General features: G+C 29.4%; 1 protein-coding gene across 1 annotated transcript; it reads left to right on the top strand.

Moving 5' to 3' along the window:
* The first annotated feature begins 35310 nt into the window (after window positions 1-35310).
* On the top strand, window positions 35311-70995 carry LOC142231079 (uncharacterized). Its single transcript, XM_075301699.1, has 6 exons — window positions 35311-35344; window positions 40412-41580; window positions 45023-45265; window positions 53701-54538; window positions 66729-67360; window positions 67440-70995. The coding sequence occupies exons 1-6, from the start codon at window positions 35311-35313 to the stop codon at window positions 69708-69710; spliced, it is 5187 nt and encodes a 1728-aa protein (XP_075157814.1). The 3' UTR covers window positions 69711-70995.
* The last annotated feature ends 1094 nt before the right edge of the window (window positions 70996-72089 follow it).

Genomic DNA, 72089 nt, shown 5'->3' with positions numbered 1-72089 from the left:
AATTCAGATGCACCTGCTTTTATTTTGTGGTGCAAAGAAAAAAAATCTATTGCATGACCACACGTGTGAGAAAGTTTTTTTTTTTTTTTTGAAAATAAATTATTTTCGCTGCAACATTTCGTGAACACCCACATATGTCAGAACAAACAAGTATCTTCAGGTCCTCTGGTGGCCTGTGTCCTGCCTATTCGAGCTTCTTCGTTAACACCTTTTATACTCATACGCCAATCAAGGCACCCCCCATACACCCACCAATCATGACCGACAACTAAACATGAAATTGCTACAACCGAATTTGAAAGATGAAAGTTGTGCTTTATGAACCACTTGGTCAGTTGGCACAAAGTCCAATGGACCCACCAACCTCATTTGGGTAGGATGTATTTTTTGTGTTTTTTTTTTAAATGGAACATCAAATATTGAAAACAAATGTGAAAATTGGTTTAACGAAGTGGTGCTACTTACCAGAGCAGCTGAAATAGGAAAGGGACCACATCAAAAAAAAAAAATCGCATAAAGTTAATTAAGTGCAAATAACAGCAACATGTGCGTGAAGTGAAACATATTTTGCCACTTAAAAAAAAAAACTCATAGCTGTCTATAATTGGTGTTAGATGATGCATGCTACATGCACCAATAACACTAAACTACAAAAAAATACAAAATATAAAAAGATAATTAAAAATAACAAGCTGAAATTTTCTATAAGATTTTAATACGAGGAAAAATGTTGAATAAAAATTCTATAGGACATTAAATTACACATAAAACTTTTAAAAATTTTAATAGAAAGAGAAATTTGAATAAAGCTTCTTATTGAAGGAAAATGTAGAAATATATTTTTTTGTAGCAGAAATAAACTGAAGGAGGCAAAAACCACTCCCCTTTTTGGGGGGGGGTTCAATATACAATTTTCAGAATAGTTTCCATAGACAGATAATTTTAATAACAATTTCTATAAACATTTTGGGAAAATTTTCTAAAGATAAGATTTGAGACATTTTTATAGGCAGAAAATTTTTACATTTTCTTTAAGAAGAAATGGTTTCACTGCATTGTGGAACGCCGTTCGGACTCGACTATAAAAAGCAGGTCCCTTGTCATTGATATTAACATGGAATCGGGCAGCACTCATTGATAAGAGAGAAATTCACCAATGTGGTATGATAATGGACTGAATAGTCTAAGTGAGCCTGATACATCGGGCTGTCACCTAACCTAACCTAAGAAGAAGCTTTTGAGACAATTTCCTATAAATAGAAATTAAAAAATTCTATATATAGAAAACTTTCCAAAGAACACAGAGTTCTTACATTTTCCCAAGGCAGAGAATTTTTGCAGAAAAATTTAGACAAACAATTTTATAGACCGAAAATTTAAAATCAGACGGAAAATTCTAATTGTTTAGAGACTAGAAAATTTTTGAAAAAAATACAAAAAATATTCTATAGACGAAACATTTTGGGGAAAATTTAGTAGTGTTTCATTTTTAATTCTTTCCAATATTTCGAACACCATCGTTGTCCGTCCTCAGAGAAATTAATTTTTTAATATTTTTAATAAGACAAATTGACTTGCTTTACAAACTCTACAAATAATTATACTAAAAGGTCAACCATATAACAACTACAAGTAAAAAAATATACATGCAGACATTGTTGTGAAAATTTTCTATAGACAGTTTTCTGAGACAATTTTCTGTGGACAGAAATGTTTTAACATTTTTTGTGAACAGAAATTTCTGAGATTTCATTCTATAGACAGAAAATTAAAAAAAAAATCTAAAGCTTAAGACCTTCGATGTCATAGCTTTATTCTCATTTATGCTTATAATTTACTTATAAGTATAAATATGAAATAAATAAATAAATAATATCTATTTGTAATTGATATTTTTACCCTTCAATTTAATTTCCATGATTTTTATTTCATAGTTTCGGCTATAAATCTATAAATTAAACGTGAAAATTTTGGTTTCCGTTGCTTTTTTTTTTTCAATATTTTGTCAAAACTGTTTTGAAAATTTGAAAAAAAAAAATCTGCAAAAAATTTTAAAAAATAGGCAGAATAGTTTGGGGAAAATTTACTAGAGGAAGAAAATTTTAGAAAATTTTCTTCTGACAAAAAATTGTGCGACAATTAAAAAAAAAAATTGTGCGAAAAATCTGCAAAAAATTGTAAAAAATAGCAGAATAGTTTAGGGAAAATTTACTAGAGAAAGAAAATTTTAGAAAATTTTCTATTGACCAAAAATTGTGTGAAAATTTTTTATAAACAAAAAAATATTAGGAACACTTTCTACAAGAAAAAAAATATACTGACAGACAATTTCGAGAAATTTTTCTGTAGGCAATTTTTGAGAGAAATTTCTATAGAAAAAAATTTTAAATATTTTTGTGGACAGAAATTTATGAGAATACTTTCTATAGACAGAAAATTAAAAAAAATCTATTTTTTTAAATTTATTTTCATGATTTTTATTTCATAATTTCGTCTATAAGTCTATAAATTAAATGCAAAAATGTTGGTTTGCTTTGCTTTTATTTTCCAATATTTATGTTGATGTCGTGAAAACCGTTTTAAGGATTTTCGTTGCTGTCTTGGTGCGTCGGTGCCAGAAGCAAAACGGAAATTATGGAATTAAAATCATAAAATTTTCTATAGAAAAAAATTCGAATATTTTCTAGAGATAAAAATTTTGAAAACATTTTCTATGGACAGAAAATTGCCTAGAGAAAGAGAATTTTGAGATTTTTTTTTACTGACAGATGATTTTTTAGAATATTTTCTATAGCCAGAAAATTTTTTACAAAATTTTATATAACAAACATTTTTGACGATATTTTCTATAAGAAAAAAAAATTTTACCAAATTATTCAGATATATTTGAGAGAATTCTCTATGGGCAGAAGTTTGTGAAATTCTATGAACAGCCTTATTCGTTTTTTTTTTTTTATTTTTTTTATTCGATAAAATAATACTCGATATTTTAGCCAAACTTGACACTTTTGTTATTCTTTTTATACCCTCCACCATAGGATGGGGGTATATTAACTTTGTCATTCCGTTTGTAACACATCGAAATATTGCTCTAAGACCCCATAAAGTATATATATTCTGGGTCGTGGTGAAATTCTGAGTCGATCTGAGCATGTCCGTCCGTCCGTCTGTTGAAATCATTCTAACTTCCGAACGAAACAAGCTATCCACTTGAAACTTGGCACAAGTAGTTGTTATTGATGTAGGTCGGATGGTATTGCAAATGGGCCATATCGGTCCACTTTTACGTATAGCCCCCATATAAATGGACCCCCAAATTTGTCTTGCGATTGCTCTAAGAGAAACAAATTTCATCCGATCCGGCTGAAATTTGGTACTCATTCTAACTTCCGAACGAAACAAGCTATCCACTTGAAACTTGGCACAAGTAGTTGTTATTGATGTAGGTCGGATGGTATTGCAAATGGGCCATATCGGTCCACTTTTACGTATAGCCCCCATATAAATGGACCCCCAAATTTGGCTTTCGATTGCTCTAAGAGAAACAAATTTCATCCGATCCGGCTGAAATTTGGTACATAGTGTTAGTTATGGTCTCTAACAACCATGCAAAAATTGGTCCATATCGGTCCACTTTTACGTATAGCCCCCATATATACGGACCCCCAAATTTGGCTTGCGATTGCTCTAAGAGAAGCAAATTTCATCCGATCCGGCTGAAATTTGGTACATAGTGTTAGTATATAGTCTCTAACAAACATGCAAAAATTGGTCCATATCGGTCCATAATTACATATAGCCCCCATATAAACCGATCGCCCGATTTGGCTTGCGGAGCCTCTAAGAGAACCAAATTTCATCCGATCCGGCTGAAATTTGGTACATGGTGTTGTATAGAAATTTGTGTGTAGATTTTCTATAGAAATATTTTTTAGAAAATTTTCTATATTCAGGAAATTTTTAAAAATTTTAATAAATTTTCAGACAATTTTCTATAGATTTCTTCTGAGGAAGTAAATTTTTATCATTGATTGAATTTTGACAAAAATTTTCTCTACGAAGAATTTTGAAAATTTTTTCGTTAAGAAATACTGCGAAAGCCTAGTGTATTTTTCCACTATCAAGATTTGCTTTTAGCGGGGTATTAGGGAAAAGATTTTTGGCTCAACATTCATATACCTCATCATCAACATCATCATCATCATCGTTGCCAGTGCAGCTCCTACAGAAGCTAGGCTGCTACATAAAACGTTTCAATTTCGTGTAGCATTAGGCCAAAATCTCCATGTTCAATTACTCTCAACAAGTGGCATAGTAAATGTCAGTCCCAGTTGCAATGTAGTGGAGCTGTTAAAAGTGAAATTTTTATTTGGCACTCAGTTCGTCCAACCATCCAACCATCCATCCGATTTTGTAGTATTCGCTAGTATAGCATAGTGTTGCGTACTCTACGTTATCGCTAAAACGTTTAATTTTATTATTGTTTGTTTGCTTGATTGGTTTCGTGGTTGCAGAGTACATACCCCAATGATGTGCTCCGCATTGTATGTTGCAGGTTATTCTTGTAGTGCCAATGAATTGAAGTAAAACCACTTCATTAAAAATGAATTTTTACTAGCCTTGTATTTTGTAGCATTTTAACCCAATTCTTTGGATCATGTCTTTTAAATCTTAGTTGTATGGTTAAAAAATTTGTTATGGCATTTGGCTTACACTACCTAGCAATATGCCATGGTTAACGAGGGAAGGGTTTGACTATGGAAAACCTAAGAAATATACATGGTTTAATAATTTGCTTTGGCTTTAACAATAGACACATCTAAGGTCGCGAATGAATGGATGCAATAACTATTCAATTAAAATATAAATATATAGTAAAAATAAATGACTAAATACAGATATTGTTAATTGAAAAATGATTCTTTAATTGAATTTATTTGTGTGAGAATTGTTAGGTGAATTAATTCGGATATGTATCACTTCTGTTCTTTGCAGTAAGGGCTGACTGATAGTTTTTCTTTGAAAACTTGTTTTCAAATAAAATTTTATATAGCAAAAAATTTTGAGACAATTTCTATAGTCACAAGACTCTTAGAACATTTTGAGAAAATTTTCTATAGGAAATAATTTTTCGTCAATATACAATTTTCAGAATATTTTCCATAGATAGAAAGTTTCAATAACAATTTCTAAAAATGTTTAGGAAAACATAAGATTTGACAATTTTAAAGACATAAAAGTTTTACATTTTCCCTAAAAAGAAATCTTTGAAAAAATTTCCTATAAATAGTTTAATTTCTATTTATAGGAAATTTTTTCAAAAATTTCTTTTTAGGGAAAATGTAAAAAAATGCTATAGATAGAAAACTTTCTAAAGGAAACAGAGAACTTTCATTTTTCATAGGCGGAAAAATTTTGAAAAAAAAATGATAAACCTAATATTAAAAAACAGACAGAAAATTTTAATTAAAAACAAGTACAAATTTGAAAAAAAAAAATTTAGAAAAAAATTCTATAGACAGAACATTTTGGGAGAATTTTACTAGAGAAAGGAAATTTTGAAAATGTAAGTAAACACATATTAAGAACATTTTCTATAAGCAAAAAAAATATACAGACAATTTCGAGAAAATGTTATACATATAATATTAAAAAACAGACAGAAAATTTTAATTAAAAGCAAGTACAAATTTGAAAAAAAAAATTTTAATATTTTTTTGGGAGAATTTTACTGGAGAAAGGAAATTTTGAAAATGTAAGTAAACACATACTAAGAAGATTTCTATAACTATAACAAATATACAGGCAGACAATTTCGAGGAAATTTTCTATAGGCATGTTTTTGAGGGAAATTTCTATGAGCAGCAATTTTTGAAATTTTTTTGTGGACAGAAAAGAAAACTGTTCTTCAAAACAAAAAATTCTAAACAGGATCAATGTTCTACACATAGAACAATAATTCGTTGCTCAATAACTGAGTTAAATGTTTTTTTTTTTTCAAAAATCTGGGCCTTTCCAAAATCCTAGTTTCCCTCATTTTCAATACCAACCCTTTGGATAAACCAGACAAATTTGAAATGCATAAAATTTTGTGGCTTTTCCTTTGGTACATCGTCATCGGCAACATCATCAGCTCAACTGTGGTAACTGGTTAGCTAAAAGCTAAAGCATTTAGCTTCCGTTGAGGACTCTGATGGTATTTCGGCTGCTGCTCTGATCTGACGGCAAGAGCTTCATTGATTTTCCGTGTTTATTAGACATGTGGCGCGTTAAAATGTACACTTTTGTAGTTAGTACTTTTTGCGAGACTCGTTCTTCTTAATTAAGTTGTTCGAATAGCAATTTTTGTTTGATTTTCACGTTTTGCTTTGCAGCAATATTTCCACCATCAAATGCCACTTCACATTAAACACGTACCATATTTAGAAATAACAAGCTATCCTGAAGTAAAACTTCAAGCACTTACTTCAATTCGTCTGTCCTGTCATTCACCATAAGCTATGTGATATACTAGAGATCTGTAAATGCCTTAAAATATTTTCGATTTTAATATAAGCATGCTATATGGCATGGTTGTCTCGTCTCTTTAAGGCATATTTAGTGCTATTTTGAGTTGTCTCCATTATTGCTTATTTAGATTTTGTTTTTTCTTTTTGTGATGCTCTAATCCATGTCTACGTTTTGTCGAAAGTTTAATTGCCATTTAGCCATTAAAAGCTTAGAAAGTTCTGAAAGATCAAACGTCACTTTTTATTTAATATGCATTACAAATTGTGGACATCAATTTTTGATTTTTACTTTTAGTTTTTCTTTGACTAATTTCCATTCTATGAAATATGTTATGTGAAACTAATCTGTGAATAATTTTCTCTTTTTTTATTTGCAGGTATGTTTGTGAATTTAAGGTTTGTCATTATCATATTATTATCATAAGTATTAAGGAAATGATTGTAAGTTATTTATATAAATATTAAGAGAGTGAATCCACAAAAACTGCTTATATTACATTAAACTAAACTAATATTACATTAAATATTTCTTAATGTAGTTATGTCAATTAAATTTAAGTAATTCTATTGAATTAATATAAATTTGTATATATAAACTTAAATAAAATGACATTATTACATTATATTACAAGGGAAGATGAGCTACGTAAATAAAGCCGTGTTTGTTATACACACACAACTGGGTTTTTTATTTCCTTTACAACCTATTTTTCCCGCAAATTAAACCATTTAAATATAATTCAAAATAATGTGAATTATGATGATTTAAATTTATTTAAGCAGTATTAAATTAAATCAATCAAAAATGGGAACTAAACTAAGTAAAGTTTTTATTTGTGACATCCTACTTAACATAGCAAAATCGAATGGTAATTATTTTACCCAGTCTTATTCTCTCTCTCTCTCCATCTCTTTCAATATCTCAAAGGGAAGATGAGCTATGTAGAAAAAAGCCATGTCTGTTATACACACACAACTGAGATTTTGTTTCCTTTACAATACTGAGAACCTATTTTTCCAGGAAATTAAACCAATTAAATATAATTAAAAATAATGTGAATTATCATGATTTCAATTTATTTAAGCAATATTAAATTAAATCAATCAAAAATGGGAACCAAAGTAAGAACATTTTTTATTTGTGACATCCTACTTAACATAGCAAAATCGAATGATAAGTATTTTTCCCCAGACTTATTCTCTCTCTCTCTCTCTCTCTCTCTCTCTTTCAATATCTCAAAGGGAAGATGAGCTATGCAGAAAAAAAGCATGCATGTCTGTTATACACACACAACAGAGTTTTTGTTTCCTTTACAATACTGAGAACCTATTTTCTGCGACTTTGCAAAACGAAATTATGCTAATTAAGTGAAACAAAATTGAATTAAATGCAATAAAATTATATTTAATTTAAATTATATTTTTTGCATGAACTCAGCAAAAAAAAGCGTCGTAAAAATGTTCTTTTTGAATCCGGAAGTGGTGGAAAATTGTCGCAGAAGCGATGAATTTAACATGGGCTTGTCATAGGACGGATGTCCACCATTTCAACAGCCATTTCACTGAATTTGCATCACTTCTTAAGGTGTGATGCGAATTCAGTGCATTGGATTTGAATTAAAAAATTATTTGATATTTTGACAAACAAATAAATTTAAAATTTTTTTTTTTATGATTTTTAATTGCACTTAACGCTTGTCTGGAACGTTTGACATCAAATATTTTCAAAAACTCACAAATTTTCTTGAGTGGATTTAGCTTTTTTTTCGTCAAAATTTGAATAATTTGTATCATTTTATTAATTTTTAGGGCCATTTTCATGTAGCTCCGTTAGGCTTTAACTGCCAGTTAACAGAAAGTAAATTGAAAATATCTTCTCTCCGGTTAACTTTAACAGAAAAATTTTTGTCAGTTAAGTTCCTAACTGGCCTATGGAATATAAAGGCAAGATGACAGCTTCGTCCATAATACTGTTTAAAAGTTGGTTAGTTAATGGAACACTAACGGAGCTTTATAAAAATGGAGATTAATCTGTTTTTAACCTATTTGAAACAAAAAAAATTAAATTTCCCATTTAAAATATGAAAAAAGCGAGTTATAAAAAATTTATTCAAATGAACTTCCAGTGCAGTTAAAATAAAGAACATCTTTGGGAGAACATTTTTGGAAATGCTTTTAAAGTTGTACCTTTAGAAGAGCTTCCAAATTGTTTTGCTGGGAAATCATGTAAATTTAGATTATTAAGAATTATGATGATTTAAATTTGTTTAAGCAATATTTAATAAAGTCAATTAAAAAGGAATTTTCCTTCTGTATATTAGCAAATTTCTTGGAAATTTATTATTTGAGACATCTAATAATTACCATCTTGATATTGACATTCTTATATCACTAAGTATCAAAAACTACCATATTTTTCAATTTATTCTCTTTAAAATTCTGCTTTTTTTTTTAAATTCCAATTAATTGCTCGCGTTACTCGCGTATACCATAAGGATTCAAGGTTAGTAGGAAATTGCTACATTTTACTTAATTTATATTATGATGTGAGCTTATAACACTTGCTGCAGTATGGAATGTATGGAAACCCATGTACCACAAAGCCAACTAACTAAAATAGCTTCAAAAATGTTACACAGAAATCTAATTATGTAGCAGTTACCTGGAAGAGCTTTGTGTCAGCTATAACTATGTGACAACAAAGTTATAGTAGTAATGTATGGAAACTGATGGATGTAAGGGCTAAAAATGTGGTGAAATTACCATAACATGAGGTTGTTACGCATTTATTAGAATCCATCGTAAAGAGGATATGTGACGATATAGCTATTTAATGAATATCAAGTGAACTGATGAATTTGTATTTATGGAAAATGAGAAAATTAAAGATTCTCAGAAAATTGTATTGTATATTGGCATATGTGGAATTTTATTAAATTTAACATATTGATGGAAAACAGTTTTGCTCTTAATTATGGATTTTTTTCATAATTATTGAGAAAAGATAATTTTAATTAAAAATGGAGAAATCCGGTATGCTTGAATTCTAAGAAAAACCAGGTTGTAGGACTGGCATTAGAGTTCTTCTGATGAACTGCCGTTTTTTTTTTTTTTTTTTTGTAGGCCATCTCTAGAATGTTGTGTGTGGGAAGCATTCCCCAGTATTTGGGGGTGAATCATAAAAGCACAAAATAAATTTAAAGATCATCATATGAAGCTATTTAAGACTCTGTTGGATACCCAAAATTTTTATTTCATTCTTTAATGCCGCATCATGGTCTTTTTGTCTTTTACAGACAAATCCGTAAGTTTATGTGGCGCCACAGTTACCAATAAATGTTCATCCCGAGAAAAAAAGTAATGAATGAATCTTGTGGCAAGCTCCATAAATTCTGGATAACTTTGCCATGTTGTATCATCCCTAGGTTAATTTTTTTTTTTTTTTGCAAAAATTAACTGATAAACTTTATTGGTGTTTGTTCCTTTGGTGGCGTTTCTTAATTTGTTTTTAATGTCACTATTTCACATATGCTGTCATTGTAGTTCTCAGAATTCTCTTGGGATAACTTTAACGCATTTATCCATTTGATGGGAGAATACATTAATGACGGGTTAGTTCAAAAGAAATTCTGTTTTGTGTTTGTTTGTCTTTGTAGCAGCATAAATGACAAATTTGAAATTGATAGGGACAAAGTAAGGAAGGAATGAATATTTAATGAAACTAGCTATGGAGTTGAGAAAACAGGAAATGAATTGATACGTTCTTAGAATAAAGAATTTATAGTTATAAATGACAAATTGTCAACGGTTTAGAAATATATATAGAAATATTTTTTCTTTTAAGACCGGAACAAAAACGGCTCTGGATTCTATTTGTTCTCTATTATTTTTAGTATATATAAACTTGGCATAAAGGCAAGCCATTCGCCTTAGAATGAGAGATGCTAATGCTAACAAATGTAGAATCATCTCTTGATATCCCTCTGCTATTGATAGGTTTAATGACTCTGCCGTCGCTTAAAACGCAGCAAAAAGTTACACGATGAAAATGGTGAGGCTTTCAGAATCTTCAAGAATAATGTAAAGCATTTACCTTTTATATTATTTTGTTCTCCTTAAACATTTATTGATTTAAAATAAACTTTACAACATTTTGTATTTAATTCCTATTTTTGCACACATGAATTGCAAAGAATTATTTCAACAGAAAACTATAGCGTAAATATCACAGTTGTTACATTATCTCAATGACAATTATAATTTTCATAGAAATTGCAAATTGTTGAACAAAACATTCACATAAATCAATTCCGAACACAAATTCCCCATAAATTTAATTTTTGCAACATTTCAATTTGTTTTCGTTAGATATTCTAAACTACTTCTGCACATTTTAATGTTCATGTAGGATTTAAAGTTATTTCTATGTAGCATTACATTTTATTTTATTGTTTTTTTTAATAAAAAAAACTTCAATTTACAACCATTCACTTTTGATTCCAATTTTTTGCACACATGAGTCGCAAAGAATTTTTCCAACTAAAAACAATAGCCTTAACACTATGTTTGTTGCTGCATCTTAATATCAATTATATTTTTCATAGAAGTTGCAATTTTTTTAGAAAACCTCCACATATAATGCAGACGATGTTCAAACACGTAAATTTCCCATAAATTTAATTTTCATAATATTTTGTTTTTGTTCATATGTTTATTCTAAACTACTTCTGTTCATTATAATGTGTTCTCGTATGACTTGGAAGTTCTTTGTATGTAAAAATTACAAATTTATTTATGTTTTTTGTTCGCTTTATACATTTGTTGATTTTTCCCATAAATCCCTTTCTTGTGCAAAATCTAAGAGTCCATCTACACGTGTGGCTCTCGAGTGTCTATTTGCCTAGGTAGATTGCTATGCAAAATGTGCATTGCCTTTAGTCATTGCTTTCAGCAGTAAACATTTGCATAATTAAATTGCAACGCCAACACTTCAATCAATCAAGCGCAACGACAATTTTAACAAAACAAAAAAAAAACAAACGAACAACAATATTGTAGTAACAGCAGCAAACATTATCTCTCATGGTAGTGAGAAGTTACAGCCACTCTGTACGGTGGTTACTGCCATCATTAGCTAAATGAGTCTGATGACAACGACAAACAGCAGAAAAGAAAGACAAACAAATTGACACCTTTTTGCCTGGATGAAGCGAACTGTGGCAAACAATAGAAGGTACAAAATTAACATTAGATCAACACCAACTGTCAATGCAACAGCAAAAATTAACATCTAGCCAATAGTCGTAGTATCAAATCACCCATTCACATACTCACACACACACTATAAATATTCAACCATACAACAGTCAAACCGGCACCAAACGCCAACAACAAAATAAGAAATAAATGTATGGAATTGACAACAATTTCAACTCCTTCTCCTTAACAGAGATCCATGTAAGTAGTGTAACTCTGCCATCAAACATCCCCCTCTCCCCAAGAGAGGAATTGGACCCCCTTATATTTCATCAGCTTACATAGCTGCTGCTGCTATTGTTGGGTGTTAGGTGTTAACCTACCTACCAGAAAAAAACACTACTGCACATGACACTGGGATTCAATAAAAACCAAAGACCAAACAATACCACAAAGAAAATTTGTTGTTTGTCTATTGCAAAAGTGCTAAAGCCAGGCATTAGGTACTTGGTTTTCCAAAATTCCATTGAAATTTTGAAAATTTGCTTACCATTGCAACACTGACACTTCTATAGAATTTTTCTTGTTTTCGCTTTCATCATTGCTTTTGTTTTTTGTCGTATGAGAAATTAATTTTTTGTGTCAAACAAATTGTTGTGTATGTTACCATAAAAATTTATAAGCTAAGGTCGTAGTCAACAGGATTTCATTACATCAGAAGTCAGTTATACTCATTGTTCATGGGTTTTGATAATTGTTAGAATTTTAAATTAAATTTTAAATAAATGAGATCCAATGATATCGGATCCAATTCATAGGGTAAATTAAAACCAGATTTATGTCAAAATAAAAATAAAATAAAATTATGAAAAAATTTTCCATAGAAATAAAATTTTGACAACATTTTCTATAGAAATAAAATTATGACAAAATTTTCTATAGAAATAAAATTTTGACAACATTTTCTATAGCACTAAAACTTTGACAAAATTTTCTCTAGAAATAAAATTTTGACAATATTTTCTCTTGAAATAAAATTTTGGCAAAATTTTCTATAGAAATAAAATTTTGAGAAAATTTTCTGTAGAAATAAAATTATGACAAAATTTTCTGTAGAAATAAAATTATGACAAAATTTTCTATAGAACTAAAATTTTGACAAAATTTTCTCTAGAAATAAAATTTTGACAATATTTTCTCTTGAAATAAAATTTTGGCAAAATTTTCTATAGAAATAAAATTTTCTGTAGAAATAAAATTATGAGAAAATTTTCTGTAGAAATAAAATTATGACAAAATTTTCTGTAGAAATAAAATTTTGACAACATTTTCTATAGAACTAACATTTTGACAAGATTTTCTCTAGAAATAAAATTTTGACAATATTTTCTCTTGAAATAAAATTTTGACAAAATTTTCTATAGAAATAAAATTTTGACAAAATTTTCTCTAGAAATAAAATTTTGACAAAATTTTCTATTGAATTCAAATCTTGACAAAATTTTCTATAGAAATCAAATTTTGACAAAACTTTTTTATAGAAAAAAATTTTTGACAAAAATGTTTATAGAAATAACATTTTGACAAAATATTCTATAAAAATAAGATTTTGACAAAATTTTCTATACAAATAAAAATTTTCCATAGAAATAAAATTTTGAGAAAATTTTCTATAGAAATAAAATTTTTTATAGAAATAAAATTTTGACAAAATTTTCTATGGAAATACAATTTTGACAAAATTATCTATAGAATATAAATTTTGACAAATTTTTCTTTAGAAATAAAATTTTGACAAAATTTTCTATACAAATAAAAATTTTCCATAGAAATAAAATTTTGAGAAAATTTTCTATAGAAATAAAATTTTTTATAGAAATAAAATTTTGACAAAATTTTCTATGGAAATACAATTTTGACAAAATTATCTATAGAATATAAATTTTGACAAATTTTTCTTTAGAAATAAAATTTTGACAAAATTTTCTATAAAAATAAAATTTTGACAAACTTTCTATAGAAATAAAATTTTGACAAAATTTTCTATAGAAATAAAAATTTTCCATAGAAATAAAATTTTGATAAAATTTTCTATAGAAAGAAAAATGTTGATAAAATTTTCTATTGAAATAAAATTTTGACAATATTTTCTCTTATTTATTTATTTATTTATTGAAATAAATAAATAAATAAATAAATAAATAAATAAATAAATAAATAAAATAAAATAAATAAATAAAATAAAATTTTGGCAAAATTTTCTATAGAAATAAAACTTTGTACAAATAAAATGTTGACAACATTTTTTATGGATTTAAAATTTGGACAAAATTTTCTATTGAAATAAAATTTTGACAAAATTTTCTATTGAAATAAAAACTTGACAAAATTTTCTATAGAAATGTTGGCAAAATTTTCTATGGAAATAAAATTTTGATAAAATTTTCTATAAAATAAAACTTTGACAAAATTTTCTATAGAAATCAAATTTTGACAAAACTTTATATAGAAATAAAATTTTGACAAAAATTTTTATAGAAATAAAATTTTGACAAAATTTTCTATTAAAATAAAATTTTGACAAATTTTCTATTGAATAAAATTTTGACACAACTTTTTTATAGAAAAAAAAAAATTTGTCAAAAATGTTTATAGAAATAACATTTTGACAAAATATTCTATATAAATAAGATTTTGACAAAATTTTCTATAGAAATAAAAATTTTCTATAGAAATAAAATTTTGACAAAATTTTCTATAGAAATAAAATTTTGACAAAATGTTCTATAGAAATAAAATTTTGATAAAATTTTCTATAGAAATAAAATTAATTTTTTTTATCAATTTTAACCATGTAATAGCCGCATATTCAGTCTTTAACTGAGATCTAAAGGGTGATTCTTTTGAGGTTAGGATTTTCATGCATTAGTATTTGACAGATCACGTGGGATTTCAGACATGGTGTCAAAGAGAAAGATGCTCAGTATGCTTTGACATTTCATCATGAATAGACTTACTAACGAGCAACGCTTGCAAATCATTGAATTTTATTACCAAAATCAGTGGCAGAAAATCCGCTTTTTTATCGACAAATTTTGTTCAGCGATGAGGCTCATTTCTGGTTGAATGGCTACGTAAATAAGCAAAATTGCCGCATTTGGAGTGAAGAGCAACCAGAAGCCGTTCAAGAACTGCCCATGCATCCCGAAAAATGCACTGTTTGGTGTGGTTTGTACGCTGGTGGAATCATTGGACCGTATTTTTTCAAAGATGCTGTTGGACGCAACGTTACGGTGAATGGCGATCGCTATCGTTCGATGCTAACAAACTTTTTGTTGCCAAAAATGGAAGAACTGAACTTGGTTGACATGTGGTTTCAACAAGATGGCGCTACATGCCACACAGCTCGCGATTCTATGGCCATTTTGAGGGAAAACTTCGGAGAACAATTCATCTCAAGAAATGGACCGGTAAGTTGGCCACCAAGATCATGCGATTTGACGCCTTTAGACTATTTTTTGTGGGGCTACGTCAAGTCTAAAGTCTACAGAAATAAGCCAGCAACTATTCCAGCTTTGGAAGACAACATTTCCGAAGAAATTCGGGCTATTCCGGCCGAAATGCTCGAAAAAGTTGCCCAAAATTGGACTTTCCGAATGGACCACCTAAGACGCAGCCGCGGTCAACATTTAAATGAAATTATCTTCAAAAAGTAAATGTCATGGACCAATCTAACGTTTCAAATAAAGAACCGATGAGATTTTGCAAATTTTATGCGTTTTTTTTTTTTTAAAAAGTTATCAAGCTCTTAACAAATCACCCTTTATATCAACTTATTTAATTTTTTATCAGTTTGTATAAATTCATTTGTATTATTATTTTATTTTATTTTTTTTTTGTTAAATATCTAATAAATAAATAATACACACTCTCAATAAAAAAATTCAAATTTAAAAGCAAAACTACCATATACACGTTTAATTTTTAGGTGGAGCCATTGATAATTGGTTTTTTATAATATTGCTTTTGTTTTTTTTTCTATTATTAAGAGCTTTTCAATATTTTGCGCCAACATGTTAGCCTTGTTAGCAATAAACAATATTAAAGGTAAACTCTTAACATTTTTGTTTCGTATGGTCGACAATGTAACTAATCATGCAATTTTGTATGGAGGAGGTTTATATTGAGTTATTAGATCATAGATGGTGTGAAGTCACCCAAAAACTATTAATATACACTGAACGAAAATTTGGAGTAATTTTTCGGTGGAACAATATTATATACAGACGTAGTTTTCTTTTCTTTAGAAGATAAATAATAAAAAATAAGGAAAATCGTTGCTAGCATATTGGAACAAACGACAATCATTTCTGAAGAAAAATAGTCCTTTTTTTATACTAACAAAATATTGGATTCACAATAAAAATGAAAACTAAAACTAACTTTTACGAAAAAATATTAAGGACAAATGTCATTGATATAAAAATATTAAAATATAGATCCCCCCAGCCGCATCTATACTAAAGGCTGTGGAAATTCGAATTATACAGCGATGAAACAAGTGTATAGTCAGGCTTGTGTAGATTGGTATTTTGTATTTTCTTTTCAATAGCTTAATAATAAAAATTCCTTAAAATTCATTACCAATAAGCTCGTACGAAACTTCAAATAATATATATAATTGCATTTTTTGTTTATAAAAATAAAAATTGTAAATCATATATATATAATTAATATTTTCGTTAAAAGCGTTAACGTCTTCAATTAGTTTTAAACTGGCTTTTTTTCTCACATCGATTAATAAGGTAATCGTACCAATAATTTTTTAATTGACTTCTTTAATTAAATAATTTTGGTGAATTTTTTATGTATTTTTAATTGAATATTTTGGGAAATTCAATTAAAATTTTAATAAAAAAATTGATATTTTTGATTTTACGCATTTGAAATAGAGGTTTGATTATATGGTATTCAAAAGTTTTCATTCATTTAGATAATTTAATATTCGATCTTCTTTCTTTTAAATGTCATATAATGTTTCGTCGTAATTAAAAAATAATTTAATTAAAAAACTAAAATAAAAAGAAAGTGCTTTAAAAATATTTTTTTTATATAAACCCTCAATAAATATCCATATAACTCAATATTATCACTCAGTCAATTAAAAAGACGTTCAAAAACCCCCTGAAACCCTTTTCAATTTATTTCATGCTCCCGTTTATTCCAATCAAATTCAAATATATCTTGTTTTTTCTTTCTCTATTCATTCTAGTATATTAGAATTCTCACATAATTTACAATTCAAATTCCCCAAATTCACAGTAAATGACATGAAAATTGCATAAATAATCCTGGACACTATCTTGTCTTCATTGCTGTACGAAAATTTGTAGTAAACTTGCAAAATCCTTTTTCTTGTTCCCCCTTCATCTGTCTTGTTTCCAAGAGGTTACATGAAATGGTGATGGCAAACAAATTACACGGCAACTTTCAATGGCTGCTTTGGATCTAAAAATAAAACCTAAATTTATGAGAAGAGGTGGTGATATAGACATATAGGGTGGTATTCCCAACTTATGACATACAAAAATGTAAATCTTCTTAGGAGAACATTTAACTTTGTTATGCAAATTTTATTTTTTTTTTCTTTCTCTCTCAACATTTTGCTAAAGAATATAAGCTTGAAAACTGTGTATAATAGAGTATTACAACAAATAAATAATTTTAACAATTATAGCATATATAAGTGGAAAATATAAGACCAGCGTACCCAGTAAGACCACCGTGCTAGTGGCGCTATTTCTTAGTCAAAATAGGGACTTTTCAATTGAAATTCTACATACAGCCACGGTTGCCACCCGTGCCAAAAATAATCTACATAAAATTTGAAGAAAATTTTACTAAAAATCTACCAAATTTAAAAAAAAAAATTATTTTTAAGTTTTTACAACATTTTATTTATCTAGAAAATTTTGTCAAAATTTTATTTCTCTAGAAAATGTTGATAAAATTTTATTTCTATAGAAAATTTTGATAAAATTTTTGAAACTATTTTCTATAGAAAAAATTGTTGACAAAATTTTCGATAGAAATAAAATGTTATCAAAATTTTCTATAGTAGTAAATTTTGACAAAATGTTCTATAGAAATAAAATTTTATTAAAGTTTTCTATAGAGGTAAATGTTGACACAATTTTCTATAGAAATAAAAATTTGACAAAATTTTCTACAGAAGTAATTTTCTATAGAAAGTTGTTTCCATATATATAAATTTTGACAAAATTTTCTATAGAAATAAAAGTTTGACAAAATTTTCTACAGAAATAATTTTCTATAGAAAGTTGTTTCCATATATATTCATAAAATGTTATTTCTATAGAAAATATTGTTAAAATTTACTTCTATAGAAATTTTTGTGAAAATTTTATTTAAAAAAAAATACCAAAATCTACTTCTATAGAAAATTGTGGTAAAATTTACCTCTATAGAAAATGTTGATAAAATTTTATTTTGACAAAATGTTCTATAGAAATAAAATTTTATTAAAGTTTTCTATAGAGGTAAATGTTGACACAATTTTCTATAGAAATAAAAATTTGACAAAATTTTCTACAGAAGTAATTTTCTATAGAAAGTTGTTTCCATATATATAAATTTTGACAAAATTTTCTATAGAAATAAAAGTTTGACAAAATTTTCTACAGAAATAATTTTCTATAGAAAGTTGTTTCCATATATATTCATAAAATGTTATTTCTATAGAAAATATTGTTAAAATTTACTTCTATAGAAATTTTTGTGAAAATTTTATTTAAAAAAAAAAATACCAAAATCTACTTCTATAGAAAATTGTGGTAAAATTTACCTCTATAGAAAATGTTGATAAAATTTTATTTCTATAGAAAATTTTGTCAAAATTTTATTTCTATAAATTTTTTTTTTTTCAAAATTTACTTCTATGGAAAATTTACCTCTATAGAAAATGTTGATAAATTTTATTTCTATAGAAAAAATTTTCAAAATTTTATTTCCGTAGAAAATTCAGTCAAAATTTTATTTCTATAGAAAAATTTTTCAAAATTTTATTTCCGTAGAAAATTCAGTCAAAATTTTATTTCTATAGACATTTTTTCAAAATTTTGCTCTATAGAAGATTGTGTCAAAATTTACCACTATAGAAAACATTTATAAAATTTTATTTCTATAGAAATTTTTTCAAAATTTACTTTTATAGAAAATTTTGATAAAAATTGTATTTCTATCGAAAATTTTGTCAAAAATTGTTCAATGGTTCTATTGATCAAATTCCTTGATCTACTTTGTTCATAAAGCTCGAAAAATAATTAATTGTAAAATAATATCATGCATTTGAACGTTAATCGCCTGTTTCAGTATCAGGCTAACATGAAACAATTTTTCTATAGAACATTGTTTCAAAATTTTTTTTCTATAGAAAATTGTTTCAAATTTTTTTTATAGAAAATTTTGTCAAATTTTTTTTTCTATTGTTTTTTTTTCTGCATATCTTATCACATTTTTTGTAGAAAATTGTATTTCTATAAAAATTGAAGTACATATTAGTTGGAGAGTAATATTTTGCAAAATCTATCGAAATCTCAAAATTCTACCAATCTATCAAACAGTACAAAATCTACCATTTTCTAACAGCTGTGGCAACCGTGCTTACAGCCCTCTATTGCCCTCTATTTCGTTATACCCTAATGTCCTTCAAAGAAAAAATATTTCAGCTTTACCGGCAACCTTTGAGGACAGCCAACAGTGTGTAGAGCTCAATCTGAGGCAATATGCTTCAAATATGAAAACATATGACAGCAGCAGATCTACGCCCAAACATTTGCTGACAGCAACAAACATGACATAGACATACCAGCCAGTTCAACTAACCAAAAGCCAAAAGCAAAGCAAGGACTGTTGTTGCATATTCCATTTGCTTTGAAACATACGACATAAGAAAATTCAACACAACACAGGATTAAATGGTTTGAGTTTGAAATATGCCAAATACTCTAACCAGCTATATGGACGTCACATACGAACATCAAACTCCACCTCTATGGCGAATCGAAAACTCACAGTCACAGACATCTTTGCGAACAATTTTTTTATATGTTTATACTTTATTATGCAAAATGATATTAAATAAAAAATTGTACTGAATTTGTAACTGAAATTCAAAAGAGCGACATATGCGTGTGTGTGTGTGTGCGATGGCTGGGTGTTTTTTTTTTTTCATTAAAAAATAAATTTATCACATTTGTGTACTTAGAGGTATATGTTAATTTTCTAATGGGATGAAATCTATTTAGTACCTGTGAATGTTGTAAAGTCATTAAGTCTTGGTTTATGTTGGTTTTTTGTTTTTGACAGGGCTTGTCAACAAAGCCAAACGAATATATTACAATATTATATAAATTATGATTATTATTGTTGTACATTTTAAATATACGCAATTTGCAAATTTTTATTATGAAAATGAGGTAATATATATCAAATACTGGATAATCAACATTGGGATTTTGGGAGGATCAGTAACCATACTATTATCCTTGCATCCCAGGATGCAAACATAAAAAATTAAGTTTTTTAACACAAAAGAAAAATTAGCAAATGGCAACGGCAGTGAGGTCTTAACGCCAACAGAAATAAATATAACCAAAAAATATTTCCGATTAAAAAGTTGATTGAAACTGAAAACTTTTTTCAATTAAAAGTTTATTGATACAATCAACTTTTCAATCAAGCTAGAAACATTAAGTCAATGATTGAAAATTTTTTAATTTTTTTATTAGAAAATTAATTGATACAGTTAATTTTTTAATCACTAAATCAGTTAATAAAGCGATTGAAAATAATTATGTTTTTAATTAAATTAATTAAAATTAAAAACATAACTAAGTTTTGCAATCAATTTTGATTCAATTTTGAATTGAATCAATTTAAAAAAATTATTGAAATTTACTAACCCTCTTATGCCCAATCCCGCCTTTAGGCGGGCTTCATTAAATAAGGAAGCTTTTAGTAAAACACACCTTAAGACAACAAAAATGAATAAAATAAAAAGAAAACTTAATTGAACCTGTTCAAGAGCCTTTGCAGCATATACTGAATTTTACCGTATACATTTTTCTTGATTAGTTTTCTTGCTTTTGTGTCGTTAACATTGAATATTTAATCAGCATACAAAAAAAAATGGGGCATTAGAGGGTTAAGTATATTTTTATGCCCAATTAAAATTGTGTTACTTGATAACATACTATAATTCTCGAGCTTGAAGACATTTCAAATAAAAAATTAATTAAAATCAATTAATTTCGTGATTGAATCAAAAAAAAAAATCAGTACCGTTGTTATAGCTATGGCTTTAGTTTGAGTGGCTATTGTTTAGGTGCTTGTGTATTATATTTTTGTGTTTGTCTTCTGTTATGCTGAAATAAGCCCAACAGTTTGAAAATCACTGGAACAGCTTTAATATTAAGAGAGCGTCAATAATTAGATTGTCTCTTGTGTAACTCAGTGAAGTGAAATGAGAGATGCCGTTTTAGGTGTATACATGATCATATAATCGACATTTTTTTTTAACCACCAAAAATTTGGAAAAGTAAAATTTACTTCTTTAAAAAAAATGTGAGAATTAACGAAATCTGTATAAATTTATATATGTTGATTTTTCATTCATTTTAAAATATGACAATGCTAAAGCAGTATTGTATTATGGCTAACAGAGAAACCATTTCATTCCTATCTACGGATGATTATAATCACGTCGAATCGGTGTTTTCTCTTATTTCGTAGGCTTTTGTTTTCTATAAACTGGAACATGAGTAGGAATAATTGAGTTAAACGAAATACTTTCATAGTTTTTTTTTTTTTTTTTTTTTTTGTAAACCATCAATTTCAAAAAAATAAGTTGATATTCTGAGTTCTGATCTCATATGCGATAATAAAGTTAATCATATAAAATCCTATTTTTCAACTTTACCAAACATTTTATAAATTGAATTCTAATTTGATCAAAGTTGAAAAAATCTTTAAGGACACAATATTAACTAAATTAATGAAAATCGGTTCTATATCTAAATTGGAACTTACAGGCGATAGATAAAATCTTCGAATGTACCATTGCATTCTGATACCCGTGTATAAAATCGTTATACTAGATAGCACATATAAACTCCCCTTGCATATGATACATTATTCTTAGTATCAAAGGACTATGTTGATTTATATAAAAAAAAATATTTTTGTAATTTCTCCTTTCAATTAAAAACTAAATTTAGTTTTAAAATTTTTATAAGCATATATTTCACTATTTATAAATGTATACGTCTTGAAACTGAATGGAGTAGCCTTAAATTTTATTTTTCAGCGGAGGTTATCATCCAATAAAAGCGTTTAATCTGAAAATCCTTTTCGTTATTCCTACTGATGAAGTCTTCAGTTAAATACCCATAAAATTATTTCATATTATGGTTTGACTGGATGCGTATTTTTTTTTTTTTTTTTTGTTTCATGCACATTCCAAAGTTTAACAATCGGTGGTTTCATTTTATCGACACACACGCAAGTCCTCCATTTTCTTCTGAGCTCTTTGATAATGATAGCAGTTTGATACTCTATTACCCAACCCAACTAATAAATGTGGGATTGTTTATTTATAGGTATTTTTGTGCAATTAAAATAAAATACAAAACCCTTTATTTCTATATTTACCATCTCAAATTGTTGCATATTTTACCCTGTTTGCATTCTATGAATAATTTCGCAATATGACATTCATTCTATTTTCCTAAGTATGTCCTTTATACCATTGAGTACATGTGGTTTCATTTTTCTGTGTGCATAATTTTCCATTTTAATTTATGTAACATACAATTTAAAAGGCATAACTTTTGTGGTATACATACACACATACACACGTACAAGGGTAAGGTTTCTATAGCTTTCACGGCCCTTCTATAACAATTATAATGTCGTTGGATGGTTGTAATTTGGTGTTGTGACAACGCCCTTAAAAATATACTTCTCTACTCAATCTCCCTCCCTCTCTCTCTCACTTTTCTCTTGTAGTCAGTCAAATAGAAGATTCAAAGCTTCTATTACTGTAGCATGTAATTATGTTCTCTTGTGTGCTCCTTAATTGCCGCAAAGTAATTAAAGTCGCTTATAACCTTGAGAGTGAAGTAAAAAAAAAACGCCTGAATATAAACACACAAAAATACCTAAGTGGGTGTGAAACTCAATGGACCTTGGGTGAGGCGTAAATGTAACTAACTTCAGAGTGAAAGACCTAAGCCGTGAATGTTAACTGAAGAAATCTGCAATATAACAAGTCAATTTATATTTAGTGGAATCTATTCAAATTAAAATGTATGTATGTACACACCTTGTTGGTGGCAAATACACGTGCATAGCGGTCACACCTGTCTGTTATGTCTATTTCAGACATATGACAATCCCTAAAATAAAGGGGTTAAAATGAGGATAGAGACAAATATTAAAATAGATGTCATCTATCATGGTAAATTCAATGTGTAGATTTTAGTTTTGTTTTGTGAGGTACACAAAAAAAATTAAACGTTTTTAATTTTTTTTATATATAATTAACTTTTTTTCTGGTAACAGAAAATTTCGTATTTTTAAGGAAAATTTGGACTTGGAATTTGTAAAATTGTCCTTATGTCTAATAAATCTCTAATTATGTTGAAATTGGTGACATTTTTGGAACATTTACCCCCATTTTCATGAAGCTCCGTTAGTGTTCCGTTAACTAACCAACTTTTAAACCGTATTATGGACGAAGTTGTCATCTTGCCTTCATATTCCATAGGCCAGTTAGGAACTTAACTGACGAAAATTTTTCAGTTAAAGTTAACCGGAGAGAAGATATTTGCAATTTACTTTCTGTTAACTGGCAGTTAAAGCCTAACGGAGCTACATGAAAATGGCCGTTAAACATTTTAGGAAATTCTATTTTGTGTGAAATTGGGGGAATTTTAACTAAATCATAATAATTTAACTAATATAGAGTTAAATTGGTTTTAGTATTTTGAATATTTGGGGAAATGTTTTTCGATGAAATTTTTAATAGAAAATTAAATTTTTAACAGAAAATAAATAAATAAATATATTACTTCAGCTACTGCACTTCATTTAAGTTCACATCCTTCAGCCACGGTAATTCCTTAAAGTTCACATCCAAATACCCCTTAAATTTTCTGCTTTTCATTTAAGTTCATGTCCATTTTGCATCTTGTCTACTACAGCTCGTTTCGAACAATAAGGCTTTTAGTTTGATTCCAAACTCTTATCCTCTGTCCACGAGTACTGCAAATGACATTCAATTGTCCACATTTATTTTTTCCACAAGGAAGCTTATGTAGAAAACAACTTTATAGAATATACTGAAATGGAAATCTTCAACACAATGGAATTACAAATTAGCTATCCACTTGTTAATAGTACCATTCACATTTTTGCATTATAATAATTTTTTAGAAGTAATAGAACAATTTGTTTGTATATAATGCAATCTTATGGAAAATCTAGCTCAAAACAATAGGACAAATAAAATAATAAATATTATTTCTACTCTTCAAACTCTATTAAAATATTCTTCGAATTTTTACAATATGTATATGTATACATACATAACAACCGAACAAATAAGAAGAAAAAAAATTATTTACATATTTGTCAATAAAATGTGGCTTCTTCAATATTCCCAAGAAACACGACTGGCTTTTGTGTTTATTATACCTCCGCAAAAAGCAAATTCTAAGAGCATTTATTTCAAAAATGAGCAATGAATATGAAAAATAAAGGTATATGCTTCGAAGAAATTTTCCCATTAAAAATAATCATAATAATATTTAATGATGAAACATTTCATAATGCTTTCAACAATATTTGTTAACAAGACAAAACAACAGGTTTAATAATATTGAGAGAAGGACAGGGGACTTTGTGCAGTATTTGCTTCGTGTTTTTTTTTATTTATTACACAATTCCGTATCAAAATACGTATTTTTTCATATTAATTTTTCCACAATTCTTTTATAGAAAAGTTAACAATTATTTTATCGAAAATTTCCCTGAAATCTATTAAAAACTTGAAAAATACATTATGCCCATGGTAGCGTATAACTAATAATAACTAATTAATACAACTCATACGCCTAGATGGATGTTATATTGAACTACGAAAAAAGATTATTATACGATACTGGTCCTTTTCGGCATTTACCATTTTCGTTCAAGGACAATTTACAAATTATGAGCGGCTCTATAAAAACTTAATATTAAATTTTATATTGATCGGTGTGATCGATATTTTGAAAAGAACACAATTTTAATACGATTTGTCCAAACCATGAAAATAGAAATTACTCTTCAGATATAATTGATGTCCATCATTTTGTTTTCATAGAATACATAAATGATACATTATGCCCTGGTAGCGTATAATTGTTATTAATTGATTAATGGTAATTATACGTAATGTTGTCCTTTGAAAATTTAACACACCCCTAGAGCATTTGGTTTATTAACTGAAATATTGGAACTTATCTTTTGTACTTCTAAACGTAAACATTTAAACTTTCGTTGTCCTATCATCATTAAATAGGTTTTGTAATATGTCGTCGTTACCATAGATTCGGACTATTACACCAATTAGCTAACATATAATTGTTATCACTTGACTAACAGTACTTATACGCAATGTTGCCCTTTGGAAATTTAATACACCATACGAGAGAGAGAGAGAGCATATGATTTAATGGTTTACTGATATTATATCTAATCCCTATGACTAATTTCGAAGAGCGAGTCTCAATAAGAGATAAGATTAAGGAAAAAGTTTCACAAGCATTATTGAGAGAAATAAATATCTTTGCTTTTTGTATTTATTCTAAAATACAATAGAGAGCAAGAGAAAAACAGTTATCATTAGTATCATAAACAAATCAAATACAATTGAGATTTTGAGTGATTACCATAAGCGATATAACATAACTAATGGGAGCAAGAGAGTTAAAGATTCTGTTAGTGTAATTGATCACATGCATAGCAATGACTACTTAACACTGCAATGAGTATTTAACATAAATGATCTCTTTTAATGCAATTTAACATTAGAAACAAGTTAACATAAATTGGTAAAAGAAACCTAAATATGAATGAATGATGAAGTGAATTTTTGCCTGTTACATTTTCTCTTTAAAGAATTTAAAAGAATTTAAGAATATTTTTAAATTTACAAATAATCAATAATCGATTGTATATGACATCAATTATTGCACCTACAATATTTTTTATTCTATTAACCCTTATAAAATTGCCCTGATTTCAATCTCATAGCAATCTCATTTAAACTGACTATCTGGTCCCCTTATTGTGGCGAAAGTAATGTAAAGAACATTTCTGTTAGCCACTAAGTGAATACACCCAAGGACGTGTGCCATTCATTTGCCCATTCATGAAACTTACACCATTGTCCCAAATATGTCGCCATCATCGTTGTCGTCATTGTCTAAATGTCACTTGACATCCTATGAATGCGGACGAGAAGAACACTATCAAATGAGAATATTTTCTAGTCTACCAAATTGCTTGATTTGTTATTATTGGTAGTGTTGTAGCTTGTCCAAGTTAAGTGTCTTTCTTTCATGGCTTCTACATTTTTGTTTTTACGCACCCAAATTGACAAATGACATATCTTCGCCACTCATTGACCAAAAACCATAAAAGCCTCCAAAATGTGTGTAAAACTTGTTCGCTTTTTTATGATTACGTTGTTCCATGACTAGCAATAGTGTCCTCACGATATTCACAATGATGATAAATGCCTCTAGCAAAGAATAGGAAAAAAGGAAGAGTTACCATAGAAATATCCTCTATGTGATGCTGAAAACTGCAGATCACTACTGTATGTCCCATAAGCTTCACTTTTTGTTTTTGGCAACTTCTCGTTTATTCCTTACCTACACGTTTCACGATTAAACGAATGTGGCCGCAGCACAAATTTGAGATACTTGTTGTTTACCAGCCTGGCCAATTGATAGATGTTGGCCATTACCGTGACAGTTGGTTAGTTGGTTTGTCGTTCGATTGACTAGGGGCTTTATGCATTTGCCTATATCACCACTTGCCACCACCAAAAATTTCTATGGAGGTTGGGATCTATGCTTATTTGGTTATTGAATGCCTTCACACGGTTAGTCGTCGTAGCCATGGCCATAAAGATAACTCGAAAAGGAGATAACAATAAATGCAGCTCATGATATTAGGGCGAGGTGGAAAAATTTCAATTGAGTTTTCATTTATTTTATTAGTGCAGATTGAAATCCGGTTTAATATTTCTCTTTAGGTTCACCATATATTTCATAGATACTTATAGATTCTGTACATATCGATCCATGGCTTTATATATTTTCGGTGCCACATAACATATTTGTATAAGTATTCTTGTGATGTTCCTTCCTAATGTATATGTGTTTGCTTAGCGACATGATATTGAAAATTTGTTCACTCTTCATCATGATCATCAATATTGCTAATATTCCTGCAGTTCTATACAATGTGTTCTCCATATGCTATACTTGGTGAAAATTCGCTTTTCTTTCCATACCATGTTAGTGTTTCAATTATAAAGCCTTTTACGATTGTGAACATTTATGCTTCCAAATAATTGAAATGAAATCAAATGTTGGCTATATATTTTGGCAACATTTTTAACAATTCCCCATTGTCTTTTGGAAGTGGATAATACTTATTCGTAATCCTTATGCGAATATTGATTTCTTTTTTGTATTTTCCTCCAGTTTTATCAATTAAAATATTTTTGGAAAAATGTAATACTCTGACTTTGTTCCTTATAAATGACAAGTTGGGGAAAATTTAGATACACAGAAAAAAATTCCATAGTTAAACTAATGCTAAATTTAACTTATTTTTGTTACAAAAAAAAATTATTTGTTTGTAGCTAAATTTTATTATTTTGTCAAAATTTTATTTCTATAGAAAGTTTTTATCAAAATTTTATTTCTACAGAAAATTTTATCAAAATTTTATTTCGATAGAAAATATTGTAAAATTTATATTTCTATAGGAAATTTTTGTAAAAATTTTATTCCTATAGAAAATTTTTGTCAAAATTTTATTTCTATAGAAAATTTTGTCAAAATTTTATATCTATAGAAAATTTTGTCAAAATTTTATTTCTATAGGAAATTTTGTCAAAATTTTATTTCTATAGGAAATTTTGTGAAAATTTTATTTCTATAGGAAATTTTGTCAAAATTTTATTTCTATAGAAAATTTTGTCAACATTTTATTTCTATAGGAAATTTTGTCAAAATTTTATTTCTATAAGAAATTTTGTCAAAATTTTATTTCTATAGGAAATTTTGTCAAAATTTTATTTCTATAGAAAATTTTTGTCAAAATTTTATTTCTATAGAAAATTTTGTAAAAATTTTATTTCTATAGAAAATTTTGTCAAAATTTTATTTCTATAGAAAATTTTGTCAAAATTTTATTTCTATAGAAAATTTTGTCAAAATTTTATTTCTATAGGAAATTTTGTCAACATTTTATTTCTATAGGAAATTTTGTCAACATTTTATTTCTATAGAAAATTTTGTCAAAATTTTATTTCTATAGAAAATTTTGTCAAAATTTTATTTCTATAAAAATTTTTGTTAAAATTTTATTTTTAAGAAAATTTCGTAAAAATTTTATTTCTATTGAGAATTTTTGCAAAATTTTAATTATATAGAAATTTATTGTCAAAATTTTATTTCTATAGAAAATTTTGTCAAAATTTTATTTCTATAAAAATTTTGTTAAAATTTTATTTTTTTAGAAAATTTCGTCAAAATTTTATTTTTATGGAGAATTTTTGCAAAATTTTAATTCTATAGAAAATTTTTGTCAAAATTTTATTTCTATAGAAAATTTCGTCAAATTTTTATTTCTGTAGAAAGTTTTTGTCAAAATTTTTTTTCTATAGGAAATTTTTTTTCTATAGGAAATTTTTTTTCTATAGGAAATTTTATCAAAATTTTATTTCCGTAGGAAATTTTGTCAAAATTTTATTTCTATAGAAAAGTTTGTAAAATTGTAATTTCCATAGAAAATTTTTGTCAACATTTTATTTCTGTAGAAAATTTTCTCAAAATTTTATTTCTATAGAAGATTTTGTCAAAATTTTATTTCTATAGAAAATTTTATCAAAATTTTATTTCTATAGAAAATTGTAAAATTTATTTTTATTTTTATTTGGGGAAAATTTAGATATGCCGAAAAAAATTCCGTAGTTAAATTAACGCTAAATTTAACTTATTTTTGTTACAAAAAAATTATTTGTTTGTAGCTACACTTTATTATTTTTTTTGTTTTCGAAATTTTCTACAGCCCAATTTTCTTGTTTTAAGAATGTCTCAAATATTTTATGAACTAAACGTGGCTATAAAGTTTACGGTGACACAAGTTCACGGTCATATAAATAGTAGGTTAGGTTAGGTTATGTGGCAGCCGGATGTATCAGGCTCACTTAGACTATGCAGTCCATTGTGATACCACAGTGGTGAACTTCTCTCTTATCACTGAGTGCTGTCCAATTCCATGTTAAACTCAATGACAAGGGACCTCCTTTTTATAGCCGAGTCCGAACGACGTTCCACATTCCAGTGAAACCACTTAGAGAAGCTTTGAAACCCTCAGAAATGTCACCAGCATTACTGAGATGGGATAATCCACCGCTGAAAAACTTTTTGGTGTTCGGTCGTAGCAGGAATCGAACCCACGACTCTGTGTATAACTCTTATATATACATTTTCTAACTCAACTGTTGTTCTCGTTTGATAATCGACCATTATTTAAATTTGTTTTTTTTTTTTTTGTAATTAAACGCATGGTCTATTAGTATTTTTCATATTAATTTTATTTAATTCTATCCTAATTTTTCCAGATGATGACCACCTATCATCTGCAAAATTAAAGGAAACAAAAATATTACGCTAAGTTGACAACACTGTCTGTGATGTTTCATTGTTGTCAGGTACATTAGCAAATACAAAATTAAACGAACTTCAATTTTCTTATGATTTCTTTCGCGCGATGACTATGAAAATTTGGAAAATATGGCTATGATCACAAACAAAAATTTGTATCTTTAACAACAAATCTTTAAATTGGAACATGGTATTTTTTTCTAGAAAACCACCCAAATGTCTCTAATACCATTTACGTAGTATTGGTATAGGGTAACATATAGCTAGACTTGACTTTAGCTCTCTCTCTCCCTGTCTGTTACTTATTAACATCTATCGACTTCTACTTTATTTAACCTAACATTCGAATTTACAGAAACATAGACTCAATAGAAGTAGAAACTTAACAGATGCATTGACTAAATATAAGCATAGACTTAACAGAATTGTAGACTTAACAGAATTGAATCTATTGTCCAAGGCCGTATTCAGGGGGGGGGGGGGGATGAGGGGGATCAAACCCCCCCCCCCCGAAATGAATGAATATTTTTATATAAATAAATATATATTTTTAGCTGCATAGAAAAATCTTACCGAAGATGTTGAAGAAAAGCTGGAGGTTTTATTTTGAAAAACGCTTACCTATAAAACTTGGCCATAGCAACAACAACGAAACAGCCAAACACACAAGTGTAAATGAAATGGCGCAAAACCTGCGAAAAAACCTGCCTAATTCAGCGATGGAAGCAATAAAGAGATATTTCCAAACGTGCATATTCTTTTAAAAATTTTGGTCACTTTGCCAGTTACTCAGGGATGGAAAATACAATTTTTAAGAAAGTACAAAAAAGGAATTTTTTGAGCGGAAAGATTATTGTCGAGAGACTGAATTTTAAAGAAAATAAAATTTTGACAAAATTTTCTATAGAAATAAAATTTTGCAAAAATTTCCTATAGAAATAACATTTTTACAAAATTTTCAATTGAAATAAAATTTTGACAAGATTTTCAATTGAAATAAAATTTTGACAACATTTTCTATAAAAATAAACTTTTGCAAAAATTCTATATAGAAATAAAATTTTGACAACATTTTCTACCGAAATAAAAAATCGATAATATAGAATCGCATTCTTTTTTCGACTAATGGACTGAATAGTCTAAGTCTAATGGACTGAATAGTCTCACAATGGACTGAATAGTCTAAGTGAGCCTGAATCTTAATCGGGCTGCCACTTTAACCTTAACCTTCGACTAAAACTTTCTGGAAGTTCAATAAAATCCTGTTTTGACTATGTCTTACAAAATCGAGATTTTCTTCCCACATGAACATGTCTGTTTTGCCATATTTGTAAAAGACTATTAGCAAATAAGGTTGATAAAGACTTTCTCAAAATATTAAAATATTTTGTCAAAGCTATCGTACCATAAATCTGATATCGATTCAAAAATGTCTACACAAAAGGTACTAAATCATTCACGGGGGTACTACGGTACTGACCGGGGTGAAAAAGGTTTGAAAAAAGTACTATAGTACTGCATTTTCCATCCCTGCAGTTACTACGTGCTCATCCGAACGTTCATTTTCAACAATGAAGAGATTAAAGACGTATCTAAGAAATTCGAGTAGCGAAGGATTGGCATTAATGTCGGTTCATCGCCGAATAAATGTGCCGACTGAAGAAGTCATTGATTTATTTGCTGCCCAAAAAGCCCGTCGGCTCAATTTAATATTATAACCAGTGAGTAAAGTAGAAAGTCGGACGGGGCCGACTATATCATACCCTAAACCACCCCTACTGAATTAGTAAACATAAGCATTTGTGGGGTATCATTGGTATAGGTTTTGGAGAACATAAAGGGGGGTATATGTTTATGTGTGTCGTGTCACAATCTGAGCAGAAATGTCTAATATTAGGAGCTATAGTTTATTTTGCACCAAAAGAGTTAGTATGCCACTAATATTGAGCCCATTATTAAAAAAGAGAAAATTGTTCAATTAGTGTGGGTAATAACTCCAAATTTGTAAAAATCGAGCAATATTCTTATGTAAGAGCTACAAGTACGTATAAATACGATCGGGTAGTACATCAAAATTTAAAATTTGAGTAACATTGGTTAATAAATAAGAGTACTATGGCCAAATTAGGGAAAATAGAGCGATGTATATATATGGAAGCTATATTTAAATCTGAACCAATTTGAATAATATTTTGCGGGTTTGATTAATATCACAAAAGGTTACCTTGTGCAAAATTTGAGAAAGATCAGTTAAGAAATGAGGGCTCTACGGTCAAAAATAAGGTTATTAGGGGCGAATTTTTCAAAATCGGGCTATACATATATGGGAGCTATATCTACATCTGAACCGATTTTGATGAAATTTTGCACATACCGTTAGTACTATAGTGGACTGGATCTAGCCAACTTTGAGTAAGATCGGTTAGTAAATAAGGGTTCTATGGCCAAATTTGGGAAAATCGGGCTATACATATATATGCGAGCTATATCTAAATCTGAACCGATTTCGATGATATTTCGCACATATAGTTAGTGCTATAGAAGATTACATTTAGCCAACTTTGAGTAAGATCGGTTGATAAATAAGGGTTTTATGGCCGAATTTAGAAAAATCGGGCGGTACATATATATGGGAGCTATAGCTAAATCTGAACCGATTTCGATGATTTTTTACACATACAGTTAATGCTATGGAAGATTACATTTAGCTAACTTTGAGTAAGATCGGTCGATAAATTAGGGTTTTGTGGCCAAATTTGGAAAAATCGGGCGATACATATATATGAGAGCTATATCTAAATCTGAACCGATTTGGATGAAATTTTGAAGACTTGAAGGGCGGTAAAAAAGATTACCTTTTGCCAAATTTGGTGACGATCCGTTTGAAAAAAGCACAACGTGACCCCATTTGTCGGGCGATACATATATGGGAGCTATATCTAAATTTGATCCGATTTCTTCCAAATTCAATAGCGTTCGTCCTTGTGCCAAAAAACTCCCTGTACCAAATTTCATCAAAATCGGTTAATAATTGCGACCGGAATCCTGTGAACAACAAATACATGGACAGACGGACGGACACCAAGCGCTAGATCGACTCAGGAGGTGATTCTGACCCCATATAGACCCCATTTTTTATGGGGTCTAAAATCAATATTTCTGGTAGGCACATTTTTTGGCAGATCAAACTTATTATACCCTAACCACTATGTGGTTTAGGGTATAATAACCCCTATGTAGTTTAGGGTATAAAAATATTGTATACATACCTATGCATAAATAAAATTTTCTACACATGAGATTATATGAATATTTTTTTTTAAGTTGAACACCCAAAGTTATCAACCAAAGTCTAGTTCAATTATCTGTAGGCGTTGCATTTTCATCTTTTGCTTCTCTCGTTCGTTTCCTCAGTTTTCCATTGTCTAAGATTTAAGATAAGTCAAAAGGGCCCGTTTGCAAAATAAATACATGACCAGACGATGCGACAGGGAGTTTATGCTTGAAATCCTTAGACAGTATTTTTTTCCAACCACGTCTAAAAAATGCCATGTTGAATAGCATCGTCTACGGCGGCCCTTGCAAATATCCATATTTTCATCGCATTGAATGAACAAAAAACTATGATGCTTGCAACATTTTGTGGCAGACAGGCATACATACATGTATTTTCTGGTAATTTATGGATTTTCTTTTCGATTTCGATTCTTGGAAGAAATTAGATCACTATGTTTGTGTTACTTGGTTGGGATATTGGTCGTTTTTGTTTGAACGCCCATATAACTTATGGCTCTTCCGAACAGAGCTATTGAATTTGTGTTGGTGTTTAGCGCTGGCGCTGATATGGCTGGTCTTAGTGACATACTAACAACGTGGCAACGATGTTGATAATCTTGCCGGCACAGTTGGCAGTTGATTTATAAAGACATTTATTTAAGTTAAATCGGAAATGCGATACATAACAACATGTTTGCGGTTTTCGCATGACATTGCAATGGTATGAGAAATGAATGTGAAAATTTGGGAAAGCCTTTTATTTTTGAATTGGCAAAATTGAGATGATTTTTCGTGAGTTCAATAGTTTTCAAAGATAATGTGGGATGTGATCAAAATAATTATGAAAAGGAATTTACATTTTTTAAAGTATGGTTAAATTTTAATTTAGTTTAAATTAGTTTATTAGTTTTTAATAATTTCTAAATGCAAGCAGAAAACAAAGACCGTTTGTTAAACTAATGCTGAAATTATCTTACGTTTTAGTTCATTTTAATGTAATTTTCCTTACATGAAGTATGTCTCAAAAAGTTTATGAACTAAAGGTGAGATATAAATTTCAACGACCGTAAAAGTCAATGCTAAGTAAAGCAGAAGAAATCTTTCCGAAATTTCTCAAAAATAATAAGAATGAACTAAGGCGTGATTAATATGGTACTGATTTGGTACCATTAGATCTAGTTGTACACTAAACCACACAGTGTTCAGGGTATAATAACTTTGATCTGCCAAAAAAATGTGCCTACCAGAAATATTGATTTTAGACCCCATAAAATATATACCGATCGACTCCGAATCATCTCCTGAGTCGACTCAGCGCTTGGTATCCGTCCGTCCGTCTGTCCATGTATTTGTTGTTCACAGGATTCCGCTTGCAATTATTAACCGATTTTGAAATTTGGTACAGGGTGTTTTTTTGGCCCAAGGACGAATGCTATTGGATTAGGAAGAAGTCGGATCAAATTTAGATATAGCTGTGTGTATGTGTACAATTTCAAAGAAATCGGTTCAGATTTAAATATACCTCCCATATATATGTATCGCCCTATTTTGCCAAATTTAGCCATAAAACCCTTATTTATTAACCGATCTTACTCAAAGTTGGCTAGATCCAGTACCCTCTAGCAGTAACAGAATGTGCAAAATATCATCCAAATCTGTTCAGATTTAGATATAGCTCCCATATATAGTAGCACCCGATTTTCAAAAATGTGTCCCTAATAACCTTATTTTTGACCATAGTGGCCTCATTTATTAACCGATCTTACTAAAATTTAGCACAAAGTAATGTTCTATAATATCAACCCAACCTGCAAAATATAATCTTAATCGGTTCAGATTTATATATAGCTCCCATATATAGCAGCGCCCGATTTTCAAAAATTTGTCCCTAATAACTTTTTTTTGACCATAGTGGCCGTATTTATTAACCGATCTTACTCAATTTTAGCACAAGGTCACTTTCTGTGGTTTCAACCCCGCCCGACTTTCTACATTATTTGTTTATTTAAAGTAAAAAAGAACTAATCTTTTTTACTTTTATAAGAAGGAAGAGATTCGTAAATGAATAACATCTAAATAACAAAGGAAATTTATAAATAAAAATTTTGTATTCTTTATGAACGAACGTAATTTCTCTTTCAATAAAATTTCTCCATTTGGTCTTCTATCCTTTTTAGTCTTCAACAATCGATTTTTTGGATTTATTGGCTATTAATTTAAGTTAGATTGATAGCGCCATCATAATTTACATTGGTTTAGAGTACATCTCTATGTAGGCATATACCATATAACATATGAGCGAACGTTGGTATTTGAAAAGCAAAAAAGGTAAAGTAAAAAGCAAAAACATATTTCCAATTGCAAATGTTATTGCAAACTTATTTTGTTCTGCTTTGGCGGGCTCATCTGCCGCTATGTTTCCTATCATAATATCAGTAAATCATAACGCCTTAAAGTTAAGCAGACCATTTTTTGTTTGTTCATATTAAACTTGTAACGTATGTTTGTATGTGTTATTACTGCCTGAATGTTTGCATATGAGTGGGCATAGTTATACTATTTTTTTTTTTTTTGTCTATTGCTTTCGAACTGTTGAAATGATTAATCGATTTGTTCCTGTGTATTCACAATTTTCATTTGATATCATCTATTTTATTGATGATGTGTTAGTTTTCCCTATACACTATCTCTCTCTCTCTCGGGAGAGATCTCCCTCTCTACCTATCTCTGCAAATATGCATTAGTTTTGGCGTTGGTTTTATTTTCTTGTTTTTGTTGTAGTTCTTCCTTTCACAGACAACAGATGACATATATAAGAGCGTTATAATGTCAACAAAAGTAAAAATATAGTTTAGTAGTTAGACAGACAATATACATACAATACACTTATGAGAGGTGGGACGGATATACATACATACCTATATCGAGTTTTATTTGCATTGCCTAGCTTTGTTTGATTTTGACTTTTTTGTTTTTATACTAAGATCGACGATAACAATTGATTTCACATTTAGTTGATATTGACTTTATGGTAATGATGACGACTATGAAGGACTTGATGGATTGTTTGTAAATATATGTAAGTGTGTATATTTTGCTTTTATTATCCATGTTATCAAAATATTGATGACATGATATCTTCATGCATAATCTAGAGAATGGGAGTGGCAATTATCTCCATTAGAAAATGAGTATAGTTCTATTTCCAAAATAGCTGTAAGATTTTTTTTTTAATAAACAATTTTGTCATATAATATGGAAAATACCAATAATGATAAACGATTTTTAATATGAAAATTATTTTTATCATTAAATTATGTACAAAAATGTATAAATGACATGCAATGACGATTAATATACAGTGAAACCTTTGAAAGGTGGACACCCACGGTCGCCCAAATTTTGTCCACTTTTGAGTAGTTCTAGGTATAAGAGGTTAATTTTAATGTATTAATGTAGCAAACGTCCCCAGACAACTGTTCATGTTTGGGAGGTGTCCAGTTTTCAGAGTGTCCATGTTTGAGAGCTTTCACTGTATATGTATGTCGAATTCGTTTATAACGATTTCCAAGGAATTGGTAAATTTTGAAATTTACCAATTGGAACGTTGCAGTAAACAGCAGAGATGGTCTGTATCAAACTTTTTTAGGTTTGCGACTGTCGCAAAATTGTAAACGTAGAAAAAGTAGCAAACGTCGCAAACTCAAATTACTTCAGCCCTTTAGCTAGGCAGCGAATGGCACCGGACCAATAACAAAAGAAAATGCAATGACAAAACTAATTCATAGTTTCTATAGTAATAAAACTAAAATATAACTATGGAAAAATAGTATTTAGCGATATATTTAAAAATGTTTTAAATTGAAAATAAATGACAACTATGGATAATTGTTATACAACCAATCAACACTGAGCCCTTCTTAAAAAATATTTTTTTTAATCCATAGGATAATTGAATTCAATTTTTTTTTTCGAAAAATTATTTCCCATTGGATTTTAGGATTTTTGTTTTTTTATCTTTAATATTGGAAAATAAATCGTAAACATGCAATAGCACTTGAATAATTCCTAGAAATGTTATACTTCCTAAGTACGATTGTGTCACAAAACAAAGAAACCAAGAATCCAATTATTAATTCCAAAGAGAATTACTGCTTTGTTTTCACTCTGTTCATTTGAAATATTCCCAGCGCCAAGCAAAGTTTTAAATGGATACTAATGGCTCTGTGGCAGAAATTGTAAACAGTAAAGTCTACAAAATAAATTAAAGGCATCTGTTTTCATTGATGGTTTTTAATCTGAGTTCTCGATATATTGGATGTGTTCCCAAACAAAATTCTTTGCTGTGAAATGAAAATTTGAAAATACGATATTCGCCTTTGTTATAAAGAAATTTCTTTAAGAATACATACAATCGATGCAACGTTAGTCTCTAATCTTTTTTATACGCTTTGTAAAAATTTTTTTTATTCAAAAGAAATCTTCATTTATGAAAATTATTGTAATATCCTAAGGTTAATATAATTACACAACACAACACAAAAATTCCAAACAAAAAATTACTTATCCCAGCCGAAAGTACTCGATGAGAGGAGAAAAGTAATTTCTGGACTTTGCTAGATTTGTTGCCGTTCGTTTTTTATGAGCCTCTATAGTCTCTTCGGCAAATTCGATGTTGAGCAATTTATTGCAATTTTCTTCTATTTTTCGCTTGACCATAGCTCGAAAACTTCATGAGGAGAAAATTAATTTCTGGATTGGTTGTCGTTCGTTTTTTATGAGCCTCTATAGTTTTTTCGTCAAATTCAATTTTGAGCAATTTTCTTTTATATTTCGCATGACCATAGCTCGAAAAATATTGTGAGTTTATTCCAGTCTTCAGCACTTTTTGACGCGGCCACGTTTTTCATCGATTTTTTTCCGTTTTTCGACTACAGCTATAGAGGCTCATAAAACACAAATCTAGCAAAATCCAGAAACTACTTTTCTCCTCTCATAGAGAACTTTCGGCTGGGTTAAGTGATTTTTTTGTTTGGAGTCAAAAAGATGAATATCGTGTCACTGTATTATTTTCAGAGACCCTAAAAGTATGCTACAGTTTCTGAAGAAACTACAGCATTACTTACCAAGGTGGATGCGCATTTCTTTCTCTTACATCCTATTGTAGTTGGAAGATACTGTTTAATTAAAATAGACGATAAATTTCAAAACACTCTCCTTCATCAAAATTTGTAAAAATAAATTTTATACTCACAAAAAATTAATACACCCACTAAAATAGTAGCTGCAGAAACTAAAGCTCTGGAGGTGACGAAGCGAATATTTTAAATTTCAAAACACTCTCCTTCATCAAAATTTGTAAAAATAAATTTTATACTCACAAAAAATTAACACACCCACTAAAATAGTAGCTGCAGAAACTAAAGCTCTGGAGGTGACAAAGCGAATATTTTATTGCATTTCAGTTTATTTATGAATATATTTTATTAACTGCAAAATGATGCAATAAATAAATTAATACATTTTGTCAAATTGAATAGAATTTATTACTATTCATTTATACTATTTATTTTTATCTCTTGCTTAAGAAAAAAATATCATATTTTTTTCATGCCATTAAAGTGAGAAAAAATAATTAGAATTTTAAATTTTAAAAAGTTTTTTTTTACAATTACCCAAATTTAACTGAAATCAACTAATTCATTCATAACCTAAAATAAATTTAAATTGGCTGTATAATTTTGTTTCTTACAATTTGTCTTCAGACAACTATAACCATATTAATAGTTTGTATTTATTTTTTTTTTTTTTAATAAATTTTTCTTTAATAAAATTTTAAGAACCTACCTATTATTTTCGCAAAGCTACATTTTACTTTGTGCTGATATCGTTATGGACGATTAATGTTTTGCAAACAGAAAAGTAATGATAGCTCTTTTTTTTCTTTTGTTAAACCCATAAAGAAGGGTCAGTGTTGATGAACTGCTATGAAGAGAATAAGAAATAAAGTTTGGTGTCTGTGACCGGTATTTTGTAGTAAATTGCAAAATTTCACACAAGTATTCTGTAGAAGTATATCAAAGAAAGAGGAAGTACTATCTATCATCCCGCCACTAGACTTAAGATATTTAGAATTGAATGGAAATCTGTGAGAGATGCCAAGTTACTGGTACTATAAAAATAAAAAGCATTATGCAAAGGAATTTGAAAATAAGAAGAAATTTTAATACATTTACAGTAAAAATATGTATAAACTAAATTAAAATAAATTAAACTATATATACAAAATTAAAATAAATATTTTCAACTTATATGAAATAATTTAATTGATTTAAATTAAAACAAAAATACATTGTCTGAAATTAAATTAAATTAAGCTATGGTGAATAAAATTAAATAACTACAGATATAGATATATTTTCACATTATATTGAAAGTAATTAAAATAAATTAAATTATTTATCTATAAAGAGCATGTGCTGAAAACTATTTTTGTAAATCAATTTTTGTAATTTAAATTATTTAAAATTAAATTAAATTTATTAAAAAAAACTATACAAAATTAAACACATTTTTTAATTGACCAATATAAATTAAATGTAAATATATTCTTTACATTATTTATTTACTTTGATAACTTACTTATGCAAAACAAATTCTTCCATAGCAAACAAATGAATAAATTTTAATTAATTGTTTTAAAGTAAACTAAATAAAAATAAATTAATACAATTATAAAAAACAAATAAAAATAATTATAAAAATCAATTTATATTAATTGATTTCAAATAAATATTACATTGTCTTAAATTAATTTAACTTCAGATATGGTAAATGAAATTCAATAACTACAGATATAGGTAAATGATCAAATTGTACCAAAGTAATCAAAAAACATTAATCCAAATTATGCTACTATATATAGCATGAGCAGGAAACTAAATAAATTTTATTTAAAAAAATAAATAAATAAAATACAAAATTAAATTAATTTTTTAATTGATAAAATACTAATATATCCTCTGATAACTTAATGTATGCAAAACATTAAATTATTTTCATCGTATGGCATTATTAAATATAATTTATAATTAATTTTAAATTTCGCATAAATCCTAATTCAAATTAAAAAATAAAAATATAAACTAAATCAAAAGTTTATCTTAACAAAATTATAAATAAATTAAAAACTATATTAAATTAAACTACATTATGGGAAATTTAAATGTAGTGAGATTAAATATAATTATTTTCATTTTAGTTTCAATTAATTCAAATTGATAAATCTTTTAATTTAAAAAAATCTACTTTGATTACTTTTAAAATTTTTTTAAAATTATTTAATTACTAAATAAATTTTTTAATTCAAATATCATTCTTTTTATTTAATTGCAGATGAATCAAAATTAAATTCTGGTTCTTGGGAGGATCAACTGCCCTCATCTCACAATACCAATCAAAATCTCTTGCTAAATGCCAACAGTGCACAAATTACAAATAACAGTAACTCAGCAACAACAACCACAGCACAATTACATAATATCACAAATCCAAAACGTCCTGATACGTTGCAAACAGGACGTAACGCTTTACAGCCATTATTAATACAGCCTCCACCGGCAGCAGGATATCAACAAAATCAACAGCAACAACAACACCAAAATCATCATCACCACCACCATCATAATCATCATAGCAGTCAACATTCAATACAAAGTGCAAGTGCCATAAGTGGCCGCTGTGGAGAAGCGGCGGCTAATCCACAACAACAACAACATATACAAAGTCAAAAACAATCGTTGCAGTCGCCACAAGCGCCGCAACAGCAACAACAACAACAGCTTGCTCTTCAGGGAGCAGCTGTTACCGGCAACACAATAGCTGGCGGTAGTTTTAACTCCAACGGCGGATCTACTGCCGTTGGTGTTGGCAACGTCGGCAACAGTGGTAGCACATCACCGAATAGTGCCGATCATCACGGTGATAGTGTCCATCATAACGATTTCAATACCATCTCACCCATACCACCACCACTTAACAGCTCTTCGGAAGACGAAGAGTTGACTCACGCGGAAGATATAAACGGCAGCGTGACGTCCTCATTAAGTGCCACAAATCAACGCAATTCTCAATTGCGTTCGACCTTTAATCGGGCCAAACAACATCTGTCCTTTGACAAATGGCGTTCAACACATTCACAAAATTCACCGGCCGAAAGCAGTAGTAATTCAAGTACGGGAAGTAATAGCATTGGAGGAGGAGGAACATTAACCCGTCGTGCCAGTACAACTTGTGCCACCATGCCGACAGCACATCAGCCCCCACGGGAGGATATAACGACACCCGGTGAATCTCCAGGTGGTAGACTCTCAAGATGGTTCTCCATACGACGTGGCTCTTCACATCAATACGATGTGGGCGGTCGCGATGGTAGGCACTCGAATAATTCGAGCATCGATATGCCAGATTCCACATGTGATTCAACGCTTGGATCGCCACAAAAAATTAACTCAAATTCTGCGAATACATCAAAATCTGCGTGTAAAATGCCTGGAGTACCAGAGGTAAGTTAGATAATGATTTGATTTTAATGTGGAAACTGAAAGGAAAGCATGATCAAATTTTTAAAAATTGCTTATTTTAATGTATTACACCTTAAGACATTCTTAATGCTATAATAGACTTATACATATATGCTGAGCAATCTAATATTACAATGTGAATGAGATGATTCAATATTATCAAAGTCACCACTGTGGTAGCACAATCAACGGAACAGTCTAAGTTAGCCTGATTGAGTGCTAAGTGAGTGCAATATTGCATTTAGAGATTTTATCAGAATATAATGTATAATGACACCTTTTAACGAAATCGAAAAAACTCGTTCACAGTCAAAAGTTTTTAAAAAGTTGAAAAATTGAAATAAATTCGATTAATCGACCTTTGGTACCGTTCCAAATTTTAAAAAAAGTCAAAAATTGGAGAAGTCCACTTTCACCAAATCCTGTCAAAATGTCAAAATGCTGACAATTTAAATCTGATTACAATCCCTAACCGTTCGAAATCAATAACTTCTATTATCGAAACATGTACAGTCTAGGCGTGTATAGATTTGTATCTGGCGTTTTCTTTTCAATGGCTCTATTAACCATGTTCCTTAATCTATATCTGTCCATAAAGCTCGAAAAATAATTGTATAATTAGATGAAATAAACTTTTGACAAAATTTTCTATAGAAATAAAATTGTTTCTCTAGAAATAAAATGTTGGCAAAATTTTCTATAGAAATAAAATATTGACAAAATTTTCTTTAGAAATAAAATTTTGACAAAATTTTCTATAGAAATAAAATTTTGACAAAATTTCCTATAGAAATAAAATTTTGACAAAATTTTCTATAAAATAAAATTTTGACAAAATTTTCTATAAAATAAAATTTTGACAAAATTTTCTATAGAAATAAAATTTTGACAAAATTTTCAATAGAAATAAAATTTTTCACAAAATTTTCAATAGAAATAAAATGTTGACAAAATTTTCTATAAAATAAAATTTTGACAAGATTTTCTATAGAAATAAAATTTTGACTAAGTTTTCTATAGAAATCAAATTTTGACATAATTTTCTATAGTAATAAAATTTTGACATAATTTTCTATAGTAATAAAATTTTGGCAAAATTTTCTATAGAAGTAAAATTTTGAATTTTTTATGATTGTTAGATTTTTGGAATATATAAAAAAATTAGAAATTCTCAGTTGTAACGCTGCAAATGAATACTTGTACAGCCTTAAAATATGAAAATATCCTACCGGAAATATTGTGAAGCAGAGTTTCTTCTTCAACTGTCACTTCCAACAATTCATTGTGGATTAAATGGAAATTGTTGGGATTATTATAGATATCATTAAAAAATAATTGTACAATTCTGATAAACCTGATATAAAAATATTTAAATCGCTTTTTTGCGAAATTAGACTTTTTGGGACACATTTTGGAAATTCGCAATGGGCGTATTTAATTTAATAAATCTTTTTTATGAAAAATCGGAGTTTTGTTATATTTTTTAAATAAATGTGCCACTTTCTAAATTCCTTTTTATTTGATACTGTTTTCGACCTTCTAGGCAGTAACACTGCTTGCATCATGTTAAATATTTTGGGTTAACAATTTATCTACCAGAACTGTTAATCTTAGATCCCGTTTGATAAATGCTGATCGAATGAGAATTACCTAATAGGTTCATCTGCCTCAAGTGTCCGTTTGTTTCTCCATATATTTGATGTTTGGAATTTTTTCTCCCATATGCAATTTTGGTATAGCGCTCAGAATCGTGGTATTTATCCAAATTATCGGTTCAAATTGAGATACAGATATCGCCCGATATTTACGGATAATATTTATGGATAATATTTTGTATAGTACAAAAGAGAAAGCTCAAATAATTTTAATAATTTTGTAATTGAATTTTGTTGATATGAAATATTACAGGTATATGTCCAAAGTCCCTCATCTAGACAGCTCCTAATTCAGTTGCTTATGCTAAGTCCTTATATGTTAATTTAAACAAGTATATACGGCCGTAAGTTCGGCCAGGCCGAAGCTTATGTACCCTCCATCATGGATTGCGTTGAAACTTCTTCTAAACACTGCCATCCACTATCGAATTACTTAAGTTGCGGTAACGCTTGCCGATGGCAAGGTATCTTAAAACCTCCTAACACCATCTTCTAAATTGTATGTAAGTCCATACGTGGTATATATTAAATCAAAAAAGATCGATCCAATACGTATATAATTTTTTTTGACAAAGTATACATAAAATTTAGACAAAATTTTCTACAGAAATAAAATTTTAACAAAATTTTCTATAGAAATAAAATTTTCTATAGAAATAAACTTTTGACAAAATTTTCTATAGAAATAAAATTTTGGTAGAATATTTTTGGCTCTAGTGGCAACCATGATTATGAACCGATATGGACCAATTTTTGTGTGATTGGACCAATTTTGGTATGGTTGTTAGCGACCATATACTAACACCACGTTCCTAATTTGAACCGGATCGGATGAATTTTGCTCCTCCAAGAGGCTCCGGAGGTCAAATCTGGAGAACGTTTTATATGGGGGCTATATATAATTATGGACCGATATGGACCAATTCTGGCACACTTGTTAAAGATCATATACTAACACCATGTTCCAAATTACAACCGGATTGGATGAAATTTGCTTCTCTTGGAGACTTCGTAAGCCAAATCTGGGGATCGGTTTATATGGGGGCTATATATAATTATGAACCGATGTGGACCAATTTTTGCATGGTTGTTAGAGACCATATACCAATATCATGTACCAAATTTCAGCCGGATCGGATGAAATGTGCTTCTGTTAGAGGCTCCACAAGCCAAATCTGAGGGTCCCTTTATATGGGGGCTATACGTAAAAGTGGACCGATATGGCCCATTTTCAATACCATCCGACCTACATCGATAACAACAACTTGTGCTAAGTTTCAAGACGATAGCCTGTTTCGTTCGGAAGTTAGCGTGATTTCAACAGACGGACGGACGGACATGTTTAGATCGACTCAGAATTTCACCACGACCCAGAATATGTATACTTTATGGGGTCTTAGAGCAATATTTCGATGTGTTACAAACGGAATGACAAAGTTAATATACCCCCATCCTATGATGGAGGGTATAAAAATATATATTTTTATATAATGGTGGGATATGGCTTGTTCTCACAGCTGTTGATTCATTTTATTTCCTTTGCCTCTTTACTGTTCATGTTCTCAAGAAAGAAGAGGAACATTTAGAGCATGTCGAAAAATATTTGAAGTATAGAAAAACTTGCATTTTTGTGTGTGTGAAACAAAACTAAACATTAACCACAGGATATTTACTCATATCCTGTCCGGTGCTTAATCTATTCATCATATCACTCCATACTACTTCCTTTTTAATAATTGCGTTTCTTTAAATTCTCTTTCTTTTTCCAGAACGATGATGACGATTTGGCTTCATTAACCGCATCGACTTCAAGATTCGATTTGGATTTTATGATACCACCTGGTAGTCGTGCAAATGGTACTGCCCGCACTGCTCACAATCGTCTCGTACAGCCCATGTTACCACCAGCGCCACCTGGTCTCTCACAGCAGCAATTAAAACGCCGACACATTGTATCGGCTATTGTGCACAGTGAAAATTCATATGTGGCAACACTGCAACGTCTAGTCAATGTAAGTTTATTCTTAGTGCCAAATATTAAAAGCAAATTATATGAAAATAAAGAAAACTTTATTCTAATTACTATATACAGTTGTATTTTGCTTAAATTCCATTCATCTCCTATTTTTTTTACTAACATCTCTTTTAATTAAGAAACTATTAATATTTTATGCAAAAGCTAGTTATATTTTTTAATTTAAAATCATAGTTTGCGTATCACATGGGTTTGCATGTTCAAGTTCCATAGTTTTTTTGCAAATAATTTCATGACTAACTTGTTTTTCAGTAGCACATGCAGCATTTGCCATAGCTTCTCTATTTTATTTTTAATAGATATTTTTTTTATTATTTTACAAACAATGAATTGTTACCAGCTATTCTTCTATTTGATTAATGGGAATTGAATTCATGTTGGAAGCATATTTGTTGGATTTTCTTGCTACTACTTACTTTGCTTTCTCTGAAATGATCTATCAATTTTAGTTTTATGCTCTCTATACGTTCATATAAAATTTCACACATCATAAAAATTGCATTATTTACATTTATCAAAAGATTTCCCAAAGTCATTGCTTTTGTTATATGCAAAACGGATGCTCTTCAAAATGTCTTTTGTTCAGTAATTCCATTTCTTTGCCATGGAGATGAAGTCATTAAAAGTGACAGTCACAAAAAAACTCACATATTTTAAATTTGAGCTAAATTTTTTTGAAATAATAGATGTGTTTTTGTTACTCTCAAATTTAAAAAACTGCCATAAATAGAATCTTAAAAATTTGTATACGGGGCCAAAAATTCGACTGAACGGAATTTTAAGTACCCAAGTAATTCGCTTTGTTTGTTATTGTTGGTTTATTCTTCAATCATTATTGTTGTTTTTGATTTCTGCTTAAAACCATGCATTGACTAAACTACAAGTGTAGTTTAACCAACAGAGGAAAAGTATGTTTGTCAAATTTATTTGGGCAAAGCCCTATAGACTGCAAGATGGTTGGATGTACAGCTGTTTCGGAATTACCACATTCCTCATCAGCATCCTCTACTTGCAGCAAAACTATCAACCAATTATCAGAATAAATTCGGGTAATTCACTCAACCCAAAGTGAACTACACTTTGACGGAAGTCAAATAAATTTGACAGCATACTTTTCCTCTTTTGGTTAAGCTACTTGTAGTTTAGTCAATGCATGGCTTTAAGCTCACGCAAAAAAATAATTCTTTCCTCCCAAACGAAATTTTAGACAAACAAAGTTCGTTTCTCATTTGCTTTTCGCTGTAAGGAAGTGTATTTGGAAGAAAAGTATATACTTTTTGTGATAAACGTTTATTATTTTCCAGGATGTAAAAACAATTTCATAAAGACAAACTCAAAAAAAAAAACATTGTTTTCTTGCTAATTGCATTTTCCCTCAAATCTTTCTCACATCCACGAGGTTTTTTAGTTCTTAACACCTTTTCCTGTAATACCAACAATGTAGAAGAAATTATACGATTTTATAAATTTTGAAAATTTGTTTACCTTTCGCCTGGACGGAGAATCGAACCGCGGACCATTTACTTTGTAAGCCAACACACTAAGCACTGAGCTATGTACCTGTTATGGTCATCAATAGATAAATATCCATATAAGTTATATTTATATAGCATAGCTTGCGGTGCCCACGAACCGAATAAACAAAGTTTATTTAACAGAAACAAACATTTAGTTTGGCACCGTGGCGCATTGGTTGCTACGTCCGACTTGCATGCCAAGGGTCGTGGGTTCGATCCCTGCTTCGACCAAAGTTTTTTTTATATTCCAGATGTGTTCGGAAGATTCCGAAAAAATGTTCAACATTACATTGTAGTATATTAAATTTTGAACTGTAAAATATGTCTTATAAAAGGCATAAAGTCAGAAAAGAACAGTGTTTGATATAAACGAAATGTACTGTGTTGTTGTTTCAAAAATAACTTTTTTATTGAAAAAATAAAAATTTTGTAACAAACGATTTTTTTTTTTGGTGATAAAAGTTTAAAATTTTCGAAGCAATTCAAAAAACTCTTAACAAAAGAAAAACGTTTTCGGTACACGTTTTCCAAACGTTTTTTTTTCTTTGCGTGCTGAAATCAAAAACAACAATAGGGCTGTTTTCTTTTTGCACTGGATACAACATTTGTATGGGCTATCCAGAACATCTCACCAGTGCAAGTCGCGCCGATCTTGCCAGATTGTGTTTTGATAAAGTGACGCTTCATCGATTCACAATAGCACTTTATTGTGACTAATTTATCGAAAAACATGTAATTCAACGTGGTATAGTGTCATAAATAATCGCAGCAGTAAATATTTATTACTAATTGGAGCATTTCATACATTAAAAATGCAAGATTTCACTTCTTTTCTGTGATTGTTTTTAAACAGCTGATGACAGTGTTGCATATTTTTGTAGATGTCCTGGATAAACGAGTTCTCTGTTTTCTTTTAGTCCTTCACGGCTTAGGGTATCCAGTGCTAAAAGAAAACAGCGCTAATAATGATTGAAGAATAAACCAACAATAACAAACAAAACGAATGAAGATAGAAGAAGCACGCTCAAAAACAATCCCAACCAACTACATTCAAATCGATGATTTGAGTTTGGCAAAGGAAAAGGGATATGCTTTCAAATTTGTTTAGGCAGTAGCCGACTATCAAACCATTTTCGGAAGGTTCAAGTGTAGATCACATTGGGTTGAGTGAATTACCCGAATTTATTCTGATAATTGAGAGTTTTGCTGCAAGTAGAGGATGCTGATGAGGAATGTGGTAATTCCGAAACAGCTGTACATCCAACCATCTTGCAGTCTATAGGGCTTTGCCCAAATAAATTTGACAAGCATACTTTTCTCTGTTGGTTAAGCTGAAATCAATAACAACAAGTTGAGATTATAAAAAGAGGCTATATGTACGATACAAGATCACTGAAATGATTTTTTAACAATAGAAAAGCATTTTATAACCAAAGACAAAAATCATACATATGTAGAATAATAATCAAGGATAAGTTTTTATATATAAAATGCTCCCTCAATTACATACACAAAACAAAAATGATTTTTAAAACATTAGCAAATTGATATTAACAACCTAAAGTACTCTTAAATTGTGTCGATATTTTTTTCCTTAGAAATCTATTAAATATAGATTTCTTTATATTAAGGGCCAAATCATTTTTCTAAAAATTTATATTCATATCCCAAATTATATGCTTCCCCACATATATATATATTGAATTTTTATAACATAGCAACGAATTTATATGGAAAAAATGGAATTTACATAATTTACCTTTATAATCCATTTTGGGCTTCATATTAAACCTCTTCAAGTGTGTGTATAACTTGTTTCATCAAATAAAGCTAATAAATCCTTGGAAGCACGTATTGAAAACCATAAACATGAAAACAATTACCTTATATAACAAAGTTTTACCAAAACAAATATCCATCCATGGCTATATTTTCATATTATTTCTGCCTCGTGGGGTTTAGCAGAGATGAGAGTGCTAGTAAAGCATTTCATTGTAAGCAATGTCCTGACGGTTAGTTACCTCATACCATACAATTATCTTGATTGGTAGTATTCTCAAGTGTAGTGTCAATATAAAATCATATCTTGTGCTGGTCTAAATTCAATTAGTGATCATTTTGCTTTGCCTCTCACCAACAGCAAATCTCTAAAGTTAAATCTCACAAATGACCACTAAAAGCACTCACCTTTTATTAGATACGTGTGTGTGTGTGTGGGGACAAAAAGGGCAAGCAATAAAATAATTGCCTTTAGTACTATATAGGAGAGTGAAACATCAAATTCTATTCCCTCAACAATAGCTCTCATCATCATCATCATCACCACCATCATTATTATCATCGTCATCTCCTAAGGCACCATCAATTCAATTTGTTATTTTGAACTGGAAAAAAGGCAATGGTTTTTAGGATGATTTGCAAATGTAATTGGGTAAAGTAAAGGGATTTAATGTACTCACCTATACACACCCAAGGGAAACAACACAATATGGCCTTGAAAAATATTAATGCTTTATTTCATCTTCCATTTGCATGAATTTCATTGTAAATTACATTCAATTTCATTTACGGATTTATTTTAATACCTATTGCTCTAATTTTCTGCAATTTGAATGTTCATGCTGCTTCATTATTATCTTCCCAATTAAATTTTCTGTTACTCATAATATCATATATTTGTATTAATACATAAACTTTTTTGTAATTTATTTCTTTACATGCCATCCATAATAACAAAAAAAAAATAATACAACCAATAATAACTTCTCCCCCCTTCTATACTACTACGTCACGCTAAAATCGAAATGATCCAAAATATTAAAAAAAAAATTATATGTATATCGAAAATTTCTTTTTTGTATATTTTTTTCTCTCATCATTTACTAACCAACCAACCATTCATTCATCATCCTCAATAGTTGCAAAATTAAAGTAAATAATATGTACAGTATTTATTTATTTATATATAAATTAAAAGCACTAACAAAGTATACGACCAACACATCTATGGGAAAAGAAAAAACAACAAAAAAACTTAAAATACAGAAAAAAATCCATCATTGTAATCATGCCAAAAAATTTAATTTTATTAAAAAAAATGTTTTAAATTTAAGTTTAGTTATATTAAACAATTTTCCCGCAAACCAAATTTAAAACCATGTAGAAATATAAGGTTTGACATCGTAATTTCTTGTATGAACTTTAGTATCCGTTTTTGAAATTATAGGATACTTCAAGTTCCTTTCATTGTTTTTAGTTCAGTTTTCTCTCAAGACATAAAACAGATTGCAGAACTCAATAAAAAATTAATTGCAATAAACACAAATTAATAGCTTCACTTTTTCATTTTGAGAAAATTTTCTATAGAAAAAAAAATTTTAGAAAATTTTCTGTAGAAAAAGATTTGAGAAAATGTTCTATAGAAAAAAATTTTGCGAAAGTTTCTATAGAATAAAAATTTTGACCAACCTTACTATAGCAAAAAACGAGAAAATTTTCTATAGAAAATAAATTTTGAGAAAATTTTCTATAGAAATAAAATTACGACAAAATTTTCTACAGAATTAAAATATTGACAAAATTATCTATAAAATTAAAATTTTTCAACATTTGCTATAGAGTTAAAATTTTGACAAAAACTTCTATAGAAATAAAATTAGGACAAAAACTTCTATAGAAATAAAATTACGACAAAATTTTCTACAGAATTAAAATGTTGACAAAATTATCTATAAAATTAAAATTTTTCAACATTTTCTATAGAGTTAAAATTTTGACAAAAACTTCTATAGAAATAAAATTAGGACAAAAACTTCTATAAAAAAAAATTACGACAAAATTTTCTATAGAAATAAAATTACGACAAAATTTTCTATAGAAATAAAATTACGACAAAATATTCTATAGAAATAAAATTTTGACAAAATTTTCTATAGAAATAAACTTTTGATAGAATTTTATATAGAAATAAAAATTTGACAACATTTTTTATAGAATTAAAATTTTGACAAAATTTTCTATAGTAATAACATTTTCACAACATTTTCCATAAAAATAAAATATTTACAAAATTTTTCATAGAAATAAAATTTTGGCAAAATCTTCTATAGAAATAAAATTTTGACAAAATTTTCTATAGAAATAAAATTTTGACAAAATTTTTTATAGAAATAAAATTTTGACAAAATTTTCTATAGAAATAAAATTTTGACAAAATTTTGTATAGAACTAAAATTTTTCATAGAAATACAATTTTGACAAAATTTTCTATAGAAATAAAATTTTGACAAAATTTTCTATAGAAATAAAATTTTGACAAATTTTTTTATAGAATTAAATTTTTTACAAAATTTTTCATAGAAATAAAATTTTGATAAAATTTTCCATAGAAATACAATTTTAACAAAATTTTCTATAGAAATAAAATTTTGACAATTTAATTTTAGAAATAAAATTTTGACGACATTTTCAATAGAAATAAAATTTTTACAAAATTTTTCATAGAAATAAAATTTTGGCAAAATTTTCATGGAAATACAATTTTGACAAAATTTTCTATAGAAATACAATTTTGAAAAAATTTTCTATAGAAATAAAATTTTGATAGAATTTTATATAGAAATAAAAATTTGACAACATTTTTTATAGAATTAAAATTTTGACAAAATTTTCTATAGTAATAACATTTTCACAACATTTTCCATAAAAATAAAATATTTACAAAATTTTTCATAGAAATAAAATTTTGGCAAAATCTTCTATAGAAATAAAATTTTGACAAAATTTTCTATAGAAATAAAATTTTGACAAAATTTTTTATAGAAATAAAATTTTGACAAAATTTTCTATAGAAATAAAATTTTGACAAAATTTTGTATAGAACTAAAATTTTTCATAGAAATACAATTTTGACAAAATTTTCTATAGAAATAAAATTTTGACAAAATTTTCTATAGAAATAAAATTTTGACAAATTTTTTTATAGAATTAAATTTTTTACAAAATTTTTCATAGAAATAAAATTTTGATAAAATTTTCCATAGAAATACAATTTTAACAAAATTTTCTATAGAAATAAAATTTTGACAATTTAATTTTAGAAATAAAATTTTGACGACATTTTCAATAGAAATAAAATTTTTACAAAATTTTTCATAGAAATAAAATTTTGGCAAAATTTTCATGGAAATACAATTTTGACAAAATTTTCTATAGAAATACAATTTTGAAAAAATTTTCTATAGAAATAAAATTTTGAAAAAATTTTCTATAGAAATAAAATTTTGACAAATTTTCTATAGAAAGAAAATTTTGACAAAATTTTCTATAGAAATAAAATTTTGACAAAGTTTTCTATAGAAATAAAATTTTGACAAAATTTTCTATAGAAATAAAATGTTAACAAAATTTTCTATAGAAATAAAATTTTGACAAAATTTTCCATAGAAATAAAATTTTGACAAAATTTTCTATAGAAATAAATTGTTGACAAAATTTTCCATAGAAATAAAATTTAGACAAAATTTTTTATAGAATTAAAATTTTGACAAAATTTCCTATATAAATAACATTTTGACAACATTTTCCATAAAAATAAAATATTACAAAATTTTTCATAGAAATAAAATTTTGGCAAAATTTTCCATAGAAATAAAATTTTGACAAAATTTTCTATAGAAATAAAATTTTGACAAAATTTTCTATAGAAATAAAATTTTGACGAAATTTTCTATAGAAATAAAATTTTGACAAAATTTTCTATAGAAATAAAATTTTGATAAAATTTTCCATAGAAATAAAATTTTGACAAAATTTTCTATAGAAATAAAATGTTGACAAAATTTTCTATAGAAATAAAATTTCGGCAAAATTTTCTATAGAAATACAATTTTGACAATTTAATTTTAGAAATAAAATTTTGACGAAATTTTCAATAGAAATAAAATTTTGATAAAATTTTCCATAGAAATACAATTTTGACAAAATTTTTTATAGAATTAAAATTTTTACAAAATTTTTAATAGAAATAAAATTTTGATAAAATTTTCCATAGAAATAAAATATTGACAAAATTTTCTATAGAAATAAAATTTTGACATAATTTTCTACAGAAATAAAATTTTGACGACATTTTCAATAGAAATAAAATTTTAGCCAAATTTTCCATAGAAATAAAATTTTGACAAAATTTTCTATAGAAATAAAATTTTGACAAAATTTTCTATAGAAATAAAATTGTGACAAAATTTTCTAAAGAAATAAAATTTTGACAAAATGTTGTATACATATAAAATTTTGACAAAATTTTCTATAGAATTAAAATGTTGACAAAATTTTCTATAAAATAAAATATATAATTTATATGGAAAAAAATATTGATGATACTTCTTTTGTGTATCTCATTTGTCCGAAGATATATTTATTTAATTATTCCTATGAATTGGATAGAGCAATACTTCAATAGAATTATTTTAAGGTAACCTATAATACTATGGCGTAGTCAACAGTTGATTTTACCCGAGACGAGGTGTTTATATGTTCTTAGTAACAATATCCGTTTCACAAACTATCATAACTGAATTTGCCGCAGTTTATTCAAGTATTTTATCAAGGTTTCCTACAACTTTATATCAAATTTGGGACATTTCCCATTTATATATAAATAAAAATGCATTTGCTTATTGGTTATCTATCTGACAGAAATATTGTCATTTTTTAAATATTTTATTATTATAGTTGATACGATGGTTGGTTCTTCTTTTCCTTGAATAAATAATCACACAAGCATTACACAAAAATAAAAGCAAAAAAATTTCGATAAACTCTATTAATTTGTATTTTTTTTTTGCAATTTTTCTTTTTTGTTTTCTTCTCTATAAAATCACATCACATTTAGGATTACAAAAAACCTCTGGAAGATAGTAGTCCACCCGTTTTGAGTGCTACCAAAATCAATACACTCTTCCATCGCCTGCCTGACATACTGCAATCGCATCAACTCTTTCGCATTGCCCTGGCCGAATGTGTACGCAATTGGGATCGTGATGAGAAATTGGGTGATTGCTTTGTTAGCGCCTTCAGTAAGCCACGTATCTTGGAAATCTATTCGGGTTTCATTAATAATTTCTCAGCTGCCATGGAATTAGCCAAAATGGAAGAGAAACGTAAATCGGCCCTGGCGGATTTCTTCAAAGTTAAACAAATTAGTGCTCACGATCGTTTAAGTTTCTTCGGTTTGATGGTTAAGCCGGTGCAACGTTTCCCCCAATTCATACTCTTCTTGCAGGATCTACTCAAATATACACCCCAGGGTCATCATGATCGTATGTCGCTACAATTGGCCTTAACCCAGCTGGAGCTATTGGCCGAAATGTTGAATGAGCGTAAACGTGAGGCCGAACAGTATCAGGGTTTCAAAGAGATGTTGGGCCACATAAGTGGCACATTCAATACACGTTCTCTAACCACCACCGAAGGCAATCGGCCACGTTATTTACTTAGAGAGGATAATGTAACACATATGGAATTTAATCAGGCCGGTTTCATAGTCAAATCGAAGCAACGACGTCTCTTGTTGCTCAACGATAAAGTGATTTGTGTTTCGGTGGCACCGAAACAATCACATGATTTTGGTGCTACAGAAAAATTGACATTCAAATGGATGTATCCCGTACAGGATGTGGAAATAGTCGACAATAGTACTTCTGCTACACTATCGAGAATATTAACTGCAGGTGAGTATTTTAAAATTATTATGTCTAATTTATATGAGGAGAGAAATTCAAAAAATTCAGCTAAAAAATAAAAAGGTGAAATTCGTTACTCTCTGGTTTTCTATAGAAAGAAGTGTGAGTTCAAGGGTTACTACTAAAGATAATCAAAAAATTATCCGCAGTATCTACTTCTGGTAGTATTTCACAAAATTTCTTAAAGGTATCTTAATATTCGGCTAAAAAAGATCAAACATTTTTTTTATTTTTATTTTTTTTTTTTGCTTTTCATCACCAAAATCAATGGAATAAAATTAAAAAAAAATCTTAATTCTAGGATGCCTTTTCCACCAGTTTACGGAATCTTTTCTTACGAAATTATTTTCTTTGCTTTAAAGCAAATAATTTTCCCAGATTTTGCAAAATAAAAGTGAAATAATATAGACGAGAATTTCACTTTCATTTATTAGTTAATCTTCTAATTATAAGAAACGTATTAATTTTTTCTAATAAAATTTATCTTAATCATCGATCAGAATCTTGGCATATATAAACTTCTTGCAAAATAAAAACCTAAAAATTTCACTTTTTTAAATTGGCTTAAATTAAATTTGGCATTCTTTCAGTATAAAAATAAAATAACAAAAAAATTAAATCAATTTCTAACAAATTAATAAGAATTATCTATAATTGCACCTCAACCAGCAATCAACATCAGTTCGCATGTTGTTTGTATTTCCAACATGTCAATGACTTGATCTTCAAATGAGAGTGAAATTTTCAAATATGTGGCAGAAAAACAGCTACACAAAATTATTTTTAATATCTCAAGCATTTTTTTCCACCTCGTTTGACTTTCTTTCTAATGAATTGCGTGATGCTAAATACCCTCCATATTCATGGCACAAAGCTTCACAAAAACACACTGAAACTCACAATTTCAATAGAAAATAATCCTCCATAATGTTGGGAATATAAAAGAAAAATTGCAAGCTCTTTTCTTTTTAAGTCTCTGAAAGATGAGGACTAAGACATCAATATATGGTGCAGAAAGTCATGGTTAAAACAAAGAAGAAGAAAAAAAAAACAACAGCATAAACGTAATGTTAACAATTTGAAAATTTTTTTCTTCGATACTTTACTCCTACAGTCTTTTGGGGGAAAGACAGACATTTAAACAGTCATATCTTATTTTCATATTGACTATATTGTTGCGTATTGTTACGATCGATCTATGTGGTCGATCAATGTAAAGCAAGCGCATGCGCATTGCGGTCTGTGAGGGACGAATGCCATATGGATGGTTTAACTTTTTTCTTTCCATGGTCAGTACTTACTTACCAAATAGCTTGTTATTAATGGTGGGAGCTTTTCATTATTTTCATTTTTTCATAGGACCAAAGTTGAAATACATTCACTACGATCACCATGAAATCCTCTGTTATTGTTATCACAATGGTGAGGTCAGTATAATTTGCCTTCATTGGTTAAATTTATAGGAGGAACTTCTTAGAAGCTGAAATTGCTAATATGAACTTTAAACTTTTTAATACAATTGAATAAATAAATGTAGCAAAATTAAAGTTTAATTTTTGCTATTATCTTTAATATTTTCTAATTTCCATGCTCAATCAATCAAGTTGAATTAACAAAATTTTTATTAAATTAAATATTTCAATGTTATTATCAAATAAAATCGTATTTAATTTAAAATAAAAATAAATTTAAATATTTGTGGAATTTTAAATTTAATTCAAACTGTTATGATGGATGTCTAGATTTTTATACCCTCCACCATAGGATGGGGGTATATTAACTTTGTCATTCCGTTTGTAACACAACGAAATATTGCTCTAAGACCCCATAAAGTATATATATTCTGGGTCGCGATGAAATTCTGAGTCGATCTGAGCATGTCCGTCCGTCCGTCCGTCCGTCCGTCTTTCTGTTGAAATCGCTAACTTCCGAACGAAACAAGCTATCGACTTGAAACTTGCCACAAGTAGTTGTTATTGATGTAGGTCGGATGGTATTGCAAATGGGCCATATCTGTCCACTTTTACGTATATCGCCCATATAAACGGACCCCTAAATTTGGCTTGCCGATCCTCTAAGAGAAGCAAACTTCATCCGATCCGGCTGAAATTTGTACGTGGTGTTAGTTTATGGTCCCTAACAACCATGCAAAAATCGGTCCACATCGGTCCATAATTATATATAGCCCCCATATAAACCGATCCCCCGATTTGACTTGCCGAGCCTCTAAGAGAAGCAAATTTCATCCCATCCGCCTGAAATTTGGTACATGGAGTTGATATATGGTCTCTAACAACCATGCAAAAATTGGTCCACATCGGCCAATAATTATATATAGCCCCCATATAAACCGATCCTCAGATTTGGCTTGCGGAGCCTCTAAGAGAAGCAAATTTCATCCGATCCGGTTGAAATTAGGTACATGGTGTCAGCATATGATCTCTAACAACCATGCAAAAATTGGTCCAAATCGGTCCATAATTATATATAGCCCCCATATAAACCGATCCCCAGATTTAATCTCCGGAGCCCCTTGGAAGAGCAAAATTCATCCGATTCGGTTGAAATTTGATATTAGTATATGATATTTAACAACCATGCCAAATGTGGTCCATATCAGTCCATAATCATATATAGCCCCCATATAAAACGATCCCGAGATTTGGCTTTGGAGCCACTTGGAGGAGCAAATTTCATCCGAGTCAGTTGAAATTTGGCACGTTGTGCTAGTATATGACCATTAACAACCATGCCTAACTAGGTCCATATCAGTCTATAGTTATATATAGCCCTCAGATAAATCGATCCCCAATCACACAAAATTGGTCCATATCAAGTTCATAATTGTATATAGCCCACATATAAGCGACCCCTATATTCCAATTCTGGCTCTCTACGTACCGTGCAAAACTCCATATCGATTCGTAATTATTTGTAGACTTACCTATACATACCTTACCTATACATATATACCACCAATGGACTAACTCACAATTTAAAAGACGATGTTAAGAAGTTTTAAGATAACACAACCCAATTAAATAATTCGATTGTGGATGACAGTCTTTCGTAGACGTTTCTACGCAATCCATGGCGGATGGTACATAAGATTCCGAACTTACGGCCGTATACACTTGTTTATTTTATTTAGGTTTAATGGAATTTACTTAGACATTTTTTTTATTCAATCACAAAATTAATTGATCAAATTAATGTTTGAATTGAAATGTCTTCAAACAACTAGTGTCAACAATGGAGATAAAATAATTCTTTGGTTTATTTTGATCTAATTTGAACAAAGTCAACATCATAGTTCCATAAAAAGCATATAAAATTCATTTAATACAATTTTTTCCGTTATAAAAAAATTCCACTTTTTCTAAAAGTGATGAACCACCCTTGTATTGCAAGTGACATTTTTGTGTCATTTTTTTAGAAATTCGCAACAATAACGTTGTGTCAGTTTTTTTTTTCAAGCGGTAATACTTTTGTTCCATTAAATGATATACTTTTTAAATTTGAGCATTTCTTCTACTCAAGCCATAGTGTTATCAGGCGGATAATTGTGACGCCCGAAAATATGCAAAGAACTGTTTCCTCATAAACTGTTAATTTCAATTATTCATTTTCGATGAAATGGAGGTAAAACAATTGTTGGGTTTATTTCGATCTAATTTGAGCAAATGCGACTTCATAATACGGATTTTTCCTTTAGGGTGGGTATTAAGTTCGAGTTTATCCGCTAAAATCGCCATTTTTTCACGATTACTTTTCTTAATTAATCCACTTTAAGGAATACGAACTTTGCAAAAATTTGCTTTGGGCTATTCCCCATCAAGTTATAATAAAATTTACAACAAATATGTTTAATTTTATGCCTTTTTGTTACTCATTTAGTTTTCACTTTAGCGATTTTAGCGGCTAAACTCGAACTTAATACCCAACTTTAAGGTGAAAACTAAATCAGTAAAGAAAAGGCATAAAATTATACATATTTGTTGCAAAATTTATTATAACTTGATGGAGAAAGCAAATTTTCACAAAGTTTCTATTCCTTAAAGTGGATTGTTAAAGAAAACTAATCGTGAAGAAATGGCTATTTTAGCGGCTAAACTCGAACTTAATACCACCCTTTATAAAAAAAATATTGCCACTTTTTCTAAAATTAGTGAACTACCTTTTATTGCAAGCGACATTTTTGTATCATTTTTTATAAATTCTCCACAATAACGTTGTGCCACCTTTTTCAAGCTGTAATATTTGTGTGTTAATAAATGATTTTTAAATTTTGTTTTTTAAATTTTTGTGCTAAATTTTTAGCACTTCTTCTTCTCAAGCCATTGTGTTATCAAGCGGACAATTGTGGTGCCCGGAAATATGCAACAAAAAATCTTATGTAGGTAAACCGTGGTGTGAACCAGTGCTTCTCTGGTGCCCATTCCTTCTTTAAAGCCAAATTGTGTTTTTCCCATATGGAGCTCACATTTTTTATAAATTCTTTTATGAATTATTCTTAAGAAAATTATTAGAACATGGTTCATTGAACTTATGAGTCTGTAATCATCGCATCTCTGCATTTTTCTTCTTTGGGATGTTAATAAAGATCGTTTTTAGCCAGTCTTGAGGGTAGTGACCAGTGTCATATATATAATTAAAAAGTATGACTAATATGTCTATGTTTTCCCCATCAATTAATTTTAAAATTTCTGAGGGAATTTCGTCCGGACCAGCTGCTTTTCTGTCTTTAAGTGAGGCGATTGCATCTTCTATTTCGGATCTTTTTATTTGTGCTCCTGTCAGAGCGGGTGGATTATAGGTTGTCCTTTCGTCATCTCTAAACATTTTAGTAATATAGTCTTTTCAAATTCGTTTTCTCTCTGATATTTCAAATGCACCGATATTATTTTCATCTATTAATATTCCGGATGATGTACACTCCTGCTGCCTCTTTCAACTTTTTGTGCAGATTAAAATCGTCATGATTATTTTGTAGAATTTCGATCTCTTGGCATTTCTGTTGCAGGATTGCATTTTTTGCTGTTCTCGTTGCACTTCGAATTTCTTTATTTATTTCCCAGTATTTCTCAAAATTGTTGTTAATATAAATATAAAATTTATATAATTTTATTGAATAAAATCTAAAGTGTGTTAGTTCTAGTGTACATGTACAGTGAAATATGTATAAAACTTTATTCTCGTTGGTCTTTAAATCTTCACTTTTATAAATTTCCAAAAGTTTTTTTTTTCTTAAACAGTAATAAATGTCTTTCTCAGCCATTTCCGTAAAAGTCCACCACAACCATCAATTCCCAAAAGTTGCGCTTTTTTGGAAACCAATATAAAAAGCAAACAAAAAAAATCACAAAATCTTCTTTTGAGCTTTAAATAAAATCATCCCATCCAAAGAGCAAATAAAAAAATTGTTGAACTGGAAAACTTCTATAGCCTTAAAATTGACTATGGTTTACTTTTACGGCTCTAAAGTTGATAGAGACAAATAATGTCAATAAAGTAAGAAAAAAATCATGATCATGAAAAATCATCATAATAGGCATTACCTGTGAAGTCCATTGGAATCTAATTTCAGAGCAAACTTTGTTGAAGTTTTTGTTTTATTGGTATATGGTTTTTGAGGCTAAAATGTTATTTTTTTATTTGCTTTCTTTGATTTCAAACCATCATATGGTGGAGAGGTGACCGGGACCGGGTTAGAATCAAATTACCAAAATCAAATATCAACAAAATTGTGAACTAAAATTAAAGAAATCCATTAAGTGGAGGGTTTTGCCTTAGCCCAGTCTTTACTATTGTAATGTGCATAGTTTGTGTAGTGAGATACCCTTTTTAGAGCAGTAGTTTTTACAGAGATTCTAGTAATGAAAAATTGGCATAAATTCCTGTACTAAGCGAAGATCCCTATGTATTAACATTTCAAGCAATAGGCGTTTTACCCTAAGATATAACATAAAAATAAATGGACACCTCCCAAATATGACAAAAAATTTTAGCAACCGTTGTTGTCCACTTCTGAGAGGTTTTGCTGTATATTTTTGGCAAAAATGTTCCATGTTCCCCATTCAAAAATAATCTGTTGTTCTTGAAACATGTTTGAGGTGATCATTCTTCCTTCTCCGATGCCAATTAAAAAATTAATTCATCCAATTAATAATTTAATTGACTTTGCTTATTTGATTCCTTTAGTAAATTTGAAAATTTTGCTTCAAATTTTCCATAAGGAGTACGTTTAATAGTGTCGTTAAGCGTGTCAAATTTGGTTCACATCGGTTCAGATTTTGATATAGCTTTATAACTTTCGTCCGATTTGCACTTATATGGCTTCAAAAGCCAGAGTTTTGCCCTGAGTTGCTTCAAATTTTCCATAAGGAGTATGTTTAATAGTATCGTTAAGTGTGCCAAATTTGGTTGAAATCGGTTCAGATTTAGATATAGCTCCCATATATATCTTTCGCCCGATATGCACTAATATGGACCCAGCAGCCAGAGTTTTATACCGATTTGCTTGAAATTTTGTACAAACATAACACTTAGTCGTATAGTCAAGTGTGCAAAATTTGATTGAAATCGGTTGAGATTTAGATATAGCTCCCATATATATCTTTCGCACGATATGGACTTATATGGCCCCAGAAGCCAGATTTTTGGCCCAATTTTGTTGAAATTTTGCACAGGGAGTAGATTTAGCATTGTAGCTATGCGTGCCAAATTTGGTTGAAATCGATTCAGATTTAGATATAGCTCCCATATATATGTTTTTCTGATTTCGACAAAAATGGTCAAAATACCAACATTTTCCTTGTTAAATCGCCACTGGTTAATCGAAAAGTTGTAAAAATGACTCTAATTTTCCTAAACTTCTAACACATATATATCGAGCTATAAATCATAAATAAACTTTTGCGAAGTTTCCTTTAAATTGCTTCAGATTTAAATGTTTCTCATATTTTTTTACTAAAATTGTGTTCCACCCTAGTGCATTAGCCAACTTAAATTTTGAGTCTATAGATATTGTAAAAGTCTATCATATTCTGTCCAAATCGAGTGATATTTAAATGTATGTATTTGGGACAAACCTTTATATATAGCCCTCAACACATTTGACGGATGTGATATGGTATCGAAAATTTAGATCTACAAAGTGTTGCAGGGTATAATATAGTCGGCCCCGCCCGACTTTAGACTTTCCTTACTTGTTTTTACTAACATTGTGTCTCATCACAGGGTGTTAGCCGATTTAATTTTTAATTCTAGGGATTTTTAGAAGTACAAAAAATTGTCTCCAAATCGTTTCAGATATAAATATTTGTATATGGGAATATAAACCTTGATGATAACTCCCAACAAATTTGAAGCAGTTGAGATGGTAACACAAATTTTGGTCTACATAATGGTGAAGGGTTTAATATAGTCGGTCCCGCCCGACTTTAGACTTTACTCACTTGTTGTTTTTTTATTTAAAAAATCATCTTTAAATTAACTGAGATATTTTGAATCTTTGAATTAAAGATAAAATAAAAAATAGGCTAATACCCTAGTTGAGATATCGTAAAAAGAGAACGAAAAATCGATAAATGAGATCCGTATTAAAATTTTAGGCTAGATAGCTACCTCAAAAATATCTTTATTTTGGCTCAGAATCAATAAGGTCAAAATCTTTGAATTCAAGTAAACTTATTTCTTTGAGTGCAGGTTAATTAGTTGATTTATGTCATTTGACAATCATCATAAAATCCTTGCAACTCCAACTCTTTTTACCCTTCTATTACATGAGACTCCTTCACTTTTTTTGGTTAGACTTCCATCACTCCATAAAGGAGGCTGTCCATCTAAGCACAGTAAATCGATTATAAATAAATAAATGGTAACTTTAGATGGTGATGTGAGCTTTGGTCTGTTTTTCGTTTTTTTTTTTTTTTTTTGGAAAAAGGGTATGGTTTCCGCTTCGGATGTAATAAATTGCTAAAGAGATAATAAAGTGAATTTTTATGGTTTATTTGGATTGTTTGATTTTGGTTCGTTTGGCTCAAGAAATACAAACGTTAAACCAATTCAATTCATTTATTGTTCAAATTATTGTTGTTGGGAAAATGGGAAAAACTAATGCAGGTATTGTAGATTTTTCTCTTATAACATAATACTTAAAAAATATTACTATCGTACAAAAAATAAGAGTAAGCGATTGTATGTCAGAAAATTTATTGTTTAGAAATATTTTCCACAAAAAAATGAAAAAAAAAAACACAAACGCTTGTCTCTGTCCGTCCATCCATCCATTCATTTGTCTTTTCGTTCATCCTTAGAGTCTTCCATCTGTTTATGGCGGCTTTGACAAGAAGAGTAGAAGAAAACTTTTCGTAAAAAAAACGAAATACTGCCTACTTCCTAAATAGATAACCATCGATGGAGAAAAAACCAGCAAAATAACAACGAAACTGTAAAATTATTGTTAATGCGGAAATTTTTATAGTTAAATTCGATTTGAACATGGAGGATTTTAGGTTAACCATTAAGTAACGCAATCACATCGAAATGTTAAAAGAAATAGGCTTTGATGAAAAGGAAAGTTCAACGATACATACACAAAAAATATGCGATAGATTTTAAATGGATAATTTTTATACAATTTGACTGTAAATTCGTCATTAACTAAAAGCTCTGAATAAGATAATTGGACAAAATTGTTATTGTTATAGATTTCCGTTAGGACTTCTAGAGCATTTTGAAGGCAAATTGGATGTATCAAATTTAGTACAATTGTATAAACTTTTACATCCCTGGGCGCACTACAAGCCGAATACTGGCTTAGATTTATGTCCGCCAACAGGACAATCGGAATTCTCTTTTCAACCTAACCTAACCCTAACGTAGAATTTAATAATACATTCTATATATGAATGGTAGACGTGAATGCCATTTCGATGGGTACTAAGACATCTCAGTGTATGGTGGAATAACACATTTTCACATGCGCTCCCAAAATATTTTCATCTTAGCTCCAAATTTGTCTGGGTTAAGTTATATAAGATTACAGTGTATTTCCACTGAATTCATTTTTTTAAATAGATTGTACAGCACCATGGGTTGTATGAGTAACAATTTCTTAATATTTCCCATACTATACATGGTACCCATTGAGTACCCTAGGTGGTATAATTAATATTGATTGCAATTATTTGTAAATTTCATTATTTATCCAAAAAAACGTACACAAACATTTTTGGAAATCTTCATAAACAACATTGCTGCGAACATAGCCATTGCTCACGATCTTACTACGGAAGATAACATTAGTGCAAAATTTTAGATGTAAAGTTTTTGTGATGTGAATAAAATATCTAGAATAGAATAACGTAGCTAAAAACCAAGGGATTTTTTTATTTTTATTTATTTATTTATTTATTTTTATTTTTGATCCAAAAATGGTGCTAAATCGGATTAGAAGCAATGAATTTTATATAGGCTTTTTGCATAGGGGGAAGTAATCTTTTCAACATCCGCCGTATTTCGTTTTCATTTTTCCGATGTTATAGCTTTTCAGATTTTTTGGGTAACATTTGAATAAAATCGGTATAAAAACTTGAAGGATTAAACTGTTTCTATAGTTTTTCGTTTTCTACCTCTATGTAAGGACTTCGTTTTCATTTTTCAGATGTTATGGCTTTTCAGATTTTTTGGGTAACATTTGAATAAAACCGGGATAAAAACTTGAAGGATTAAACTGTTTCTATACTTTTTCGTTTTCTACCTCTATGTATGGACTTCGTTTTCATTTTTCAGATCTCATAGCTTTTCAGATTTTTTGGGTAACATTTGAATAAAATCAGGATAAAAACTTGCAGAATTAAACTGTTTCTATACTTTTTCGTTTTCTACCACTATGTAAAGACTTCGAATAATATTAGCCCACATTTAATGGGAAATCTCATGTTAAACCTTTCCCTACCGAAATAGATCTAATGTTACAAACTTTAATTTTTCTTCTGTTTTTACTTGTATTAACAGCATGTAGAATAAAAATTTTAGTTCTAGAGGACCTAGCTCAATTGCTTCGAGAGCTATATGACTTTGTTCTGAAAACTTGATTCTTGAATTGTGATCAAATAATTTTAAGAAAATAAACTCTATTTGACCTATTATATCTATCGAAGTGTGGGAAAAAAATACAAAAAAAAACCCGAAAAAGTATCAGCTATAGTTTTTGTACGAATGTCCATTTACTAAAGACACACAGTAGAAAAATGGACTCAAAATTTCGTTTTTTTTTCGTTTATTGTTAAAGAAGTTTATAAAAAAGCATTTTAGTGCTCACCAATATGGAAAATATTTATAGCTTATTTAGATTAAAGCCTCTACTTTAAAATAACATTGATAAATAAATCGAAACTAAATGAGGAAATAGAGTTTGGTGTCGTTTTCGAATGTCCTCTTAGGTGGACATCGGTAGTGAAAGGGTTAATCGGGAAATAAATCTGTAAAATTTTCAAATATAGTTTTTAGAAATTTCCATAAATTTATTGGTCCTTACTGTGTTTCATATCCGGTGGAATTAAAAAATTTAAATTTATGGCCATAACTGAGTAAAACACAGGATTTGTATATATCACCTCAAGGAGACTTGTTATGAAATGAATCTCTAAAAGACAAGAAATTAAAAGGTTTTTTTTGCTGTGCGAAATCAAAATTTTGCGATTTGAAATTATAGAAAATTTGGTTAAAAATGTATTTCTATACAAATTTCTAAAAAAAATTTAACAAAATTGTATTTCTATAGAAAATTTTTATTTCTATAGAATTTTTTTGCAAACTTTTTTTATAGACAATTTTTGCAAAATTTTATTTCTATAGAAAATTTTTTTAAAATTTTATTTCCACAGAAAATTTTGTCAAAAATTTATTTCTATACAAAAATTTTGCAAAATTTCATTTCTATAGAACATTTTTGCAAATTTTATTTCTATAGAAAATTTTTGAATTTTTTTCGATAGAACATTTTTGCAAAATTTTATTTCTATAGAGTTTTTTTGCAAAGTTTTTTTTTTCTATTGAATTTTGCGATTTGAAATTATAGAAAATTTTGTTAAAAATGTATTTCTGTAAAAAATTTTAGCAAAATTGTATTTCTATAGAAAATTTTTGCAAAATTTTATTTCTATAGAAAATTTTGTAAAAATGTTATTTCTATACAAATTTTTTGCAAAATTTTATTTATATAGAAAATTTTTGCAAAATTTTATTTCTACAGAAAATTTTTGCAAAATTTTATTTCTATAGAAAATTTTTCCAATTTTTTTTCTACAGACAATTTTTTTTATTTAAATTTCATTGCTATAGACAATTTTTGCAAAGTTTTATTTCTATTGAAAATTTTTTCAAAATTTTATTTCTATAGAAATTTTTTGCAAAATTTTATTTCTATAGAAAATTTTTGCAAAATTTTATTTCTATAAAAAATTTTGTCATAATTTTTATTTCTATAGAACATTTTGTCAAATATTTTATTTCTATAGAAAATTTTGTCAAAATTGTATTTCTATAGCAAATTGAAGTACTTCTTAATTGGAGAGGAATATTTTGGAAAATCTACCAAAACATCAAGAATTCCAAACAGTAAAAACTCTACCATTTTTGGTAGAATTCTACCAATAGTGGCAACCGTGGTGCAATGGTTAGCATGTCCGCCTTGCATACACAAGGTCGTGGGTTCGATTCCTGCTTCGACCGAACACCAAAAAAGCTTTTCAGCGGTGGATTATCCCACCTCAGTAATACTGGTGACATTTCTGAGGGTTTCAAAGCTTCCCTAAGTGGTTTTACTGCAATGTGGAACGTCGTTCGGACTCGGCTATAAAAAGGAGGTCCCTTGTCATTGAGCTTAACATGGAATCGGGCAGCACTCAGTGATAAGAGAGATGTTCACCAATGTGGTGTCACAATGGACTGAATAGTCTAAGTGAGCCTGATACATCGGACTGCCACCTAACCTAACCAATAGTGGCAATCGTGATTAGAATTACCAGAACATGGAGGATACCCACCCCATGCTATCTCCTGACAACTTAAGCAAACACAATTTTCTTGGAATATCCTTAGATACTTCTTATTTCCAAAGATTTTCTTTTCAACAAACCATTTTATGTTGTCATTTTCCCTTCAATTCTAGGTCTCAATCGTGGCGGAAGTCTTAAATCGAATAGCAGTTCATGCAACAATTACCAAACGAATACCCTACCCGCAAATACATCATCATCATCCGCAATGGCGGGCTATCAAAATCCGGCATTTGACAATTCACCCGCAACTTTACTTACCAATGGTGCTGACAACCTATGCAACGAGATGTCTACCCTCATGTACGACTATGAAGTGGTGTCACGTATCAACGATTTGGTTGGCACCCTTAAGGGTACCTACAAAGAGATCAATACCAATCTAACACGAAATTTGATGAATTCCATACAGAGTTCAATACAAAGGAAGAACGAAGAAATGGCCTGGGTCGATTCATGTTGTTTACAATTGGTTGCCCGCTCCAAGAATGGCAAAGAGGAGACTTTCACATTCCAGACCCTTAATCCCAATGTGAAAAAAGAATGGATAACCGAATTGCGTTTGGCTCAACTGGCCTTGGATATAAATAATTCACCTGCCTGGGAGACAACATCGGCAGAGCCATGTGCCACAAGTACACCAGCCTATGAACAGCAGCAGATGCAATTGGTACAGAGGCAATCGAATAAGATGCCACTGTTTGTCAAAGCGATGCCAGTGCATAAATCACAGCATCAAACGGAGGTAAGCAGGCCAATATCCATTTTTTTCCATAGAACTTGAATTGCTAACGCCTTATTTTTATTCTCTCTTGGCTCCATAGGTTCGCTGTGGATGTTATTACAGCATCGCTAATGATTCCAAACTCAGTGGCAATGCTCGACGCCGTCACAAGCAACAGAACTATCTGTGGGTCTGTACCACCAACACCAATACATCACACATCACTGTGTACTCACAGCATCACCAGCAGGCTGGCAATTTACGCGATGTTGGAACCTTCGAGTTGGCCGAGACCCAGGTGACCGCCATGGAGTTTGTTAAGGGTCTTGAAAATTGCAAGACGCGCGAAGATGTCAACTGTCTCTTGGGAGATCTCATATGGATGGGAACAGATACTAAGAAATTGCTCATATATTCTGCTAAAAATCCTGAACAGGAGGAACAATTGAATTGCTGCAATGTCCCCGGAGTGGTGATGCGAATACTGTATCACTTCGACACAGTTTATGTGGCTCTCTCGAATGCCACGGTATTGATCTATCGTCGGGCCTATGATGGCATTTGGATGCTCAAAGATCCTCAGGTGGTGCTAACGGGTGACTCCGGCCTACCAGTGCCCAGTATTTTACCCATAAACATGAATATCTATGCAGCCTGTGCCAATCGTGTTTATGTTTTGAACGCTCTCAATGGGGAAATCCAAAGAAGCTTTGAGGTCCATCATGGCTCAAACCAACAAGTCAATCTTATGGCCCATTCGGGTATTGGTTTATGGATTTCATTGAAAAATTCCACTATGTTGTGTCTGTATCATACGGAAACATTCAAACATCTACAGGATATCAACATAGCGTCGAGTGTGTTGCGTAGTGATGGCAAAAAGGAGCAGGCGGTCAACAATAGTGCCATCTATGTAACGGCCCTGATGGCTTGCAAGGGTTTGCTGTGGGTGGGCACCAATGTTGGTATTGCTGTGACTATACCCTTGCCACGTCTCGAGGGTGTCCCCATCATAAGTGGAGGCATTAGCATGTCTTGTCATGCCCATTTTGGACCCATTACCTTCCTCTTGCCTTTGATTCCGAAAGTCTATCCCAGTTATAAACCTGCAGCCGCAACTGCGTCTTCAGCTCCTTTGGCTTTGAATGCTTCCCCGGAACCTACAGTGGTGGGTCCCAGCATGGGTGATGACCTACAACTTCCCGCCATTGATGCTGATCCCAAGAAACTCACCGAAGCTGATTTAGATGAGACATCAGTGATTTTGAGAAGAGATTTGGCCAAAGATGAAACTGGTTCCGGATCAGCTTCCCCTTCGCCCCTAATGTTGAGGGAATTAAGTGTGGAGGGAGCCGATTCTACCACATCATCACCACGTTGCTCCAAATTGGATAAACAGAATTCGTTGGATCAAAGTTTCTCGGCTAAAATACGAGCCTCTTTGGCCAATTCACCAGCTTTTCATCGCAAACGCTTCCGTGATCTATCATCCGAGTCGGCAAGAATGTCAAAAACTTTACCCCGGGGATTGGGCTCTGCCGGATATTTCCAATCTGGTTTGAATTCCAATACCAGCACATTATCTCACACAGAACATGGTTATTGTGATGTCTATGGCTTATATGGAAAATTGATCTTCGTCAAGGAAGACTATGATGCCGAGGAAGGTAATCAGGGTAATCTCATGGATATGATGTATGAGGGTATGCGACGTTCTGATCCCGAATTGGCGGCCATACCAGGACGTGTTACCACATTGGATAGGCGTTTGCGTATGAAGGCCTCAAGGCCAAGATCCTTGGATTTATCCAATTGGTCAGTTGATTCGAAATCATCGAGCCTCTATACCTCATCGGGAAGTGAAGAGAGTATGGGTATACGCTTCTTTGGTGGTCGCTCCGTATCACGCAACAGTTCCAGTGCCAGTCACAAGACTTCGGGCAATGGCAGTGACTTGGGCAATATCTCAGAGAATGGTCTAATGACCGATTTGCATTATAGCCATAGTACACCAAAGTCTGATGATGGTTTCAAGCTAATGCAGCAGAATAAGGCAACAGCGGCTGCAGGAGCTACAGCGACATCAACAGTAACCACCAGCACAACACCGCCACCAGCGGCCACAGCAACACTCAAGCGTAAACAAAAGCAAACAGCCAAACAACAGCAACAACAACAAGCCGATGGACCTCGGACCATTATCACCTTGACGGGCGGTCGGGGTTATTGGCGTCATGTTTGGTATAGCAACAGTAATTCGCCAGGGCACAAGTCATCTTCATCATCAGGTTCCCTAAGTTCGGGAGCGTCATCACCATTGATTGCCAACTCAAATGATGCCCACATTGTTATCTGGGAGAAAAAGTTATAATCTTGGGAGTATGTGTGGCATGGCAAGGCCACACCACCTTCATATTCAATACCTGGACCAAATGCAACAGCATCTTCTATATATCTACAACCACCATTGTCCTTGCAAACTACACCGGAACGTCGTAGTCGTGTCAGATTTCGTGGGTCGTTTGTTATACGAGATCGTAATACCTGTTCATCATTAACGGGTTCCCCCAATTTGGGTATGGTACCTGGAACACCTACTATGGGTGGTGGCGGTAGTTTTCGTCGTTTGGCTAAGCTAAGACGGGGTGGTAGTTTAAAAGAGTTTTAAAGGAACTAGAGAGTGCGAGAGTTCGAGAGAGGGGTGGGACGGGACGGGAGAAGGTGTTATGGATATGAGTAAGGTGTAGGCTTTTAGCCATTGGCTTTTTCTTGTGCAGTATTCAAAAAACAAATCTTTTTGAAAATTTCTAACATCACAAAAACCAATTTGAGATTTTATTTTCCAACACAAAAAAGAAAATTTATGAGCAGGACTCTTAGTTAGAAAGAAAAAACAGGATATGGGTAATTTCTCATAGCCTTGAGACTTTAATGACCGTGGTTGGAGAGGGTTTTACTAAACCCAACGAATATATATATTTTTATTTTAAAATTATTATTTTCTTTTTTCTTCTTCATGTATATAAAATGTAACATTTAACTATTTTCATATTCATAATTTTAATTATCTTAAAAAACTGATGTATAAAATTTAGTAAAATTAATTTAATTTTCATTATAGATACGTAGTTACTTATCTTTAACAGTTTTTTTTTTTCTCTTAATACATGTTATAATCGATTTTTTGATTAGTTTATTCATTCGTTTTATTTATATTTATTTTTCTTTGTTTCTAAAAATTTTGTAAATTAAGCTTTTAATATGTTGCGAAAAATTTGTGTAAAATTTCATTAAATTTATTTCTTTTGGTTTTTCGATATTCATTGAAAATTAAGATTTTGAATCTAAAATGTTAGGGATTTTTTTCTTGTAAATTGCTAATTTAAATTTAATTTAAATGAAATCAAAAAGAAACACACAAAACCTTATATTATAATAACAGTATGTATAGAAATATATAAAAGCTAAGCTTTTTTTTAATTATTAATTATAATATCTATTTGTAAGCATTAACTCTTATACTAAACACGAAATCATATTTCTTTTATATTATTGTAAAATATTTCTTTTTTCATTATATTATTTGCAGTTTTTTGTTAAATTTATTTCTAATTATTTTGTAATTTTTATTAAACCCAAAACAAAAATCCAACACATATATTTTTATATTTGTTTTTTTTCTAGTTTGATAAGCCTTCGAGAACAATTTCAATAATTTGCAATTTCCTTATACATCATTGATTCTTTTATTGTAGCTAGAGAATACTGTAGCTTGAAAACTCCATATACATGAATATACTTGGAAAAGTATCTGGTATTCTAGGGAAGATTTTAAAAGTTACTTTGGAGGCAATTATACATTTGGGGATTTGTAGTTTTATTTTTTAAAATTAAAAAAAAATGATTTAAAAAGCTAATTTTTTTATTAAATAATACATACTTTATGAAAAATAACAAAATTAAAAAAATTGTTTTATTATGGAGAATTAATAGTTTGTTTAATATATACTTTTATATATTTTTAAAAATTTATAAAAAATTATGAAAATTGTCCTATATCAAGTATCAAATTCCTTACTTTTGAAGATAAACACAGAAAAAATATCATCGAAATTTTTCCAATTAAAATTTTAATTGAATTTAAAGTTTGTCAATTAAAAATTAATTGAACAAAAATTAACTGTACCAATTAATTTTTTAATTGGACAGTTTTATATTTGAATTGAGATTGGCGACCGATACTATCGTTTCTGTAATTGAAGATATTTCAATTAAAAATTAATTGAATCAATTAATTTTATAACTGAAGACAAAGAACTCTAAGTAATTTGCATATGTCCCATAAAGTAAATTTTTAGACTACAGCCTATTCACACAGAGTAAAATATCACCAAAAATTTTTTCAATTAAAAATTAAAAAAAAAATATTCAATTAAAATTTTAATCGATTCAAGTAACTAAATTTAAAAAAAAATCACAAAAAATATACCAATTCATTTTTTAATTTGATCAATTAATGTTTCATTAACATTGGTGATTGATACTATCATTTCTGTGATTGATTATAAAATTGATTGGATCAATTAATTTTTTGGTTGAAAACAATTGATACCAAAACGAAAATTTTTAATTTCATGTCTACACAGAAAATAATTGCACGAACATTTTCCAATTAAAATCTTAATTGAGTTTTAAAAAATATTCAATTAAAAATTTAATTGATTCAACAAATTTTTTAATTGAAACAAAA

The sequence above is a fragment of the Haematobia irritans genome, chromosome 3, assembly GCF_050003625.1.
Source record: "Haematobia irritans isolate KBUSLIRL chromosome 3, ASM5000362v1, whole genome shotgun sequence".
NCBI classification, from domain to species: domain Eukaryota; kingdom Metazoa; phylum Arthropoda; class Insecta; order Diptera; family Muscidae; genus Haematobia; species Haematobia irritans.
This window is presented reverse-complemented; position numbering and strand designations above follow the sequence as displayed.

Bases quoted from the DNA above. Each gene is read 5' to 3' on its own strand.
- LOC142231079 (XM_075301699.1), top strand. From the start codon at position 35,311: ATGAGCGAACGTTGGTATTTGAAAAGCAAAAAAG. The intron at 41,581-45,022 runs GTAAGTTAGATA...TTCTTTTTCCAG, and splicing joins AAATGCCTGGAGTACCAGAG to AACGATGATGACGATTTGGC. The intron at 54,539-66,728 runs GTGAGTATTTTA...CTTCAATTCTAG, and splicing joins ATCGAGAATATTAACTGCAG to GTCTCAATCGTGGCGGAAGT.